The sequence below is a fragment of the Desmodus rotundus genome, chromosome 9, assembly GCF_022682495.2.
Source record: "Desmodus rotundus isolate HL8 chromosome 9, HLdesRot8A.1, whole genome shotgun sequence".
NCBI classification, from domain to species: Eukaryota; Metazoa; Chordata; class Mammalia; order Chiroptera; family Phyllostomidae; genus Desmodus; species Desmodus rotundus.
In genome coordinates, this window is record NC_071395.1 from 97,747,979 (window position 1) to 97,804,945 (window position 56,967).

General features: G+C 45.2%; 1 protein-coding gene across 2 annotated transcripts; it reads left to right on the forward strand.

Moving 5' to 3' along the window:
- Positions 1-6,814: 6,814 nt before the first annotated feature.
- On the forward strand, positions 6,815-49,498 carry SMIM36 (small integral membrane protein 36). Of its 2 annotated transcripts, none has more exons than XM_045182394.2 (2): positions 6,815-7,391; positions 49,245-49,498. In XM_045182394.2, exon 1 carries the CDS (start codon positions 6,981-6,983, stop codon positions 7,260-7,262), a length of 282 nt encoding a protein of 93 aa, XP_045038329.2. In that variant the 5' UTR covers positions 6,815-6,980; the 3' UTR covers positions 7,263-7,391; positions 49,245-49,498. The 2 variants fall into 2 exon arrangements, with proteins under 2 accessions (XP_045038329.2, XP_045038330.2); XM_045182395.2 differs by lacking the exon at positions 49,245-49,498 and adding an exon at positions 8,258-8,923.
- Positions 49,499-56,967: the final 7,469 nt, after the last annotated feature.

Sequence of the window (56,967 nt, forward strand, 5' to 3'; positions counted from 1 at the left end):
CACATTGTGTCGCTGTGGACAGACTACACAAGATGGCTAAGCTTCATGCCCCTCCTTTGTGCCTCAGTTTTCTCATCTGTAAAATGGGGTGATAAACTTTCACAGAGCATTGTGAGGGCTGAATGGCTCCATGCATGCCAAGCGGTTGGAAGAGAACCTGGCACACAGTAAGTCCTCAGTCAGTGTCAGTCGCCGTGGTGATGACAATGCCAGCGGTGGTCTACCTCTTCTTAGGTGACCCTTCCTCACTTCAGGACTGAAGGCCACGTAGCTTTGAACACTTGCTGCTAGCAATAGGACACGTGCTCGCTTGGTAGTAATGACCTCCCTGTAAGTACTGGATGCTTACAAACTCAGTGAGCTCCTGTTTCCCATCTGGCTTCATATAAGTAGATTTGGCACTTTAAAAGCTCAATTCAAAATACTGCTTTTCTGCCCTGGCTGGTGTGGCTCAGCGGATTGAGTGCTGGCCTGTGCACTGAGGGGCTGCCTGTTCGATTCCCAGTCAAGGCACATGCCTGGATTGTGGGCCGAGTCCCCGGTGGGGGGTGCGCGAGAGGCAACCACACATGGATGCTTCTCTCCCGCTCTTTCTCCCTCCTTTCCCCTCTCTTTAAAAAATAAATAAAATCTTTTTAAAACTAGACAAAATATTGCTTTTCCCTGAAGCTAAGTACATTTATTTTCCAGACTTGCATAATAAAATACCACAGACGAGGTCGCCTGAACAACCAACGTTTATTTCCCAACAGTTCTGGAGGCCAGAAGTCCAAGGTCAGGGTGTCAGAAGACTCCGTCTCTCCCTCTCCCCTTGGCTAGCTGGTGGCCGCCTTCTCACTGTGTCCCCGAGTGGTCTCTCCTCTGTGCTGCACATCCCCGGAGTCTCTCTGTGTGTCCTCATTTCCTCTTCCTTTAAGGACACCAGCCACATTGGATTTGGGTCCCCCTAATGGCTCCAGTTTGGCTTCCCAACACACCACATTCTGGAGGTCAAGCCTTCACCTTATTAATGGGGGGGGGGGGTGCCACATATCAGCCTACGACACTAGTCTAGGCCCTTATTCTTCGTCATTGTGTTTTCTGCGATCCCTTGTCAAGGGGGTCTTTTTTTTTTTTTATCACCGTTATCTCGTAATAAACAGTTTCAGACTTTATCGAGAAAGGCAAGAGGTGTATTCATGAACGGTACATTCATTCACCCATTCCCCAGATGTGTATTCCGTGCTTCCGATGTGCCGTGTTCTGGGCAGTGTGCCGGCCTACGGCCGTGAATGAAACAAACCCCCTGCCCTCACGAAGGTTTCATGCATCTAACATACTTAGAGTATGTCCGATGGGAACCAGTGCTGTGGGGAACGACAAAGCTGAATAAGGGAGGAAGGGAGCGCTGCATGTGGGGAGGGAGCTATGTCACACAGAGTGGTCTCTGTCATCGGGTCACATTTTAACAATGACCTGAGGAAGTCAAAGACAAGCTGTGCAGCTCGTGGGAAGAAGGACATTGCCAGCAGACAGACCAGCGAGTGCAAAGATCCTGAGTGGCTTGGAGGGTCCAGGCGACACCCACGTGGCCAGAGTAGAACAGGTGAGGGGAAAGTGCTTAGAAACGCCAGGAGTGAGGTGGGTTAGGGCCCTGGTGCCTTACTGCCCTTGTAAGAATGTTGGTTTTTCCTGGAGGGAAACAGGAAATCCTTAGAAGTTTTTGAGCAAAGGAACGGCATGGTCTGACTTCTGTTCTAAGAGGTTTGCTCAGGTTGTGTTGAGTGTTGACCCGGTGTGGGGCGGTGGGAAGCCCAGCCTGATAGACTAGTTGTGATAGTCAAGTCAGAGGCCACGGAAGCTTATACAAAGTGCAAGATGCGAAGCGGTGTAAGGGAGGCTCCAGTTCTTGATATATTTTGAATGTAGAGCCACTGGGGTTTTGCTAGTCCATCTGGCGCTCACATCTCCCTCTGGGTTGCTTTTGGCATCCTGCAAATTAGCATTGTCAAAGTTGCAGTTGCATCTGGTCGTTCTCTGTATCTTGGAGCCAAAGATACATCTTAAATCCACGTGTGTCCTTCCAAGTCCAATCTATATATCAAAATAAGGGAACGCTAGCGTTACATAAATTCTGTATAGGAAACTGGGTAAAGCAGGCATCTTTAACCGTCTACACCCTAATCACAGGTTATAAGAAGTCTAAAGGCGACAAGAATGCAGAATGCCTCCAGATGGTATGACATTCAGATGAGGAAGTGCAGAATGCCATCATAGGTACGAAGCGTTGCTAACCAGAAAAGGGAACGAGAACAGAAGAAAGGAAGGCAGACCAGGAAAGTGATAAAATTTGCTGCCCTTAAAAAGGGGTGACTACCGCGGTGCAGGGAATTTTTGGTAACACTTCGAGCCAATGCTTTCTCAAAAGCAAGCTAAAAAATTGTTTTCTCTCGAATTGCTAAATTGAGAAATGGTATCTTTTGGGTTTTTCTTATTTCAGATGAAGAACTTAGCATAGCTCTACTCATCTTTTCCTTCCCTCGTTTTTGCTCCTACAGTCTGAAAGTTTAGATCAAGATAATTTTATTAAGTAAAATGATTACTTAGCAATATGTACTAAGTATTACTACCAGCATTATTTTTATTGAAAACTGACCATCCCTGAAGACACTGGTTCCCCATCAGCCTTCTCAAACAAAAGCTCTTTTTTTTTTTTTTCCCCAGACTCCATGTGGTGTTCGGGGGGGAGGGGGGAGTGGAACGCCTTTCAAGAAGGCCACATCCTAATCCCTCGCACCTGCGAATATCACCATACGTGACACTTTTTACAGATGCGATTAAATTCGGGATCCTGAGATGGAGAGAATGTCCTGGATTATCTAGGTGAGCTCAAAATGTAATCACATCTGTCCTTACAAGAGTGAGGCGAAGAGATTTTACGCACACAGAGGAGAAGGCAATGTGAAGATCGAGCAGAGAGATGTTTGAAGAGGCTGGCTTTGAAGATTAGAGTGATGTGACCACAAGCCAAGGAATCGCCAGTCGTCCCCAAAAGGTGAAAGAGACAAGGGAGAGGTTCTCGCCTACCATCTCCAGACAGGGTGCAGCCTTGCCAACACCTTGATTTGGGTCTTCTGGCCTGTAGAACTGTGAGAGATTAAATTTGTATTGTTCCAAGTCACAAAGGTTGCATTCATTTATCCCAGCAGCCACAGGAAACTAATATGTATCCTAATATAATAAACTTCTATAACAAACTTCAGGGTCTGCAATTTAAGTGGGTGATCAGTTACCCCAGATGGTTACTTCTCAACCTAGTTTCTCCACCAACATCCTGAGCTGGTGCGCTTACGCTAGTGAAGGACAATGTCATCTTCTTACAGTCACCTAGCAACATCCTTACCAAGGGCTTAGCTTAGCACTCAGCTCACTTCAGCCTCTCCTCTTGCTCTTTCATGCTTCTTGGCGATTTTGACAATACTCCGCCCCTGCCGATTTTTTACGATCTCAACTGAAAAGATGTGCCCTTCACCCCACGTCAGCCATACACACTCTCACGATCCCCCCTCAATCCTGTCATCCCCAATAACTCCAGCCCCTCCCCAATCTGTTGCACTGCCCATAGAATAGCAGCCTGATTGGGGTTGGAATGTCCCAGAGCACATAGCATGGGGCGTTCTCTGTAGGTATTTGAGTTATATTTCAGTCAGTAGAAAAGAGATGGACAGGAGAGAGGGAGACAAGGAATGAGAATCAGCTCATTAGAATCCCATCACCTCTCTGAATTCACTTTCCTCTTTCTACAATGGGGTTCATAACTCCTCTCTTTATCAGTGTTAGCACTGGGAACATATCACAGTTTCGGTGTTTACCACATCATCCAGCTCCAAAGTGCCTAGCACCCTGCCAGCACAGGATAAGGGCACCGTGCAGGTCTGAAAAGAGAGAAAGGACTGACTATTCCCGACTACCTCAATGGGCTGTTTGGAAATGCGTTTTGTTGCTATTACCTATGTCACCCTCTCCAGCTGATTAGAAGTTACTGTTCCAATTTGTCTTTTGCCAACTTTTCGTTCTTTACTTAGCAGTCTCTGCTCTGGCCACTAGATGGTGCAAGAGGAAAATTTCTTAAAGAAAGAAGGAAAGATGCTCCCAAGAGGTTGGCAGCAACGTGAGTAAAGCAGCCACCCTGGAGTTAGTTAAGCACAACAAATAGACAACATTTCACTGAACACGTTGGAAGGAATCAAAGCCTCCACAAGTCTGGACTTACAATGACCTTTGAGCACTGGTAGGTACAAGGACAAAAAACCCACTGCAGATAGTAAGAAGATACTGATCCAAAAACAATAGCCTTGAACAAGATATTCTAGGGCACCATGGAGATAAGCAGCCCAGCTGCAGAGAGGAGGCCAGACCGGACCAGCCAGCACGCGGAAGGGTTATCACTGTCGCACAGAGAAACCTGGAGCTCACGTGAAAACTCCACTGGATAGAACAGACTTGCTGCATGTATCTTTCGGTTTAATTTCACATAGACCAAAATGTACCCAGTTCTCATTTCAGAGTCAATTTTAGCAAATCCTGGTGTCATCTATTTCAAGTCATCAGAGAATGTTCCTAAAATATTGTTACGTGGTAGAACCTGCACTATACAGACATCAGTGTGCTACAGAAGTCAAGAATCTGGAGTGCAGAGTAGGCAGCAGAAAGTAATTAACGGATACAGAATGCTGTTGGTGAAAGAAAGCCCTGCTGTGATTGGAGCACCGCGCACAGAGCATGGGACGAGTCCACTCACTGAGATCCTCTGTCTACCAAGGTTGTAAGTGCACTTTGCTGGTTATAAGTGGACTTTGAAGCTCTGCCTCCAGGAAGAAAAAGCTACGTCATTCCAGCATAAGCCCTCCTGATCTGTGACAGTTACATTTTTCACTGCAACTTCATACGTAGGTATTCTGTTCTAAACATCAGTCTCCTATGCACTTGGTAAACACGAATTGCCTCCAGGAAAAGGATTCCTCCTGACAAAGTGAACTAATGAGCCTCTTGCACTCAGAACGCAGATGGTGTTGAATGCTGTGTGAATGCCTCCTATGGCTGCTCTTGGCAGCCAACCAAGGCTGTGGCGGCCCATTTTCTACACGTCCTTCTCACTCACACCTGTGGCCATGTTTCTCCATCCTGGGTGCCCAGCAGAAGGATCCAAGGCAGCTTCCCAGACTCCAGTCTCAAAGATTCTAATTCCATAGGTCTGGGGCTGATCCAGGAATCCGTCTTCCAAAGAAGTCCAATTGATTGCAGTGAGGTTGGCCCTAAACCTGGGGTGTTTGAGAACCACTCACTTTCTTGAGTATAATTCCACAGGTTAGTCCAGGACCATAGAATCGTGGAATATGTTATTTGAAAAAGGCCTCCAGATCAATAAGAACTCCTCTCTGCAGCATCCCCAACACTCAGGCTCCCATGGGAGTTGGGCATAAAGGAGCCAAACCGGAAGCTGCTAGGCAATTAAATCTTAATGAGCATAAGAAACTGGCAAACCTCTGGGAGTTCTGGCCTTTGATCCAAAGAGTCCCATTAGCTCTTGGAGAAATAGCCCTTTGTTGCCGAAGATGCACAGATGAGACTAAGTCCAGATACATAATTTGTGAGGCCAGTGCAAAATTTAAAAATTCTGAGAAATTTCAAGATGGTGACAGCAGAGCATCAACCCCAGTGGGGGGATCCTTCTGAGCTGGGACCCCGTGCCACTGCCATACAGTTGGTTCTCTCCAGGACTATCGGGCCAGGGCTGCATCTGAGGTGGCATGATGATTTAAAAATCAAGGAACACCTGTATTCTATCAGATCTTTCTTTCCACCAGCTTATCTTCCTGCTTCCACAGCAGGCAAGGTGCTTTTTAACAGGCAAATAATATCACATCGCTCCCCTGCATGAAATGACTTGGTGGCACCCACTGCTCCAGGATCAGTCAGGAGCCAAGTCCTTAGTGTGGCCCACCAGCCCCTTTGCAATCCGACCCCTCTCCCCTTAGGCTCCTCATTCTTCTCTCCAGCCACATTGCCCTTGTTTCAATTCCTCCAGTTTCCCAGGCTTCTCCCTGCTCAGATCTCTCACAAATGCTGCTCTCTGTGGTGAGAATACTCTTCCCCACCAGTCCTAACCTAGCTAACTCCTGCCCATCTTTCAGGTCGGGGTTAAACGTCTTTTTCTCAGGGAAGCTTTCTCTGATCCACCTTGGGACACACTCTCCTGGTCAGCCCTCCTTGCCCTTTATAAATTTATGCCCACGATTCTTAAATGGAGACCATGCAATCATTTGTTTAATGTCTGTCTTCCCTGCTAGACTACACGCTTCCCTTCTTATCGCTTAGCACAGGGCCTGGAACACAAGAGGGGCTCAAAAAGTGCTTTTGAGTTAATGAACTCTAAAAACCAACAAACAAAGAAAAGATGAAAATGTCAGGCCCTAGGTGTCCTCCTCTTAATTAAATTAAAGGAACACATTTATTCCCAAAGCCCAGGGACCTGATGGCCAAGCACTCTATATACAGATAGGTGGCATTTAAACCTCCCTTTTATAAGAGCGGGCCATTCTTCACACTTTCTCCAGGGCAAGCCAACTTGTTTATGGTGAACTCATTGACAGCACTTACTTTTGCTCCCCACAGGGCCTGACTGCAGGATAAATCGTGTGGACACTATGCTTGGTTAACACGTGGGTCATCTCTTTTCCTCTTTCCCTTTCTCTGCGTAGCTGAACTGACGAGAGACAGCATCTGTGTTTTGGTGACTCTGGTATTAACGGCAAGAGCTTAAGTTATTAAACCGAGCAGCTGTAATCCGCGAGGTCTCCTAGAGCCCTGGGGATCAACGCATTTTTGCTCCAGAGCCAATGTAGCTCTTCCAACGTGCTGGGGTTCGCTCCGTGCAATCCCCACACTGGCCCCGTGGCCTTTCTCTGGACGCGCTCCCCAGCCCTGAGGGACGCGACGCCATGGAGTTTTACCTGGAGATCGACCCTGTCACCTTGAACCTGGTCATCCTAGTTGCGAGCTACGTCATCTTGCTCCTGGTTTTCCTCGTCTCCTGCATGCTGTACGACTGCCGAGGCAAGGACCCCAGTAAGGAGTGCGCACCCGAGACCCCGCTGGACGCCCAGCCCTCCTTCCGTGTGGTGGTGATGCAGCAGAGCGCCCCTGGGGACCCCTGGGGGAGGGGCCCCGGCCTTCATTTTGGAAATCCCACTCCGCTAGGGAAGAAAAGCACGATGGTGTGAGGCTGGCTGGGGGACCCTGGGGAGAGAGCACGAGACAGTCTGGACAAGCTACTCTCCACGGGGCTGCAGCCCTCCCTGTCTTCCTTGCTGCTCCCTCTGCACCCCGTATGGATAACCCGAGTGTTTAAGGTAAGAAACCCAAAGCGGTATTTGGTCAAGTGCTCCAGCGGCTGTTGTCTAGTGAAGCTGGTCACTGGTACGTACGTTCCCAGTGACGCCAGTTCTGGGGGAGACTGGCGTGTGAGGAGGGGGTTAAAGAAGGCGGCGCCATGGTGTGTGTGTGATGGGGAGTTAGGCCAGCTCGAATGTGTCCTGTGCTTAGCCAGTCCTTTCTTTTCAAGTCAATCGCTGAGGCTTTGCAGACTTTTTATGATTTCTATGCATACAAGCTCCTCACAGCACGGTCCCCACTGTGCGCCCACATGGAAACGCAGTCCTTGCAGAGCGCTGCGGCTAATTGGCAAGGCTGAAGCCCAAGTTCAAACCCTGCCCCCTCCCCTTTCGAGCTGTGTGACAGGTGGGAACACGAGCTGTATGACCAGGGTCGCCGCTCCGTGGCTCAGAGCTATTGGTAGCACTTGTAGACTGTTCGGGTATTTGAGTAAGTTAATTCACCGAAAGCACTTGAGACAGTACTTGGCCCCTAGGGTTAGCTGTTAGATGATTGTACTATTATGCTCTCTCACTCTCCTTATCAAGAAGTTTAAGCTCCTCAAATCTGATCTGGTCTGAAGCAGAATTACCGAAGGCTCCCGGCGCTGTGTTGCGGCCCCAGGGTGTGGCGTTTCAGTCCCGCTGAGCACTGCTCACTCTTTTCTTACTCCCTTGCATCGTTGCCATTAACCAACACATTTGTTTCCCTGCTCATTCATCAATTGCCACGACTTTGAATTATTATCTCCATTGTGCATAGAGGTTTCTAGGAAGCCTCTCTTCCCCAAGCTCACAGCAACCTACATGCTCACTTGGTTGACTGACTGCACCTTTCTTCCAAGGAGGCCTTGTGTAGAAATACAAAGAAGTGAGTGCGTCATGACCCTGCCCTCCGCCTTGCCTGCCCAAGAGGAGGAGAGGGACCCGGTGTGACTTAGACGATGAAGGACAAGGAAGCATCGCAAATGCGCTGCTAGAAATCTATAGGATGCGGGAGTCCAGAGAGACAGGAGAGCCCAGCACGTGCGAGGCGCCCAAGAAGCATGTGGATCGTATTGAAGAGCCAATCTCATGTTAGACTCAGGCATCCAAGATAAGATGGTTCATCTAGAAAGAGGAGCAGCTATTTTCTAGAAAGACAGAAGTGTGCCGGGGGCTGGGAGTGTAGGATGGGCAATGGCGTCCTAGAGACAAAAAAACAACATCAACGGAGCTTGGAAGCAGAAATTATCAAGGTCGCTGACTTGAAAGCCCGGTGGCTTCCAAAACTGTGAAGGACAAAGTGAGAAGTTAAATTTCAATCTTTCCCACAGAAAACCAAGGAGAGGGGACTGGCCTGCCCTGCCAGCTTCGGCAATGGGTATTGGTGCGCCTTTGGATGGTGAAGTAGTCATAACAAAAATAAAGATCACTCCAGTTATTTCGTTTTCAGATTTATAATTTATTTTTGGTTTTGTTCATATTTTCTTAGAAAATCATATTTTCTCTTAAAATATATACTTTGAAAATTATATTAAAAATCCCTCAGAGGAATTTTTTCTTTTATGGTCAAGAAGCCATCCCTACTTTAATAATGAAAATATAAAATGTCCACAGGCAGCTTCTAAGCCCCTGCCCTTTCCCAGGTGTGACCTCCACTGGGGCCAACCTTTTTCTCTCTTTCCCCTGCCATGGGAGTATATATATCAGTGGAGAAAAAAAATCAGTGGACTACAGAGAGTGATGATAATAATTAAGTTAGCTTTTGAAGAGAAACGTGAAATGCTTAACTCATCTAATTTTAAAGTTAAGAAATGAAGCACACATCAAATATTTGAAAATATACAAATATTTTCAATTATGTTTCAATTTCATTTTGGGACCAATTGATTAACAGAGATGGAGGGTAGAAAAATAAATTTCAAGCAAGAGAGAAGAAAAAAAAAAACCTAATCATGATAACAATGGATAAAGGGAACAGAAATAAAATCAGGGGAGATTTTTTTAAGTAGAAGAAGGAAACTACAAAGACTCTCAGATGAATGTCAGAATAAAAGGTATTAAGCTTTTCTAAGCCTCTGGTTCATTTGACGTGTTTCATTGAATTTGTGTTCTTCAAGCCGGAATCAGCCTCACAGAATTTAGAACGATCTTTTCTGAAGCATGTACACTGAGAATCTAAAAGAACCACCACGGTTTTACCAATGAGGAAACCGAAGGCAGAGTGATTTTCCCAAGAGTATTTGGCTTCAGATCTGGGGCTAAAATCCTATTATTTCCATTTTCCTTTTTGTCTTTGTAGCTCTTTCTAGAGCCCTATCTCTTACCTGCCTGTATTTTTAAATGTTGGGATTTATTTCTTACTTTTGAAATAAAGCTTCATTTCCCAATGGAATGATTAGTTGCACTGCTGTGACCTTTGAATTAATGCCTTGAAACCTAGTGGAACGGATGGCCAGCTAGAACCAAGAAGTTGCTTTAAACATTCAAATACTGCCTACTTTCTGCTTCCTTGTGGGCTTAGGATACCCTCTTTTGCCTACTTTTAATTCATTATTCTCCCACCAGGCACAGTTTTTATTAGAGCAAATGCAATGTCTGACCTAATGTGGATGACAGCTGTGAGAAGGACACAAACAGAACACGTCCAAAGTGAGGGAAGGGAGGGAGAGAACAGAGAGTTATCAGGAGTGTGCTACAGGCCAGATTCTCTTTATTCCTGCCTCATTTAACCCTCCCCCCAGCCTATGAGAGAGACACAACTACAGCTAGTTTAACGATAAGGAAATGGAGGCGCAGGGAAGTGCTAGAATTTGTGCAAGACCACACAGCTGGTCCACGGGGGAGGCAGGATTTGAAGTCAGTTGAAGACGTGTGGCCTTCTGTTCTCGGGTTTTTTCCACAGCTGTTCAAGAACACTAGCAAACCCATGTTTGTTCCACCCCCTCTCTCGCCCACGCTAGAACTGCATGTCTGGGCAGCTGCTTAATAATGTTGGTTAAAAAATCAAATGGTCTTTATGATGTTTTTCCTCTGAATAAACTGACCGTGGATTCTGCAGAAGAAAAGTGAATTGATTGTTGTGACTGGGCCGGAATATTGTCTGATGGTGTTCCATAAGACCCCGGGTAGGGTGGACTAAAACAGGGCTTTGCACCAGAAATGCTGAGCTCAAATCTCCTTCTATCACTACCTGCTAGTGAGGCTTTTCTGTGTCACTTAACGTCCTCCGTTTTTTTCTTCACCTTAAAAATGAGTATAATGTTCATGTTGGTGAGGTTTAGAATAATACACAGAAAGTATCTTGCAGGTGGTAGGATTTCAACTAAATGAACACCCTTGTTCTATCAGCAGATACAGTGAAATTAAGTGGGGACCCTCATCCCATGGAGGCCAGAGACTGCTTAGGCAGGATAGGTCATTTCGGGGGAACCCAAGGTGGGGTGTGGAGGAGAAGCTGAGGTTGGGCAGTTGCCATGTGCAGTACACATTGGAAAGAGGAGGAAGTGTCTATTACAGGTTAAACTGTGTCTCCCCAAAATCCGTATGTGGAAATCTTCCCCCCCAGCACTTCAGAATGGGATCTTATTTTGAAATATGAGTATTACTGGTGCAATTCGCTAAGACAAGGTCATACTGGAGTCAGGTGGGCCCCTAATCCAATATGACTAGATGTCCTTATCATAAAAAGGGACAACCTTGACACAGACACACACACAGGCACAGGAAGAATGCCACGTGAAGACTGGAGTTATGTGACTGCTTGCCAAGGAACTACCAGAAGGTAGGAGGGAGACCTGGAACAGGTCCTTCCCCGTGCCTTCAGAGGCAGTGTGGCCCCGCCAACACCTTCATCTCAGACTTGAGCCTCCAGGCCTGAGGGACAGCACATTCTCATTGGTTAAGCCCTCAGTTGGTGGTGCTTTGTTAGGACAATCCCTGAAAACTAATGCGGTGTCTAGGAGGGATGCTTAGGACATGGGTGGGATGCTCAACATTTCAAGCCCCTTTTGGGCAGTGAGACAACTCTTTTGGATGGGACAGCAGCATGCTGACTTGGGGCTTTGGGCAGAAGCTGGAAGGGCAAGCTTTATCAGAGTGGCCTGGAATATAGATCCTGTACACGCAGAGTAACCATTTGTTGTGTTTTGAAAGAGGACGAACCCTGGCCGGGTAGCTCAGTTGGTTGGAGCATTGTCCTGATACCTCAAAGCTGCAGGTTCAGTCCCTGGTCAGGGCACACACACGAGTCAACCAATGAATGTATAAATAAGTGGAACAACAAATTGATGTTTCTCTCTCTTTTCCTCTCTGTCAAATCAATTCATAAAAAAGATGGAATAGAGTGTAGGCATCTTTAAGAGGAGAATTACTTGTTTTTCTGGATAATATATAAAAGATATAGAACTCTCAGTTTATAAAAAGGCATGAGGGATAAGTCACAAAGAAAAGATGTTATGGCGTCCAAGTGCACACCGATGGAATTGAAGCAAAAAAAAAAAAATTAAAAAAAAAAAAGCTCAGAACTAGCCCTAAAAAATCCAAGTCCCTCCAGAGAGCCCACAGATCCTTCAAAAGCCACTTAGTGAGTCCCAGGCACATCATTTAATCTGCCTGAAAGTGTACAGGGCAGGGGGAGGGAGCTGCCATTCTTACTTTAGAAATAAGGGCGGTGCATATTGTCTCACATGAAATATTTAGGTGGACAGAGTCTGATTAGTAGGCCTCAGAGACTCTGAGTCAGTCCCCCGTGTGCCCTTTAATTCCACAGCTGCCCGGGGCCCCGTGCAGTCGCAGAGTGAGTCAGCGTGCTGGACGCAGAAAGGCCACAGGTTCGCGACACGTCTATCACTGCCTTTACTGTGGGGGAGCACCGAACCACACAGTCCCCTTGGTTAGGGCAAAGTCCCCCGAGGACTAGAGAGCAGACACAGTCCCGAATCACTCAGGAGTATCAAGGACAGCCTTTTTCTCATTACTTCGTCTTCCCTGAGAACAGAAGTGGTTGAATTATAGAAAGTAAGAGAGCATTTGTTATCTTCCTCTGTGGTAACAGTTCATTTGGACTTCGACCACTTTGGGCTCTCTGTGTTCCAGATAAGCTCTTTGTGACCCCAGGGTGAAGGACAATCTTAGCTAGTTCACATCCTCCCAAGATAGTGGGAAGTAGTCTGCCCGTATTTATTTTTTGTTCAAGGCTTCTCTGTACTCCACTGTTACCGCAGGAATCACCAGCCATGGGCTGGCTCTCGGTTTGGCACCAATACAGCCTGGGGGCCTCTGCTGCGATCTCAAGTTGACAGGCCTGCAAAGCTCTGAGGTTACCAGAACAATGACAAATGGGTTTGGGAGGGGGCAAAGGAGCAAGAGGGAGAGGAGTACGCTGCTCTAAGGGAGGACATAACGTTGCCCGAGAGTGGCTCCGTGGAAGAGACGTGGCTGTGGAATTTGGAGTCTGCACTGTTTGTCAGAATCGATAAAGACGTTCTTATCATGGAAACTTATCAGGGAAAAGGTACTTGCCATGAGGGGAGGGAGGAAAGCTAAGATCATGATAGAATTTTGGAGAAGAGCTATATGTAGCCGTCACTGGACCCCTGCTCGGGAGAGAAAGCAGATCCAGACACGGAAACAAATGGTTTCCTTAGTGGCAACGAGATTGAATTTGACAACTCTGGCCATCGAGAGAGTCTCCCTTTGTTAGATCTCTTCTGCTCTTATACTTCACTTTCACTTTTCTTTCCTTTTCCCCTTTGGGGTTTTAGAGAGAAGCCGTGTTTATGGAGTGATTTGTAGGAGCATGTCTCATGAAAGAATCCAATCGGATTAGGTCATGAGGGGTAACTGAGTTTGGTAGCAGCTGCTGGTTCACACCCACGGATGCATGTGGATCACCCTCTCCATGCACAGTGGACAGTACATTGGTGCATCACCATCACTTGTGAGGTGGGCTGCAAATCATGTGCTACTACAAATAGGCTCCCTAAGTTTGTGGATGATTTATATAGGGCACAAACCAGTTGCGATGCCGTTATCACTGCTGTGTACTCCACTGCTATTGCTTGGGCAGCACAGACATGGGTGGGGTTACGCTAATGTGGAAGCAATTGCATATACCGACTGACCACCGTCCATCCATTCAACAGGTATCTGTAAAGCACCTATTTTGTGTAGGCCTCATCCCAGGCCCGGGGGATACATATGCACACAGCAGATGTGAGTTGTGTGCTGAGGAAGCTTGCCAAGCAGCAGGAAAACTCACCAAGCACTTTGTATAATATTTTCTCAATCTTCCCTACAACCCTAAGGGGTACGCTCATTTTCCCACTTTTACAGGTTTCAGGCAGGTAAGACCCTAAAGCCCAATCTTTGACCCAGTGGTCTCCAAACACCTGTGAGCACGCATTCCTTTCAGCAAAGAAAATCTTAGTATTCACCTATGTGTGGGTGTGTATGTATATGTAAACATGTACATATATGTTTAAATAAGTGTCTATTTACATGTATTTAAACATGTAAACACTGTGCATGCATTTAAATAAGCACCGATTTGTGGTTATGTATTATATATAAACACATGCATATATTTGTAAATGACATGTACATTGCATGGATCTTACAGAACCTCACCGCAGAGCTCACTGCTCTGCCCACTCTGCCACACATCTCCTGCCCTTGTCTTTGTGTAACAGGAATACATATGTCGAATCTCTGCTCACCTAACCCCGGGGTTTGCCCTAGATGAGTAGGTACGGGGACCCCATCTAAGGACTTGATCTAGAAAATATTTTTTTTATAAAATGAAGAGCAATAATTTTCCAGTTATTTTAGAACAAAGGATCAGATCTTTGTACCGCAAGGATGTTTTGGCAGAACTCCCTGATCAGTTCATCTGTTAGTTTGTAAATCTCCTCATTTCTTTTGAGTTCTTTTCTGACTGGATCTTAAGTACCTCCACAAATGAATGAGTGTCTCCTATATCGGTTCCAACTCCCCACAGGACCCAGTAAAGGACTGAACACAGTAGGAAGCCTCCATCCTTTGGTGATGACTTTGTTGGGAAAAGGAAGAATTTTTACTTCCATTGCGGAATAGGAATTACTCTCCTGTGGAGACAACATGTCCCAGGCACAGCAGGGAGGAGGCGGGGCTGCTCTGATGTCCCTAAGCTCAGGGACTAGGAAAACGCAGCAAATACACTGTAGCGAATGAAGCAGATGATGCACAATGAAAGGGAGGGCAGAGAAACCAGATCAACAGAAATGATTCCTTCCCCCTCTCTACCTCTTCTGGCCCCAGCACCACCGCAATCACCCTCATTGCCTCTACACTTTTCCCAGTGTGGAGACCACCAGTAATGCCTGCAGGTCTCTCCTTGACTTGGTACTGCCCGTGTCTCTGAGACTCCGGGTGTGCTTCTCATCCACATCCTTTATCCTATGTTTGCCCTCACCCCGCAGCCTGGAGGCTCCAGCTCCAGCTCCTAATTGTGACTACTCGCTACCTACTGGGAGGCATTTGGCTTCTCTATCTCCTCTACAGAAAGAAAGCCTTGAAGTTAATGCACAACCCTCCAAGGTTTTTCTGGCTCCAACATTGTTGACCCTTCCTTTTTCCTGACCTTTCCTCTCTCTTCCCACCTTGACCCCTTAGAATGAAGCAATTAGTGACAATGGGATTTGCTCTGAAAAACTGCCTATGGTTGGAGCTTTGTTGATGAGGGAGCTGCAAAAGGAAGCTCGGCAAAGGGCTGGGTCCTTTGCTAGCTTGGGAGGCATGCACATCTCCAGTTTTCTAACATATTTTCCATCTGACATTTCAAATAACTGTCCCCACGTTGGTGCTTCTTCAAATCAAGGTCTGTTTTGCACTCTTTGGAAAGAGTGTAAACCGTGACAAATGGTTTCAGTTTAGGCATATGGCGATGCACCGGTTTCCTAGTTGCTGAAGTGTATTATCGAACTTATTGTCCCCAGTTGTAGAAACAATGAATTTACCACTGTGCCTGGAACGTCAACAATGTAGGACGGATTTGATGTATCAGAGCCCGGGAGACCATCCTTCATTTTTAGCAGAACGTTGCCTTTTATTTCCATCCTAAGTGAATTGCAATTGACGTCCCCTAAAATCTTGTTTTGAGCTGGTCGCAGTGATTAGGAATTAAAAAGTTGTTCATTTGTTTCCTTTTAAGGGGGTGTCTTAGTAAGACAGTGTGCTCGGCTATGACTAACAGAACACACCAAACACAGTGGCTGAAATATGATGGGGACTTTGTTCTCTCCCCTGAAGCCTGAAGTGGAAAGGGAGATAGATAGTTCAGCCAGATAAAATGACTCCCCAATGTCCCCAATGTCTCAGGCACCTTTATTTCTGCTCTTTCAGCTTTACTTCATGATTCATATCTTTGGGGATGTCTTCTCATTACAAGATGTCTGCGGCAGCTCCAAACCTCATGTCTAAATTCCAGGCAGGGAGAGGAATAAGGGATGGGGGCGGGGCAAATCAGCACATGCCAATCAAGTTAGCTACTTATATATCATTGGCTAGAACATAACCAAATGTCTACTCTAACCCCATCTGCAAGGAAGCCTGGCAGATGCAAAATTTTACTGGTACATTGATATTCAACACCCCCCCTCCCCCCACAAAAAACAGGGTTTCATTAAAAAGGAAAAGGGAGAGAATGAATTTGTGGTAGGCAAATTTTGGATTGCTTTTTCTTCTAAACGGAATATATTTTTGTTAAGGTAAACTTGAAAACTATGAAAAAGAAAAGAAAGAAATTATGATTTGAACTACCCAAAGTGATTTCCAATAACATTTAGTATAATTGCATGCTTGTTTTTTATTGCTATTCATTAATATTTTTCTGATTATAAAAAGGAATTCCTATTCATTGGGAAAACTTTGAGCGAAGTATAGAGAATAAAATAGGAATCACTCATACACCATTACCCAGAGATAATCACTGAACTGTTTAGTTGCATTTTATGCCAGTTTTATGTATATTTTACATATTCATCATCATAGTGTGGCTATAAGACGGTACCTTGTTCACTTTCTAACTAAAATAAGTGAATTTGCATATGACCCTACCTCATGTAACCCTGTGCCCTCGAAACACGGCATTCCACACCATGGCTGCCACGCTGTTTGGAAGGCGCTCAGAGCAGGAGAGAATGAATAGCCCAAACTGCTTTTCTCCTCCTCTGCTTCTGTGAGACCATACGGCAGTTTTGGCTCACTTCTCACCCTCACTCTAAGACTATATCCTATGTTCTCCTTTCTGTATTTTTCCATCCTCAAAAATGTCAAGTGTTCATGCCAAGAGTTAAAATGATGCTTCAGGGAACAGGAGCTGTCATGCCCGTTCTTACCACATGGCTCACAGAGGTGGCTTTTGCTCTGACTTACAAATTCATAAGATCCCAAAGCTAGAGACAGGGCCCGTGGGCCCCATCGGTCCCAAGCCCTAATGCAACAGCAAAGAGAAGCAGAAAGGAAAAGCACCCTGCTCAGGGGCCCAGCTGGCATGGTCAGTACCAGAATCCAGGCTTTCCAAGTACCTTCCTAGAGATCTCCCCCTCTGCTTGAGATGCTGAGGATGATGCAACTACCTGGTAAATTTCTAAGCTGTTATGACTCCAAAAAATACACACAACCAACTGTAGGCAGTTCTTAAAATCATTCACTGAAATCTAGAAGTTTATAACTTGCTTAGGATTGCATTTCTCAGATTGGTGATTCCATGTAATATACCCAGATTTTCAGAGTAGATTTGGGTGAGGTCAGCATGATCAAGCCATTGTGAAGTTCTTTATCAACCTTTCTTCTCATGGTTTCACGCACTGTTTCAGTCATTGCCTGAATTATTGCATTAGAGGTTAGAAAAGGGTTCCAGCTCTATCATTTCTTCTGCATTCACTGGCTGGAATTCTTTTGTAAAGAAGACTGTCTCTCATAACTAGGGCTCAGTTACTCTCAGTGCAGTTTACATAGGAAGAACAGAATAAATGCTTAATTCTTTCCTCTTAATGGTCCATTGTCAGAGTGAGGACTTGAAAGCCTAGTAACCTTCAATGGTGTCCATGGTTTTGTTTATTTGTTGAAGTTTTCGGATTGCTTGTTTTCTGGTGGGGAGATTTCTCTTTTTCTTTCTTTTTAGAAAAGTTTGACATCATTGTGAATTTATCAAGTTCTTATGTGTTAAAAGTAAATACATTTATAAAACTAACTATCCTAATAAATGTGAAGTTCTCTGTATTAGCCAGGGTTCTCCAGAGAAACAGAGCCAATAGAATGTGTACACACACAGAAAGAGAGAGAGGCAGAACTTGTTTTATTTTTTTTTATTTTTTTTACATATTGGGATCTTCATTATTCTTTTTCTTTTTTTATAAATTTTTATTGTTATTCAATTACAGTTGTTTGCATTTTCTCCCCATCCCTCCACCCCACCCCAGCAAACCCACCTCTCTCCCCCCTCCCCCTCGATTTTGTCCATGTGTCCTTTGTAGTAGCTCCTGTAAACCCCTCTCCCCACTATTCCTCCCCACTCCCCTCTGGCTATTGTTAGATTGTTCTTAACTTCAATGTCTCTGGTTATATTTTGTTTGCTTTTTTCTTTTGTTGATTATGTTCCAATTAAAGGTGAGATCATATGGTATTTGTCCCTCACCCCTTGGCTTATTTCACTTAGCATAATGCTCTCCAGTTCCATCTATGCTGTTGCAAAGGGTATAAGTTCCTTCTTTCTCTCTGCTGCATAGAATTCCATTGTGTAAATGTATCACAGTTTTTTGATCCACTCATTTCCTGATGGGCACTTCGGTTGCTTCCAGTACTTGGGTATTGTAAATTGTGCTGCTATGAACATTGGGGTGCTTAGGTCCTTTTGAATTGGTGTTTCAGGGTTCTTAGTGTATAATCCCAGCAGTGGAATTGCTGGGTCAAAGGGCAGTTCCATTTTTAGTTTTCTGAGGAAATTCCATACTGTTTTCCACAGTGGCCTCACCAGTCTGCATTCCCACCAACAGTGCACTAGGGTTCCCTTTTGTCCGCATCCTCTCCAACATTTGTTTGTGGATTTGTTTATGTTGGCCACTCTGACCAGTGTGAGATGGTACCTCATTGTGGTTTTAATTTGCATCTCTCTGATGGCTAGTGATGCTGAGCATCTTTTTGCTTCTGCATGGCTAAAGAAAACAGCATTAAAATAAAAGGAACTTGTTTTATTCTAAGGAATTTGTTTACATAATTGTGGGGGCTGGCAAGTTCAAAATCTTCGGGGCAGGCAAGCTGACTGGAGACCCAGAGAAAACTTTATGTTGTGCCTTACGTCCAAAGGCTTCTGGAGGCAGCGTTCCCTCAGTCTTTTATCTTAATGCCTGCAACTGATTAGATGAGGCCCACCTACATCATGGAGGACAGTCTGCTTTTCTCAAGCCTACTGATTTAAGCATTAATTTCATCTAAAAAAATACCTTCACAGCAACACGTAGAATGAGGTTGGTGAAACATCCAGGTAGCATGGCCTGGCCAAGCTGACAGTTAAAATGAGCCATCACATCGCCTCTATATTAAAAAATAAACTAACAATACAAAGTAGGAAATGCAACAGGAGTGATAGAATGTGTGCTGACGGTGGGAGGTCAAACACTTGGGCTGAACAAACAAGAAAGGCTTAAATTAGTAATTTCTCTGTGTTCTACTGGCGTGGGTGTGTCACTGAGCATTAGCAAAAATAACCCCCATTTTGCCACTTCTCATAAAACCTTGCATATTTAACATTAGTGCATTGAGTTTCAGAATCTTCATTTGAGAAGCAAGAGTAATAACAACTGTCCTACCTAAAATGATTGTGCATCTTAAAGCTTTTAAAACTGGGCATGCTACACAAATACAAGGTATCGTTAGGCCACTTTGTGTTAAGAACCAGTGAAGCACAGAGTGTCAGGCCAATGTGCTTTGATGCTGCAGCTGTGAGTGCAATGCCCCGTTGGGATGTTCAAGGACTTTCTCTTCACTTGGAGAGGCCATCATTCGTGGGCCCCATGTTTATAGAAGAGGGGGAGTTGTGACTGCCCCAAGGGGAAAAGAATCAGAGTGCTAATTTTCCACATCAATGCCTCCACCTATACATTCATGTTTCCCTGAGAGTCTCCAATTCTCCATGTCAACAGTGTAGCTTTGACAAATGCAAAAGACAAATAACTGGCTGGCTCCATTCATTCACGTAGCCATTCAATCAGCATCTATCAAACACCCATTACATGTAAGATTCTATGCCAGGTGCTGCTGGAGACAGAGAAATGAATCAAATCCAGATTCTGCCCTCAGGCAATTTACAGGTTATTAAGAGAAAGGAGCCACGATTTAAAGAAAAAAGCAAAAACAAATAATAACCTGTAATACAGTATAGAAATTGAAACGTACAATGAGAGAGATCGGTAACATCCCATGGGAGTTCAGAAGAGAGATCAGTTTCGACCGAAGGTTTCAAATAGCTTTTTGGAAGAGGCGGGACTGAGCTAGACTGCACATAGCAGTAGGCCTGGGCCCGTGAGGTGGGGCAGGATGGGGCAGATGAAATGGGGAAGGAACGTGGTAGACACAGTGGGAAATACAGGTACTTACCCGAAAGGGAGAAGTAGGAAGAATGTTTGGACATGTGCTAATTGTGGCAACTGCTAAATCATCTTCTTTACCTCTAACTTCTTTCTCTACAATTCCAGAAAGACCATTCCGATCCATCTAACACTGGGATGGCAAAAAGACTTCCCCCTGTCTAAGTCACCCACTGCATTCAGTCAGTGGGCAGCAGAGGCCACCTCTGGCTGCGCAGCTCTTTGGAGAAAGTTATTATCAAATACCTCCTCAATAAATTATAATTTTATCACCATGATGATGCTTTCCAACTCCATGATTCTCAGAAGCCAAGTCTTGCTTGAAAGTTTTTACTCTTTTAGACAGAAATTTTTCTCAGCTAGAGTGTCCACGTCCATGCTTTCCAAACAGAAAAGACAGAACTTAATTTAGCCTCCCTGATGATTCAGTCATCCTCAGAAACAGAAGGGACCAGACTGCGCGGTGTCACAGCAAGCCAGGATCCATGGAGGCCGCAACAATTATTTACCCCTAAATTCAGTAGCTCCAGATTGCTCTGTTAAAATGTTTTTCTTTTTTCCTGCCTTGTTGCTGGGCATTCAGCACCCAGATTTTGATGCTTTCAGCAAAGCTACCTATTTTATCCCATACTTGTTCTGCCTGCTTGCTGCTTCTATACTACATGAGGCTTGGAAGTTCGAGGAGCAAGTTCTGTTAGAATGACACACAAAATAAGAGCGTAAGCTCTGAGTAGGGGGTCTAAGAGGCTTGCCTCCATGTAAAGTATCTTGATACTTAGTGCCATCTGGTCTGGCTGTTTGGCTCTTTAATTAAAGGGGTGTGTGTGTGTGTGTGTGTGTGTGTGTGAGAGAGAGAGAGAGAGAGAAAGAGAGAGAGAGAGAGAGAGAGAAGGAATGTATGTCTGTATATGTGTACATGTGTAAATATGCTTTTCCCTTCTGGCTTCTTACTGGGCATGTGACAGCTAAGTTCCAGGTAAGTAAAATGTGACACTCTGTAACCTGCCTAGAGAAATTAGAAAGCATAGAAAAATCTAAGATAAGGAGAAATGTTGTCACTTCTTATATAAGTGATGGTTGTGGTTGCCCTGCTGCTATACGGACCCGCTGGTGACTATAGGGTAGTGTAAGGAGCAGCCACTCTCTCTGAGAAAGAGCAGTTCCACGATTAGTCCAGTTCCCTCGGAGCAATTGAAAGAAAACGATGGTTAGACTTGAGGTCTCCTGATCCCAAACCAGAGTTCCTTCAGCTACAATGAAACGCCACCCACATGGTGATCGGTGTTAGAAATCCGAAGAAACCCTGCACTTCTGCACCACAGTGGGAGGGCATTTAACCAAGGGAGGTGAGTTTGAGAAAGTCAACACACCCCAAAGTCAACCAACGAGTGCGCTAAACAGAATCCCCCGAAAGCCTGTCAAAACTACCAATGCTCAGCTGCCATTATCAAGAGTCTGTTGTAGCAGGTCTGGCACTGGGACCAGAAGTCAGGGAGAGATTTCCAGCTTGAAATACTTACACACCCAAGTCCGCCTTAACTACTGTACTATTATCCAGGTGTCGATTTTATGACAAACCCAAATGGTCCGTGTGCTCCCAACCATTTAGTATTCAGGCCTGGGGCTTTAGAGAGGCCGAAGGTCATTTTTTTTTTTTTTTCAGAGCATACCTTTCTTGCTCCTCCGGCCTTTCCTGTTCAGTTCACTGTGTACTTCTCAGCCCCTTTGCCAGCCTGTGCAAAAAAAAAAAAAAAAAAAAAAAAACAACCGGAGTATTCAGGCATGCATGAGATCCCACCCAAGTTCTTTCTGCTCTACCTCTGCTTGGGACGCTCGGCATGAAAGTGGAGATGAGGTTACTACAGGGCATTCTAACTAGCCCCACCTCGAGGGAAGTTGGAGGCTTTTTCAGCAATAATCATGTTTCTGAAAAAAAAGTCAGATGGTGAAAGATAATGTTAATAGTAACAGCAGTGATGGTGACCCAGCTGGGAACTCAACCTCCTCCACAGGGTCCGAGGCACACCTGCCAGACTGCACCCGAGCAGCCACCTGGCGCTGCCTGAGAAGGCACACGGGGACAAGGGCTGGCATGCACATCGCCTCACTTAATACTCACGACAGTCCTATGATGGGAATATTATTATGCCTATTTTATGTACAATGAGACTGAGTCTGGGAAGGAATTTGGCCAAGTTTACACAGCTAGGAGGAAGCAAAGCTGGGTTCAAAGTGAGTGTGGCAGATGCAGGGTCCACTCTCAGCCAGGGGGCTACACTGGCACACTACCAGATTTGAACACACATTCAACAGTGGCAAGGACCCCAATGCAGGCCTGTGGTCCCAAGCAATGCTACTGAGAAGGCTGGCTCCATTCCTGCATTGGGGGCATTGTAGGGACACTGAACTCTATGGGAACACTGGATAGAAGCTTTGTTTATGCATCAAAAAGCCAAGAAATTCTCTGTTCCCGGAAGTCAGCGTCAGGCTCTGGGGCTGACTCAATGTCTGGGGGAAACTTGGGGGTTCTGCTGTCCCACTGGGAATGCAGAGAGCCCTCTCCGTCAGGGGGATGGAGCACCATAGGACTCAGGAGAAGTCACAGAGGAGGCCGTGAGTCTGCCGGTACCACCATCCACCTTAGGCCTGTGCCTGAGCTCCTATGTATGTAAATATTCAGAGAAAGCCTGAGTTCTACTGGGGAAATGCAAATAGAAGGGTGTACAGGAAAGACATTAGCACCCAGGCCTGGCTGACACTGAGTTGCCTGCTTGGTGATCATTTCCCACCCATATCCCACATATCAGATATTCACTTTCCTAGTCTCTCTTGTGTAAAGGACCCATCCCTTCATGGGGCTTTGGAAAGACCAGTGGAAGGAAGGAAGGAAGGAGGGAGAGGAAGAGAAAGAGAAAAAAGAGAGTAATACATCTGTGAAAATGCCCTTCTCCATCATTTGCCAGGTACTTAGCAAACACTATCTCCTTTTAATCTCATAGCAACCCTGTGGGTGGTTAATACCATAGTCCTTATTTTAGAAATGAGGAAATTGAAGCTTAGAGAGGTGGATAACTTAACCAAGATCATATCTAGCAAAGGGCAATGAACCCAGGTCTGTATAACTCTTGTTGTGGACGGAACTGCACACGCCTGACAAGATATGTTGAGGTCCTAATCCCCAGGACCTCCGAATGGGACCTTATTTGGGCATTGGGTCTCTACAAAGGTAATCAAGTTACAATAAGTTCATTAGGGTGGTCCTAACCCAACATGGCTGGCATCCTTATAAAATTTGGACACAGAGATGGACATGCACGGAGGGAAGACGAGATGGAGACGCACAGGGAGAAGACAGTCACGGCACTGGACTGAGGCACCTGTATGCCAGAGAATGCCAAGGACTGAGGGCAAACCCCAGAAGTCAGAAGAGACAAAGAAGGATTTTTCCCTAGAGCCGTCAGAGAGACCATGGCCTGCCGACTCCTTGACTTCAGACTCCTAGCCTCCAGAACCACAAGACAATACAGTTCTATTGTTTTCAGACACCCAGTTTTAGGTACTTGGTTACGGCAGCCCTAGGAAACCAACCCCCAAACTTTTCAGTGCAGTATTTTAGTGCCTCCCTGAAAAGATGCAAATTTAGATATATTTGGCTGAGAATGTTCCTGGAATCTCAGAGGCAATCCTAGAAAACAGCGTTTGTCTTCATGAAGGCACAAAGGTAGGACCAAGCCCATCATGTGGTAGCCCAGTGGGAGAGCCAGGCTGCAGTGAGGACCATCACGAACTCAACCTGCATTTATCACACTCAAAGAATGAGCAGAGGGGTCTCACACTCAAGGGTCCCAGCACCCTGCAAGGTCGGTGTCTGCACACTCATTCTGCAGGTGATGGAACCGACTGGCCCCACATCCCACAGCTAAGAAAAAAGCAAGCCTTGAAACCTACAGATTCTGACAAGCCCCACTGTCTTTCCTGCTTCCTGTGATGTATTCCCCCAGGAAGCTATTTTCAGGAACATTGCCTGAGGATGTGGGCAGATATTAGAAGGAACACTGTGTAAGGACAATGTTTGCCTCATGTCATGTACGTCGATGTGTCATTGATTCTCTGAGGATTTGGGAGTAGGTTTGGGTTTTAGACTTTTTTTTTTTAAGACTTCAATCAGCCCTGGTCCATGTGACCAGATGCAGTCCCTGGCCATGCTGTCTCAGAACACCCAGCTGCGTCTCCCTGGCGGCCTCCTTTTCCCCTTCTGTTATGGTGCATTCTACTGCAGCACAGCTCGTAGTTGCAACTAATTAATTTAAGAATTGCCTTGAGATAAGAACAAAAGCGCTGACATTCCGCTGCTTCTCAGCGGAGCAGACTTGTAGGTGCTGCCTCTGCTACCTGGGAGAACTGAGTAAGTGAAAGCCCTCCTTTGCATTGCACATGGATCGACCAATCACTGCACATTGTTTAACTACCAGTAGCTCTGGAATGAAGCAAATGGAAGGTGGCGATTAAAGTCACAGGTTCTGAGATGGTGAACTCCAAGAGGGAAGGAATATTGAATCTGGCATTGCCTTTATTCATCCTTTAGCTCACCCTTCCAGAATGAGAAATTTTTGTAACTACCTTTGCACTACATTTATCATGGAACCTTGCTTGGTAATTTCCAAACTCCCATAGGTAGAATCGGAAGCTCTCCACAAACTGGCCCTAACTTTTTTCCAATTAGACTCCCAACTACTCTTCCACTTAACACCTCCAATATGTTAAAAAACAGAATTCAGCCCTGGCTGGTGTGGCTCAATGGATTGAGTGCTGGCCTGCGAACCAAAATGTCTCCTGTTCGATTCCTGGTCAGGGCACGTGCCTGGGTTGTGGGGGCCAAGCCCCCATTTGGGGGCGTGCAAGAGGCAACCAATCGATGTTTCTCTCACGCATTGGTCTTTCTCTCCCTCTCTTTCTCCCTCCCTTCCCGTCTCTCTAAATAAATAATAATCTTTAAAAATTCAGTTGAGTAAATCTGAAGATCTCATTGGCTTCATTAAGCAATTAATGAATCAGGCAGCACCCCACCTGGCAAATAGGAGAGTGCTCGAAGGGTTGTATAAATAGGAAGAGAGAGGGGCAAGGGAACTGTAAAACAAAAAGAAGGGATTATTTTTGAACTTGGGACATCATCTTTTGTGGGGGAAGAGACAAGGAAGGGTTTTCATCATGCAGACTGCCTCTTCTTTCTTTGGGAGCCAGAGGGCCCATGTGACAGATGGCCTTACTGATGCCTGACTGGAAAATTCCAGACTGGTTGGTTCAGATCACATTTCTGGTCAATGAAATGGCGATGAGGTCTGGTAATAAAGCTAGGTTTGATATCATGGGCTCTTAGCACAAGTGATGCCATTTGGGGGCCTGTGGTTTTTCCTCTTTAACAATTCAGTCTCCAAAATCTGTTTGGTCTGCCTTGCTTGAAGCACCTTCCCACCAGAATCCCATCATAACCTAATATAGGTGGAAGGGGACCCATCCTCCAGCCCAGTGGGTCTAAATTGCCAGTGCAAGACAGGTTTTATCAGAACCAGCTCAGGTGCTTCTGTGAGATCCCTGAGCTCTACCCACAGATGATTCTGAGGCACGGCCAAGTCTGAGCAACCCTGGGAGCTCCAACTCGCTCGCCCAATGCAGGGCCCTCTCTGTTAACACGCTAAGTCACGGACATCAGCATCTGCTTGAACACCCTCTATAATCTTGAATTCCATTTTTAAACAATGCTGACTACCAAAATTTCTGCCATGTGTTGAGGCAATATTATCTTCTTGTCAAATCCTACTTTTTGACCTAATTCTGAGACAGGAAAGCCCAATAGGGAGGCTGGGGAGAGATAGTTAAACAAGCAGTTTGCAGCCATCTAGTAAATCCTATCTTCCCTAAACCAAGGAACTTAAGAGTCAATAGTTTGCACTTTTGCTCCAGAGGGTAAATAGCTTAAACCACCGCACTTAGGGAGATCGACAGCAGAAACCCAACTAGTGACATTTGCCAACCACCCCCAAGGACAGATGAGGTGAAGGGAATAAATCCCGTTTTTGTACATCAGCATAAAACTGATGAATAGTCTATTGAGATCTTCCCCTAAGACCTCCCCTAAACTCCCAACTTTTAAAATCCCTCAAAATGAAGGTCCCCACATGCTCTCTCCCTCCCAGGAGCACACCTTTCCCTGCACCCTCCCCCTGGCCCTCCCGCATGGCACCCATCTCCCAGATGTTAAGGGCCCCCACAAGGCTTGCCACCAGGGCAGCAACAGACAGCAGTAGTTTGTCCCTGGCTGACCCCCTGACCCTGTCCCCAAGGTCCCCTTTTCTCTGACTTCTCAGTGAGCCAAAGCAGCCTAGCCTAGTCTCATTTTCCCACCTAGTGTCCCAGGCTCTTCCTTGTTTCACTGTCCCCAACTTTAATAAATGTCCTCTAAAAACCGTCTAGACTCGTACTGTGAAATCTTTCCTGTATGAAATCAAGAACCCACACACTACCAGCTGGTCCTAGGCCGACCCACTCAGGGCCAGGTCCCCATCCCGGTAACACTTCTAATTCCACGTGAATCTACTCCAAATAAGCCCAATACCTCTTTCCAAGAGCAGTTGTTCAAATATCTAAAGATAGATACCACCTCCCAGTCACCTCCCTGATAGCACACCTTTACTCCTAAGTCTTCAAATTTTCTGGCTAAACAATTCTAATTCCTTCCAGTGTAAATCACAACTTACCGTCTTCATTGTGATGCTTGCCACGGCTCAGAGAGAGGTGCTGGTAACTGCTTCCGCCCTGTAGGGGAGAAACAGAGCATGGGGGGCTGAGGAACTCCCCAGTCTCCCACATATCCGAGCGTGGATCCGCGTGGATCTGAGTGGATGGTCTTAACCCCTTTGCGATACTGCCATCCATTCGTTGGCTCTCCTTTGGACAGTTTCTAGTTTTGATCTCTCTCATTGAATGTGATCTCCAGAATAGGACACAAGGTTTGTTGAACGTGTCTGCCTGACACAGGGACAGGGTTCTCTTCCAGCCCCGTGCACACTTGTGTCGACCCAGCCCAGGACAATCTTGGTGGTTCCTGGCAGCTCCATCACGTGGTTAAGTCAAATCAGTGAAGGCTCCTGGTCTATTCTTGCATGGACTGCTATGAAGTCAGTGGTTATTTGTATTTTATTAATTGCCTATCACGTGCAACTCAAAGAACTATGGACTATGGATAGATAGATACAGGACCGGATTCGATGTTCCATAAGGCACATCTTGCTCTCAAAGGAGAAAATGGAAAGAAAGGGAAGGGAGAGTGCTGAGCAGAAGAGATGACGTCACTGGTTACCAGCCTTGTCACTGGCGTTATAACTGTCAGGCGGAGAGGTCTTAGGGGAGACTCAATCTTTTCCAACATTGTGACTACTGTCACTTTGCAGCTATGCAATCCCTGTTGGCTGAGCGGAAGGACAGGTCAGATGCTTACACCTCGAGTGTCTTCTCCTGTACCTGTAAATTTAGCTTATTTTAAACCTGAGTTAACTACTTTCCATTTGTTCTGATTGTATCTTACGTATTTATCTTGTGTATTTATTTTGTTGTTTAACGTAATTCTATAAGATTCAGAATCTACAGTGCCAACACTCCCAGCTCCGACACTCCCACAAATGGAATGAACATGCCTCCTATGTCCCTGATAGAGTGTTAAGGGGAAATGGACCTCGGACAGGTAGTACAACCATGGAGGTACAAGCTCAGACTGGGAAAAAAGGCTGGCGCCTGCCTTGTTCATCCCTGACTCCCCAGAGCACAGCCCAAGGCTCAACACTGACTGAATGCTATGGCAAGCCTTAAGGAAACCGGTTGATTAATCAAGACCCTTCTGCAGTTCCAAACCGTAGAATATTAGAATATCCTCACTGGAAAGGATCTTAAAGGTCCTTTAACTAAACATCCTCCCCTCATAGAATCCAAAAATGAAACCCAAAGAGGAACATTTACTTCAAATCAACTGCTTAGGGGGGAAAAAAATCCAGATCAATGGCACAGGCTGTTTTCTAACGGAGAGCATTTCCCACCACACCGAGCGATGCACTTACTAATCAACACTCTCCTATTACATTATCCACCCCGTAATTGTGCCACTATTATCTGGCCTGGGGGATCCTGGGGAAACCCCAATTAAGACAGAAGACATACCTTTTCTTTCTCACTCGGAGGCCAAACACTCTCGGATGAGTAGAGATAAACCCACAGCTTCACAGGTAGTAAATTTGTCATAGTAAGGGAAATAATGTTTTTAAGATTTATTTATTTATTTTTAGAGAGAGGGGAAGGGAGGGAGAAAGAGAGGGAGAAAAACGTCCATGTGCAATTGGTTGCCTCTCACACGCCCCCTACTGGGGACCTGGCCCGCAACCCAGACATGTGCCCTGAGTGGGAGTTGAACCTGCTACCTTTTGGTTCACAGGCCAGCACTCAATCCACTGAGCCACACCAGCCAGGGCATAATATAGGAAATCATTTTAATAGCAAGTTCCAGAAAGTAGCTCTGGGGTTGGGGGTAGAATGGGGGACTCTTCCATCATTCCTTAGACTTAGCAATTGGCCCCCAAAGCAGATCCCCCCTGGGTACTAGAGCACAGCAAAGGCCTGTGACCCCATAGGCCTGAGCATGCTCAGTGTTAAATGCTATAGATCACTGGGTACCTACCAAGTGCTAGCTTCCCAGACTGGGCTTTCACATTCTTTATTTCAAATCCTTGCGGCAACCCGGTATGCTAGCTTTCATTAGCCCACTTTCCAGATGAGGAGATAAAGGTCCAGAGAGATGAAATAACTTTTCCCAAGTAATACATGGAGAAGCCAATATTGACACCCGTGCGTGCCCACCTAAATCCAAGATTTAACTCAAGGCCGTACACTTTCTGCAATACAGACTGCTTGCCCCCCAAATCTGTCCTACGTTATTTCGAGTTTGACCTCAGTTAGCCCCCAAACAAGTTACCCAGAAAATAAGAATTTGGCTGCCCCCCATTTCTACAGCGTTTTCCATCTGCTACTCCAGCCCGAACTCCCCGCGGATCCCTAATGTAGCCTACATTTGCAGCCTTCTTCTTCAAGAACTCTCTGCCCCGAATTGTTCTATTTACTTAACCATGTTACAGAATCAAAAACAACGTGACTTCAAGGACATGTTTAACTCACTCAGTACCACCGCAGTCAGGGAGGTGCCTAGGGTTTCTTTTGTTCCTCATTAAAGAAATGAGGAGCACAAAAAATAAACATACTTTTCTGGGTACTCATAGAAATGTGCAGTTTTTCTGTGTTTAAATGTACAGTACAATGTTTGCATAAATGGATAATTTATTATTTGTGTATGTTGGTATAATTAACAGAGAGTAAAAGGCACCTTTTTAAGGCACACAATTCTATGAAATTTCATTGCACACTTATTATCATGGACTAAGTTGTGCATGCCCAAAGTTCTAACCCTCAACACGACTCTATTCGGAGACAGGGCCTCTCAGGAGCTCATTACAGTCATAGGAGGTCATAACGGGTGGGACTCGAATCCAATAGGACTGGTGTGCTTAGCAGAAGAAGAGGAGATACCAGGAGTGTGCTCGCACAGAGGAAAGGCCATGTGAGGACACAGCAAGAAGGTGGTCATCTGCAAGCCAAGAAAAGCAGCCTCGGGAGGAGCCAACCCTGCCAGCACCTTGATCTTGGGCTTCCAGCCAAAGGCAAAACTACATTTTTGTTGTTTAAACCACCCCCATCCAGTCGGTGGTATTTTGCCACGGCAGCTCTAGCCTATCATCAAAATTGTGCAGCTACCATCATAGTCAAGCTATAGAAATTTTCTGCAATCCAAAATGTTCTCTTTCTATAGTAAGCCCTCTCCCCCCCACTCCAGTCCCTGGCAACCGCTGATCCGACTTCTGTCCCCATAGTTTTACCTTTCCAGAACAGCATGCAAATGGGACCATATAGTATGTCGCCTTCTGAGTCTGGCTTTTTTCACTCGGCATGATCATGCTTTGAGACTCACTAGTGTTGCCACGTGCATAATCACTTCTATGATAAAGATGTTTTGAGAGTGTAGGATCCGGAGAAGAAAGAGAGAGAAGGAAGAGGAATAGGCAATGGTTTGGGGGGGGGGTATAGTGATGTTGAATCAAGAATCACTTATTTGAGAAAGTGAATGCACTTGAAATATGGTACAAATAATTACTTTAGATTTTCCCAAAATTTAGTCTAGAAAATCTCCTTCTCTCTCTTTGTGGCCTTAGATCAGATTGAGGTAATCATAGTTCTCGGTGCCCAGTGTCCTAATACCCTGAGGTGGTGTGAGGCCTCACTCCTGCTTAATTGTACTAAGCTTCTCAATTTAACTCTACGTCACTCTTCCCCTCACCTCCCCAGGCTCGCTCCTGTGTTCATCACACGTGCTCAGTTGTAGACGGGTCCTTACAGACTACCCAGTGCCGATCTACACATTACACACGCGTGTTTTAAATACGTGTGGATGGTATTGTGGTGTCGAGCTCATACTGTTTCTTCTGCACTCAGAACTGTGTTTGTAAGGTCTCTGCGTGGTGAGTTAACGTGTAGTGCTTTGTAAACTGAAAAAAACTCTACAAATATTCACTACTAGTACTAATGTGAATGGTATGTTATTAGTAGTAATGGGAATCATTCAAGAAATCTTTTTGAGCACCAACTATAGTGTAGGTACTTTTTAAAACCCTGCATATCACAAAATAATTCTTAAAAAGACACTGTTCTTCAGATTGATGAGTGCCAGAGGGGAGGGGGGCTGCGGGGCTGGGTGAAAGGGGAGGGGAGTATGAACTACAAATTGGTAGTTACGGAATAGTCATGGGGATGCAAACTACAGCATGGGGAATATAGTCAATAATATTGTAATAACTACATATGGGGCCAGGGGGTACTGGAAATATTGGGGGGGCTGCTCTGTGAAGTATGTGAGTGTCTAATATATTCTGCTGTACACCTAAAACTAATACAGAGTAACACTGAAGGTAAACTGTAAAAAAATTACAAATGGAATATCTCTGGGTAATTAAATGGCTTAGTGGAAATTTTTTAAAAACAGAATACTTTGTGGAGAAGTACAGTAGATAAATAATTGCATAATTAACTGTATAAATAGGATTGTAACTTCACTAAAATTGTAAAGAAATAAGTGGGATGAGCGTTCCCCACAGGAGGGCCTAACCTCATGTTGAGACTCGGGATGCTCCTCTGACTCATAAAAGATCCCTATAAACCACGCACATGGTGCACGTGCCAGGTGGGCTTTGTTTTTTGTTTTTTTTTCTTCAGAAGGGTAAGTTTGAACAGGAGAAATCTAGGACTGAGCTGCAGAAAACCGGGTCCAATGACCACTTGGGAGAGGTGAGTCAAACCCGTGTGAGGTGAAGATGCGTTAGAGCTACACAGCTCACTCACACCTGGAATCATCGAGAATGAGTCCACTTCTGATTTCATGCAAGCAGATGTCATCAGCAGCGCATCAGCATCATCAAGAGAAATGGTAGTGAAACCCCCATGGCCATGCATTGTGACTGTTGCTTGGATGGAGGAGCAGTCAGCGTCAGCACGTAATAGAATGCCCAGACGCAAGGTTGAGTCGTGACTGTCAGCTTTAGTACTGGTTTGCACCCAGGGGAAGAAAAAAGTCCAAGTTCAAAACACGAGATCGATGCCGTCACACTGACTAAGCAGTTCACACTGCATTAATTTCAATCTCCCATAAAGGAAGAAGGAGGAATAAAAGGGAAAAACGCACAACCTACAAACAGGAGCACATTCCCAAGTGCAGCTGTAGAGAGAGCAGGCAAATCCAACTCTAATCCTGTTAGATTCTAGAACAAGCACTGTCTTGTGGGTTAAGGCATATACAGATATTTTTCCCTTTATTGAGATAGCCAGATAAAGATCTTGAAAATTGTCAACAAGATTTTTTTAAAACATAAACCCTGTTATTCATTTAGAGAGCATTTGTGTACATATTTGGTAATGATAGAGACTTACTTGAAAACTGCCTGGTTTATCCTCTCCCAATCTACTCCTACCCCATGAACTAATCTCTTACAAGTCCGTGTCCTTCTGTTGGAGGAATAACATTACATTGTAACTGCTTACTGATTTGCAACCCTCTGACTGAGGAAATCTGAAATCGCAAACTGCTTTGTGGAATTCACCAAAATGCCTGATGGGTAATGGTTCCTAAAAGAGGAAAGGTCGTGGTTTATTCAAATGTATTCCAAAAGCCTCTCAGTTTGACATTTTAATGTAGTGACATGAGTGGAGAATTAATACCAAAGGTGGCTAGAAGGTAATGAAATTTATCCTTAGCCCCAAGGAGTAAACTTCATTATTTTTTAGTCTTACCACCTTAGTGTTTGAATATGACTCACAGTAACAAAAATGGAGTGAGCCTTCCTACTCTAGTCAAGAGTGAAACAAAAATGAACACAACACAGCCTTAAAGAGCCACAGTTCTCGACCTCAGGTCCACAAATGGACTTGTACTGTTGGTTTAATAACCATATATTTACTCAACACTGTGGAGGAGGAACAAACTTTCCTCTAGCCTAGAGGTTCTTCTAGCCCATCTAATAATCAAACAGACGTGGGACAGATCAGCAAAAAATAAGAAACAAGCAAATGTAATGCATACCTATGGATGGGGACCCCACACAGGAGAGTCAGAGACCCCACGTGCAGCGGAGGTTCAGAGACAGAAAGGAGGATGGGGGTGGGCATGACATCTGGGGCTAGGGATGAGGCAACGCACCTGGGGGGCTTCAAAGGGTCAGGGCAGGATGATAAGAAAAGCAGGCATTTAGTAAATAGAAGGTTGCCCTCCCCCAGATGATAGAAGGTAAAGACTAAAGTTCCTATTGAGCCCAAAGCTAAAGTTATTTTTTAGCTCAAAATAATCTGCATACACTGAGGCACATCTTGGGGTGGCTTGTTCTGAACCTCCAAAATATCTTTATCTCTAAATCCATATGAGGGGAATTAGGGCCCAAAACTTTCACCAGGTTCTCAAAGGCATCTGTGGCTTTGGGAAACCTAAGGGTCACTGCTCTAGCTGTGGAGTGAGTCATATACGAAGACTGACAGATAAATCGTTGAAGGTGAAATAGCTCTCAGAAGCTATCTCCTCTGAATCAGGCTTCAGTTCACAGGTGAGAAAGCGGAGACAGGAGGAGGAAACATGACTTCCCTCGTGCCAGACAGAATTAAAAATGGGCCACAGCCCTCCTTCTGGAACCCACGATAGCTATGACGAGGGCAAGGCGAGATCACTAACAGATATGGATTACAGGCGAAAAAGGGGAAGATTCCGTTTACATGGGAGTGTCAAAAAAGGGCCTGATGCGGGAAGTGGCCTTTGAAATAGTCACAAATAAGGAATTTTGAGACATATAGCTGGAAGGCTAAGGTGGCAGTAGATGGAGTTTGAGCTTCATCTGGGGAGAAGAAACAGGAAAATTAGAGTTAGGAATGCACGACTCCCTTTGAACAAAAATCACTGTGTGTGTGTGTGTGTGTGTGTGTGTGTAAATAAAGGAGACAGAACCGGAAAGATACTGAGTAGCCCAATTGAAAGGCACCAGAGACAGGATGAGAATTTGAACTTAACCTCCATGCACAATACAAGTTAAAGAATTCACAAAGTACCATGCATTTCCTATCGAATTTTCAAAGACTCCTTTGGATGCTTACATTTCCAATACTTACTCAGCACTGGCAACAACTCAGAAAAAGTGCTGGTGGGATTGTAAATCGCTACCAACTGCTCTGGACGGCAATTTTGGGAATCAGTATAGAAATGCTTTGGAAAGTGCACACATAGCTTTGGAGTGGGCAATACCTCTTCTAGGAACATATTGGAAATAAACAATAATGCACGTGCAGAGATTTCCCCATAAATCCATCCATTGTAGTGCGTGTTTCAGTGATGAGTAACTGGAAATCACCTACTTGGACACGTTAAATAAAGTGTGACACTTCCTCACGATGGAAAAATATGATCACTAAATATCATATTGGATAAGAAAAGCTAAAGGGGGAACGTTCGTGATAAACTGGGAAGATTTTAACTTAACTATAGCTGCTTTACCTTCCTTATATGGAACTTCCTATGTGCCTCATCGGCATAGAAAGCTCAGGACACGTTTTTAGAGAAATGAAGCAAGTCGCAAAGCAGTAAGTACACTGTTGTCATCAGTGTAAAGAGGCATAGAAATACATGCTTATTCATCAAAAAAGGATATTCATCCAGAGTTAGAAGTTATCCCTGATTGGGAAATTAACATTTCAAAATTTGTATTTTCTGTTTTTCTGTGTTTTCTAGGTTTAACAAGGTAGCAGGTGATACTTTAAAAAGTAAAATAAAACAGGTGTCATTTTATTATTTTTTTTAAAGTTGGGAGCAGCTATCTGATTGATAAAAAGTTGCAACAAATTTTAAAATGAGTTACTTTTAAGACGAGGGTAATCCCCAAGCGTTGTTTAGTTTTAGTGAGGAAGCCACCACAGCCAGGACGGTTTCTGACTCAGCAGTTCTCTGTCTCTGGGAACGCACAGCAGAATGCCGCAAGTCATCCCCTTTCTCAAGCCTCCCCATCTTATTCTGAGGACGTGTTTTGTCTCAGATAATTTGTTTAGGGGCTTCGTTTACCTCTTAGCACTTCCTCCCTTTAGTAAGCATCTCTATGAACCAGCTTTCTGAATACGAATATTCCAAAGACTCCTACCAAACGCACGTTCAAAACCTTCCTAGGAAAGTTACTTCCGGTGCTGTTATAAGTTGCATTGCTGGCCCTAAGCAATCAGCTGGTAATGACCCCACGAATGGAGAAAAGAGGAGATTGGCTTGCCTCCAACTTGTCCTTATGTCTTTCCAGCCTGACCTCTCTGTGCATGGGGAACTGATGGGGTCAAACTAGAAGGCAAATTCCCATGAGGCCTTGTGGGTTAATTAAAGGGGAAAAACTGTAGGGTGGTCCAGATATCACCCAATGAAGACCCACCCACTGCCATGCTTAAACAGTCTTGACCAGCTGCTCTGAACACCTGTGGGGTTTACTGTTAAAACCGGGGGACCCGCCGTTAATAGCAGACTGGGTAGGTACACTGGGGCGGGTTCATTCCTGCAGGAGGAGGGGCAGTGATGGGGGTTTTGAGGAGCTGGGAATGTTCTGTTTCTTGTTCTCAGCGCTGGTTACAAGGGTGTGTTCAGTTCCTAAAAATCCATTCAGTGTACTTATGTGTGCTGTTTGGTATATGTGTACTTCAATAAAACGTTAAAGAAATTACAATAAACCCAACTGGGGACCCCTACTGCCCTTCCCAGAGCAAGGCTCCTTAGTTGCACCAGCACTGAACCTGTCGAGAGCCCGGTGGCAGAGGCTCTAGAGGAGAATTCCTTCCTCGTCTGCCCCAGCTTCTGGCGGCCCCAGGAGCCCGTGGTCCCGTCACTCCAATCTCTGCCTTTGAGGCCACATTGTGTGCTCCTCTCATCTCAGAGCTCCCTCTGCCTCTGGGTTTTTCATTTTTGTTGTTTTTTTTTAAGGTATACCACTTACATTACACAAGAAGAATTTGTCGGGAAGAGAAAATCGTTTCTCCTCTATCCATCTTAGGGTCATTGGTTGGGCCATGCAATTGAGACTGACAACAGACACGTTTATTGTTCTCCACAATAAATTTGTGGAAAGGTGACAAGACAAAGGAAAAGGACTGTGTTTTGGGGGGCAGCAGATTGTGGGCAGGTGAATACGTGGGGGGAAACCATGGAAAATAAGGGCTAATTAGTCAAGTCTGTTACACATACCCCTCTGGTGCCAGCCAGGGGCTGGTATGAGTCTGGAGTTGTCTCTGTTGATGGAGAATCGCCCTGCCCTTCCTAGGAGAGAGGCCAAGGGCAGCCGGTTTTTCTTGCGTCTGCTTTCTCTCAGGTGCCATGAGGTTAAAACTATCCTTATGTCAGAGTGACGTGTTTGGGGTGGCATACTCCGGAGCCCTTCAAAGACAAGATGAAATACGTTTTTTCTCGGGATCCTTTGAAACACATATTTCTTCTAAGTTACGTTAGGAAAACATGGCCTTTGCCCTTTCTTACTGCAATGCGGGTGGGCGGGGGTGGGGGCAGGGGGGAGCATCTGCCCTTGGAAGAAGAAAAGGACTGAAGCGAGATTAATCTTCATTTCCCAGCACTGATGGCCCAGATCTGAACACTTGAGGCTTTTGCAATAAGGAAGGTCAGGTTTCAAAGATCACTATCTCCATTAAGCTCCACTGCTGTTTTGGAAAAAGTGAGAAAATCCTTCAAGTAACAAATATTCTTAGGCTTGGCAACATATAACCAACTGAATGCGTGTTTCTGTCTGACCCTATTCCTGTCCCCTTTGGTTACCCCTTCCCACACCCCAGCATAGCCTCAGAAAAAGTTCTTCCTTTAAATAATTTAAAGAGCCAAGATGTTAATCAAAGAAATAGCAGCAGAGGATCAGAAAAGGCGCAGGAAAAGGAAAAGAATTATCCTACTCATCCCAGCCCTTTACTTAAGTTCTAAAGGAATGACGTGCGCTTTTTGCATCACAGAGAAAGAAAGAAAATATGATAATGTTAACTGAGCACCTTCTGTTCTCCAAGCCTCTTCCTAGTTATTTTCACCAAAACCCTGGGAGTGAGATGTCATTGTCCCCTTTCAAAGATATGGCCACAGCAGCCATGAGGTGGAAACAACTGTCCGTTGCCAGATGAATGGATAAACACGACGCAGGCCATCCTTACCCTGCGTATTTATGATTCAGCCTCGAGGAATGAAATGCTGACACACGCCACAACCCGGATGAGACAGCCAGACAGTATGCTAAGTGAAATGGGTCAAACGGAGAAGGACAAATAGTACAGGGTTCCACGGTCAATGTAAGAAACCCCCCCAAATGGAGAGAATTTTTCTGAGTTTCTTTGAGTCAAGCTGACCAGGGAGCAAGATCTCAAACACTCTGGAGAATACAGTTTGATGGCCGCTTTTATCGCGTCTGAAATGCAGTAAGGAAGATTGTATCAAGAAGGGAAAAAGTGAGGCAGGGATTGGATTACAGGACAAGTAACAAGATCATGTGCTCTCCGGAGGGTTAATACCCGCCTTGAGGAGGATTCTGGCATTTCAAAGCTGTGCTATCCTAGATGCACCAGGAAAATGGACAGGGCTGTGTACAACCTTTCACTAAAGAAGTTGCAGGCCTGGGGCGTGACTACCACCTTGACCTGCCCAGTGAGGAATTTGTGATCAGATCACCCTGTGAGGTTACTTTCCATTGAACTTTTTTTTCTCCATCCACACCACTTACGTAAAGTACCTAGACTGGGCAAATCCACAGAGACAGAAGGTAGAATAGCAGTCCACAGAGGTTGAGGGGAGGGAAAAAGGGGGAGTTATGGGTTCATAGGTACAGGTACAGGCTTTCTGTTTGGAACGATGAAAAAGCTCTGAAAATAATGGTGATGGTCACACAAGGTTGTGAATGAAATTAATGCCACTAAACTGTACATTTCAAATGGTTAAAATGGCAGCCCTGGCTGGTGTGGCTCCGTGGATTGAGCACCGGCCTGCGAACTAAAAGGCCACCAGTTCCATTCCCAGTCAGGGCACACGCCTGGGTTGCAGGCCAGGTCCTCGGTTGGAGGTGTGCGAGAGGCAACCAATCGATGTTTCCTCTCGCACATTGATGTTTCTCTCCCCTCTGTCTAAAAAGTAAATAAATAAAATCTTTTTAAAAAATGTTAGATTCCACATGTGTAGAGTTGGGGGTTGATGCCACTAACCTCCATGTTGTTTAAAGGTCAACTATTTATTTACATTAAAGCCGTTCTTTGTAGGCGTTAGGAGGCATATTTATTTTTCTTTTTGTCCTTTAATGATTGTCAAAGTTCAAACAGAGGCGGGACCAGGCAATAACACAGACAAGGCCGTCGGGCAGCAGAGGCTTATGAGGATGTGGTCAGACAACATTCGATGAGTGATGTGTTTACATTTTTCCCACTCACCCACTCTTCATCTGAGACGCAAGCTCAGGTCAGGAAATTAGCCCAGAGGAGACGTGAGAAGCTCATGTTTATTCGACAGTTTCTGCTTCGTCTGGACATCAGTGTTATTCCTGTCTACTTATCATTTTTTCTCCACAGGATGATTTATCACACATTACACAGATAGGTTCAAACCCCGACTTCTCCTCATAACGGCGATGTGCTTTGGACAATTAATCTCACCGTTTCTGTAGCCTTTTTTAAAATTGTAGTAAAATATACATAACATAAATTTTACCATTCTAACCATTTTTTAACATTTTTTCGTGTATTTTTAGGGGGGGGAAGGGAGGGAGAAAGAGTGGAAGAGAAACATCAATGTGCAAGAAATACATTCACTGGTTGCCTCTCACACCCCCTCACTGGGGACCTGGTGGACGATCCAGGCGGGTGGCCTGACCAGGAATTGAACCAGTGATCCTTTGGTTTGCAGGCCAGAGCTCAGTCTACTAGGCCACACCAGCCAGGGCTAAAATTTAACTTTTGACGCCTCAAAAGCTTAGGTGCCCCTCGAAAGCTCAGTGTGCCTGAGGGATTGGCTCCAGGAGCCCCTCAAACACCATAACTCGCGGATGTTCAAGCCCCTACATAAAATGTCGTAGATCCATGCTTACAATTGGCCCTTTGCACCTACGAACCCCCAACCATGGACCCAAAACAGCAAAGGCATGTATTGAAAAACATCCCACATATAAGTGAACCTACACAGTTCAAACCCCTGTTATTCAAGGGTTAGCTGTAGAGTGATTCCCTGAGCCAGTGTCAGAGAATTTTGAGAAGTCACTGGATTGTCATATTCAAGTTCATCTTTGTCTCCCACCCCCGGTGTCGGGCACAATATATAGCCAATAGCAAGACTTGGTCACTTTTGTACTTAACTTTAACATTTAAGCCCAAACCTGAGAGGACACCAGCCTAGATACTGAATCATCCAAAATCTCTAACGGAAATCAGCGATCTTAGGGTTTCTGGCTTGTTTGCTTTGCTCCCAAGCCCCCTCCACCACCACCGCCCTGGCACACAGAGATTGACTCTCCTTTTTGGTACCAGGTCCTGGGCACATTTGACAAAAGGCCACTGAAGAAGGTTTAAGTACCGCATTCTCTCTTGGGAAATAATAATAGCTAATTATTATCAGGCCCATCGTGACAGTCCAGCACGACGCACCTACCAGAGTAAGGTGACATGAAGCAGCCAGCATGACTTACAAACCATTGTGTTTTTGCCTGAAATATTTATCCTACATGTAATGAACCCTTTAGACGCCGTTTCCATCTTATAGGAAATATATGAGACAGAGGAATAAGTTAAGTAACACCACCAACCAGTAGACAGTGACGGAATGTAAGACATTCCTCAAGACAATTGGCCTTCTTTCCCGAACATGTCAACACCACGGGAAAGTAGGGGGCGGGGTGCTCTGGATGAGAGGAGACTGAAGAGATATCAAACAGCAACATATATCATGTCAACCTTCAGTAGGTTCTGATTCAAAAAACCAAAACTATAAAATGGGCAATTAAGAACACCTGAATATGGACCAGAAATTATTATTAGGGAATTATTATTCTTATTATGATAATGATACGGTTATGAAGGAAACCATCCTTGTTAGGGCATGAATGCTGAGGTACGTAGGGCCGAAGTGCCGTGATGTCTCACAATTACCTTCAAAAGGTTTAGCAAAAAATAAATAAATAAATACACATCACACACACATGCCCTGCATGTAGGTGAAGCAAATACAACAAAATATTAACAGTTGTTAAATCAGGATGTCGGGTCTTTTGGTAATCATTGTACTATTCTCTCAACCTTTCCATATATTTGGACCTTTTCCAAATTAAAAATTTATTTTAGAAAATAAAAAGCAGCCCTGGCTGGTGTAGCTCAGTGGACTGAGTGCTGGCCTGCAAAGCAAAGGGTCGCTGGTTTGATTCCAAGCCAGGGCGCATGCCTGGGTTGCAGGCCAGGTCCCCAGTAGGGGGCACGTGAGAGGAAACCACACATCGATGTTTCTCTCCCTCTCTTTCTCCCTCCCTTCCCCTCTCTAAAAATAAATAAATAAAATATTTTTAAAAAACGATCGCCTTTTATGTAAATAAATAAATAAAATAAAAATAGAAACGACAACCACGAAACAAATAGCTAATGTTTCCTGAGTGCGTGCTAAGTGCCCGGCTGTGCTGTAAGATTCGACGGAGCAGCTCATTGGACCTCCGCAACAACTCTGTGAGCTGGGTGCTGAGATGCCTCTCACTTCAGTGACAAGGAAAATATTCAGTCATATAGCCCCGATCTTTCACAGAGAGAACATGGGGCCATGTCAAGGCCAATTGCTGACAGGCCTAAAGCGAATTATTCCCCTTACAATAGATGCCCAAGACCAATATCACAGGAGCTCAGAATGACCCCCCCCCCCCGCATCTCGGGTTATTCAGTGCTCTCCTGACCCAAGAAACGCATCTTCCATTTTTACCCCTTAAGTATTGACTAATGCAGCTACTGCTATTGCTAAAGCCCCATCTCTTAGGACGTTGCGTAATAGAATGAATCCTGCCAGAATATTGTTTGATTTTTAATGTAGGGGTCCACTCATTCAGTTTTGAAAGCAGGAAGGGGAAACAGCCACGTGGACTCAGCAGCTAACAGCTATGGGACCCAGAGAAGATGGTTTTACCTCTCTGGTCCTTCCCTTGTGAAATGAAGAATTTGGCCACAGAAAAGCAGTATAAGATTCTTTCCAACTTCGCCTTGCTACAGCCAGAGTTTAGAATAAGCAGTTGCACAACCAATCTCTCTTCTATTTTATTTAATTATGAAACTTTTTTTAAAGAAAATTATGACTGGACAAATCACTTCCCATCTTAAGTTTTATGTTCTATTTTAAAAGTGTTTTTCTGTGGACGTCCCCTGGCCTATTTTTCACCCCCTCAGTGTGTTTATTTAATAATCAAGGACAGAGATCCCTTGGGACCTGAGGCAAGAGATTCAAGGTTCAACCAGTGGGACACGTTGGGGTGGGGAGTGCATTTTAAGTTGTAAGTCTACCCGTCAGGTCGGAAACGGTCAGGCATGCTAAGCTCGAGTCTCAGCCTTCTTCAGTTCCCCAGGGTCCTGTTCCACCAAGGGGAGGAAGTGCACTATGTAAACCTTCAACTACCTGCAGGGGAGGAACAGACGGATTGGTGAGTGGGACGCACAAGAATTCTGCTGAAATCTGTTCAGTCTGCAAAACTGTCCCAGCCAAAGAGCCTTTCCATCCTAATTAACTTCAGTGAGAGTGACCAAGGCCAACTCCTCTGAGATGTTAGATATAATACAGATTCTGGTCCTCCAACTGAATCATTGGAAATGGGTCCTGGGTCTGATTTCTACGAGTTGCATGTGGTCTGTGATCAGCGCCATACTTCACGTGGAAACCTGGAAAAAAACTGCTATGCAGGTGAGCTTGCTAGAACCCCAGCCATGAGAACGACATGCTCACCTGCCCACCTCTACTCATCTTGCTACTGCCAGCCTCACCCCGGGTCCCCCAAACAGGGGTTCTCCAGCATTTTCCTAACTTAGGAAATGGTCTTTAGCAAAAGAAACTTTTCACTGAGATTGATTTTTTCACCTTTATTTCACACTTTTTAAGTAGAGACATTTTGAACTTCTCTTGGAAGGTATTTAAGGTTGTCATTCTCATTTGTTGTCACTAGTCATTTTAAATATTATACATACAGTATGTATGTCAACTGCACAATGGGGCATGAAACCCAAAGAGCCCTGCAGAGAGTGGGGTGGCCCTTCACCACCGACGCCCAGCCATCATGGGAAACTGACCTTGCTCATTGCCAAACTTGATGGGAATGTGCAAAGGCCTCGCTTCACTTTGATCGAGCTGTCCTTGCTCAGAGGCTGCCCTCCCTCCCCCAGCCCAGGACGGTCCAGCACCAGTATTTCTAAATCAGGACAAAAGGCAACAAAGTGTAAACTCTACATTCCATTCTGTCTGCAAGAAAGCTCTGTGCAAGTTCCCTTCTTGGCAAGAGAGAAAGTGAAGGAGTGTGGGAGAGCTTTGAAAGGGGACTGAATAGGGTAAAGCGTCATGTCCCAAAATGTGGTCCATGCACTTTCTTCTACAAAACATTTCCATTTTTAAATGAGGTTGGGGAATCATGCATATTAATGACCCTTTTGGAGATTCTCACTGCGCATTGGCGTGTTAAATGTTCTGAGAAAGCCTACCAAAAACCTGTTTACGACTAATGCAAGATTTCCTAAAGCTATTTGACCATACAAATAGCTTAAAAAAAAAAAGTCCTTTTGTTCCCTATTATGTAACACCCGTGAACATTTGTTCTGAGGAATACAAATTGTGAAATGCTGGTTTAATGGAAAATCACGACATTAGGTGTTGGCAAGTCTAGACTGGAATCTCTTCCTTGCTGTGGGCTCTTGGGAAATGTACGTGACCTCTCTGAGCCTCCATTTTGCCATGTGTAAAATTAACTAATAATTCCAACCTCATGAGTGGATGGTGAGGATGAAATAAGCAAGGATATTGCTAGGCACCTGAGGGGGGCCTGGTAAATGGTAACTTCCATTTATAAGTGGTGTGACAACCAGTTGGTTGGGCATCTTCCCACAAAGCAAAAGGTGGCCGCTTTGACTCCCAGTCAGGGCACATGCCTGGGTTGTGGGCCAGGTCTCCAGCTGGGGTGCATGCAAGAAGCACCAGATCAATGTTTCTCTCACATCGATGTTTCTCTCCCTCTCTTCCCTCTCTCCAAAAATAAATAAATAAAATCTTTAAAAAATAAATACAGATATATAATAAAATAAAAATGATACCTCCTGGAATGCAGGTGGTGGGGCCCTTTCCAGATCCCCCTTCAGAATTAATTCTGCTGCTGGGGATGCTGCCTAAAGACAGCCCTAGCTCTCAGCCCTCTGGTCCAAGGACATGCCCCACCCTTAGGACAGCTCTGGAGGGAACACAGATCTGACTCTCACCCTATTTGGGGACCAGTATGAAGGGCTATGTCAGTTTCAGAGCTTTCCATGTGGTTGGCTAAGACCCCCCTTGAAACTGTACTGCAGCCTATTTTGGGAAAGCCCCCCTCCCAAGTCCTTCCTCCCTCCTCTTCCCATCCCTCCCTTCTCCTCCTTTCTACAGGTATTAATCCAAGAGCACTCCCTAATACATGTCCTGCACACAAATTTCCACCTGAGACTCAGCCTCCTGGGAACCCAGCAGGCACCACTGGGATTCTAAGAGCCTGCCTCTCTCTTATCAGGGCTTTGATGGCAGGAAAGAGAGGCATGCACAGCTCAAAGGACCTCAGCGAGACCCAGATGTATGCCCCTAAGGGAGCCTGAGGCCCATAAACAAATGCATCCTATGCCGGGAAAATGTCCTTCCCAGCGATGATTGGGAGAGGCTCCTTCAGAAGGACAGAGGATGGTCTTGTCCTCAAAGTGAGGCCCACCAGCATCACCCGAGCAGCTTGAAAACAATGGAGCGTGCCAGGACCAGCCCCAGGCTGCCTTCAGAGTAGGTCTGGGATGATCCTGGGAATCGACATTTGTAACAAATCCTTCAAGTGATGCTGATGCCAGCCATCCCTGGACCACCCTTGGAGAATCAGAGCTGCAAACTTTGTCTGTAAGGGGAAGATAGGGGGTATTTTAGTCTTAGCAGACCATCTAGTCTCTGTCATAACCACTCCGCTCTGCTGTTCTCGTGGGGAAGCAACCACAGACAATATGTGAGACAAATGAGCGTGGCTGTGCGCCAGAACAGCTTTACTTATAATGACAAGCAGTGGCCTGGGTGTGGCCATCCGCCATGGTTTTGCTCAAGGCATGGTCCTGAGATCATCAACATCACCCTGGACCCTGCCAGAAAATGCAGAATCTCAGGCCCAGCCCGGGAATTACTGAATCAGAAGCTGCAATTTAACAAGATGATCGGGTTAGTTTCTAGTAAGCTTGAGTTTGAGAAGGAATGCTATAAAGTGTCCACTGGAGCAAGAAGACAGATCCGTATCAAGGCGAGGCCAGGCAGAACAGAGGGAAGGCTGAAACCCAGGCTGTGCCAGCTGTCTTGCAAAAGTGTGCCTTGCAGAGCAGGTCAGCTCCGCCTGCTCCTTGACTGGGCAAACCGAGTAAGCTCTGCTTGTCTAGCTGGGGGCCAGTGGTTTATGAATGTAAAGGGCACACGTTTGTTAAAAAGATGTAGTCAAGCTGATATATAGAGAAGAAAAAAAATAGCAACCTTCTTATTTTTGAGGGGAAGTAGAATGTTAGAGATTATTTTGATTGCCAGGAGGAGCTCATCTTCCTGGTTCTCGCGGTCCTGTTTTTCCAGTAGAGACTTTGCAGTATTGCATTAGCTGAATGATTCTGCAACAGCATTGAAATGACATAAAATGTCTGTGTGTCTGTGTGTGTGTGAGTGAGCGTGATTCTGAGGGCGGATTTGTGCTGGCCCATCTGTTTCTCTGGAGAATGTATCCAGAATTAATTCTATCAGAAACAACAGGCTCGCTTGGCAGCATAACCCTGGTAGATGCGAATATAAAAGGCCTGTTCAGAACTGTCCTCATAAGGGACATGACCACAGCATAGAGGCAGATACATCTTGTCCTCCTCTCCACCCTGACAAAAGCCCAGAGATGCTTTATTGGCTGCACTTAAAACTCCATCCTCTAAAGCAATGGTTGGCAAACTTTTTCTGTAAGGGCCCAGATAGCAAAATGTTAGGCTTTGCCAGCTATAAGGTCTCAGTTACAACTGCTTGACTCTGCCACTGGAGCACAAAGGCAGCCATAGACAACATGTAAATGAATGGGGGTGGCTTGTTCGATAAAACTTGATTTGCGAAAGCAGGCAGGGAGCTGAATCTGGCCTACAGACTTGTTTGCTGACTCTTGCTCTAAAGTCTGGTCCAAACCACTGCTTCTCCAATTTCACTGTGCATAGAAGTCCCCAGGGTATCTTGCTAAAATGTAGATTCTGATTCAATAGATGGGGCTTGAGATTCTGCATTTGTTAAGCAGCTCACCCATAATGATGAGGGTAGTGGTCTAGGACCACCCTTGGGGCAGCAAGTTCCCAACCTTGGATGCACCCTGGAATCACCCGGAGAGCTTTGAAAATGCCACAGCCTGATTCTGACCTCCACACCCTGGGATTCTGATTTCACGGAGGTGGCCTGTGCATCAGAATGTTTAAAGCCCCCAGGTAATTCTGGTCTGCAGTGACAATGAAGAATCCAGCGTGGCAGATGAGTGACAGGCTCAGGAGTTTCTTCCTTGATAAACGTGAGATTCACTACTCGAATTTCTAAAATGGCCCATTCACTCAGAGTGAATTATCCTTTGAGAAAGGAAAATTATTTCTTCCTAAGAGGAATGACACTGTTTCTTGTGTGTAAAGTAACCACATCCCTGAATTAGCCAAAGAAGATTAGATTTAGAGCCCAAATAGACGAGTAAATTTTATAGAAGGGATGAGCCCCTTCCTCTGAGATTGGGGCTGGAAGACAAACGTAAGATACTGGTGGGAGAGAACTTAGAACTTCCGTCATCTGTGGTGACTGTTTTGTAGAGGAGGAGATATTCAACCAGCGAGCACTTTCTGAACATTTGGCATGTCCCAGGGAAGGTTATCTGCTGAGCACAGGAATGGAAGTGGAGTAAAGGACTGGAAGAAAATTGTGAAATTTTAGAATAGGTTCTGAGAACACTAGGAGAAGACGCAGAGCAGGGGACAAATGGACGTTCCCGAGCTCTCACGGACCAGTTCCAATTAGAGACAGTGTTCAGCTGTACAGAAGGAAGAATTTGCTGGCAGTGAAACTGTCCAAAGCCATCATGAATTGGAAATGATGAACCCCCAGTCACTGGATGATTTCAACCACCAGTAAAATCAGCACTTGTCAGCTACACAAGTTTCGTTTTCAATAGAAAGGACGGCAGAGTGCAGCGTTACTAGTTATGTTGGCTCTTAATAATTAAACTGCCAACCTTTGCTCCTGAATGACTTCTTAAATCCTCTTTAGAGTGCAGTCCAGTCTGTCTCTGCAACAGCATCCCTTCTAGTTATTTGCATTATCGATCCACTTTGAATGGAAGAAAAAGGGGTGGCACAGAGTCAGTGTGCTGGGAATCGCACACAGCCCACCGCTGTGTTCTCGCATCGGCCGAGGTAATGTATCAAGTGCGGGGCAGTGGAAACAAAGGGGCCTCGAATTGCTAAAGTGGATGGAAACGGAGTGAGGGAGCCAAGAATTGAGTGTAGAGTGGAGATGCTCGACAACAGTGAAAAGTCCTCCCAACTCTGACACTAGGTGGTTCCAAGAAAACACCTGTGCTTCTGTTTGCTCTTGTGGTTCAAAAGTAAAAGCTTCATGTAAGAAGCCAAGGCATCACTACATAAATTATTCAGGGCTTGAAGTCCTTTCGAGAATTGCTCTCTGGCCTTGGAGGCAGGGATCTTCTTCCATATCCCAAGTCTGGGTCAGGGCTGCATTTTCCATCTCTCCCATCTAGAGAAAGGCTACCTACCCATGCGTGGCTAGGCCACAGGTAACTAGGCTTCCTCCAGCTCATGTCTTTGTGGTTCTCGAAAGCATCACCTTGTGCTTAGCTTACAGTAGAGTCTTTTCTCCAAAGCCTGGAACTGTTGTATGAGCTAGATGCGGTGTTGCTGGGAAAGCATTTCCGAGCCAGAGGGAGGCCGTGTGATACAGCGGTATGCCCGGGTTCTGGCATCAGCTTTGCCACTTCCCAGGTGATGACTGTAGGTAGGTTGTTTTCTGCTCAGTGCCGTCCTCACCACTGGTATGAGGACAACAGTGATGCCTACCTCAGAGGGTTGTTATGAGGACACAAAGTATTTAGAGTAGCACCTGGCAGGTACAAAGGTGAGTGCCCGGCCTTTGTCAGTTATTATATAGTTCCTATCTTTTAGAAGCTGGGAGAAAGATACACTTATGTGGACATGCTTTTACAACACATGCAGCCAACAGAATAAGCCCATAAAACAAAAGCAAAGTGGGGTAGTTGCCATTTTATTTCTCTATTGTAGGTTTTACTTGCTTATAATGTCAGGCACCGACTCTTTGGCTTGGCATCAAAGCCCTTCATGATCTCATGCCAACGTTTCTACGCATGTCACACACTTGTTTTGTACAGGAGGCAAATTTACGCTCAGAGACTAAGCTTGTCCTTACCAATAATTTATTTAACACAGGTTCACTTCAGGAATTACAATAATTTCACAAGCCAATAGCATACCAAGTAATATGTCTTTTAGTAAAGAAGTAACATACTCTAAACCAATGGTAGAATAATTCCACTACCGTTCCAGGCAAGGGGAAGTGCAAGGGGTAGAGTTCAAATGTAGTTGAGTCGTATCTTCCTAGGAGTTGGCTGTCAGGAGAGGGGACTTAGCCAACCAAGAGTTGTCAGTACAAAAGTGGATGTCCCTGTTGCTAGGGAATCATGGTGCCAGTGTTGATGGGCAAGATGATCCCCGTCAGGGGCCACTTCATGGTTTCACCACCGCCTGTAAAGAATCACCTCACTGTGGTGATTAACGCCCCGAGGCCTCTGGAGAGCTACTCGCACAGGCGGTGGGTACCTTACCCAGACCGAACACGCTCCGACGTGCCTCACACACTCCCCGCAGTCATAGTCTAATTGTCCTTTTGCCACAGTTGCTCCTCATGCATTCTTATCTGTAAGCCCCCAGCAGCACCCTCAGCAGCCGAGTCCAGCAGCAACCACAGATGCCAGTGGCATCCTGACAGCAGCTTCCCTCTGATATTGAAACAACTTCCCTTACAAAAACAATTTCATCCTTAGGTCCAACCGCTCCACCCTTGAAAACAACTTCACTCTTGTCATAAACAAGCGGTTCCGAAACCCTGTCAAACCACCACACAACACCGCTCTTCTTCACGAAGTAAAAAACCTACCCTTGAACCAAAGCAGACCATCAACTGTGGCTCCCATGGGCTCTATACCCTCTCAGCTCTGGAAACTTACCCACATAATTCACTTAAACTGTCTGTAATACAGTTTTCTCTCTCCTTTGCTGGTTGGTGTTTTCCCATCATCACCATCGAGCTGAGTAATTCTCTCCATGAAGACTTTCTTTAAAACCCATTAGATGGGATGTATCTACCCTTTTCCATGGTGGCTTAACATGGTACGCCTCCAATGGCAAATTTAGCATTCCCTCCCTTGGATCTGAGTTATCGTGGGAAGCCCACCAGATTTGAAGAGCCTTGAAAGACAGACTGGGCCTTCTGTATTCTCATGTCCTATCCTCCGACGCGAGCCCACCATCATCACCTTGCAGACCACGATGTAGCAGGCATTTGACAAATGTAGGTCAGCTATGTGAGTCTCTTGGACATAGGAAAGCATATTAATGGAATGGAGATTGGGAAGAATTCTCTGCCTGGCCCAAGATGGGCAAGAAAGAGCAGATGGCTATAATCCTGGGGCTGTAAGCATTTATTAAAGTTAGATATTTAATGTTTGAGAACAGATTCTTTTACATAGTATCAGGCATCTCTCAGGTGCTGGCTACACTCATATCCCATTCTAAAAGAATGACCCCGCACGCACAGCCCCTGATGAAATGATGGATGAGTGCATTGTGTTCGACAGACCAAGTCCAATCTCCCGACCTGGGCTGATTGGATCAGAGAGCCTGGCTACCTATGGACTCATGGGACACGACGAGCTCAGCCAATGGTTCTCTCTGCTAAGAAGTCTCCACTGGGACTTGGAAATACCCAACCAGGAGCTGTAAACACCAGAGTTGCTCTGATGATGATAAAAACACAGCTCCATGTATTGAGCATGTAGCTGTATATGACATCACTGTGCTGAGTAATTAAGGACCTCACCTTATTTATTCCTCACAATTGGTGGAGGCTGTTATTAGCTGCCCTTTATAGATGAAGAAGCTGGAACCAGAGAAGTTAAGTGGTACGCCAGGAGTCAAATTCAGGGAATCTTTCTCTAGAGTCTGTGCCTTTAACCTGTGTGCTGAAATGTCTCCCCAGGGCAGGAAAGGACAGCATGGAATGTCCCGAAGACTCACAAATGAGGCACCCTTCAAAGGTCATGGACAAGCCAGAGGAAGCAGAGGAAGCCATCGCAGGAGGAAAACACCACACCAGGAGGAGCAGAGACAGAAACCTAAAGATGACATAGCCGCAGAAAGACCTCATTTCCCGTCAGCTGTGAAACTCCCAGGGGCTTGGCAAATCCTGTGTTTCCTGCCTTAGGACTTTGTGAGCCTGACTGTTTATGATAAACTGACCTTTGCAAGAGCTAACCCGAGCAGGGCTTCTTTGCAATGAAAAGAACCGTGTGCTTGTTCAAAGCCTGTGTTTCCACGCGGCTTGTTCAGCTGGTGGACTCAGAAGTCACGCCCCTTGCAGGGTCCTCAACTCAGCGCAGCTCCGATCCTACAGAGCCTCCCGCTCAGGAAGACATTCCTTACTCAGAGTCAGAGGACCTTGCTGGAGTTCTAGCTCTGACGTGCTGACTTTGAAGTGGTCCCCGACGTGTTTAAACCTTAACAGCTTCCTTTATAAATTGGCCGGGGGGGGGGGGGGGGGGGGGAAGGGAGGGCCCAATAACAAAACATTTGTCCTGCCTCCTACCTCCAGCCAAGACTGTGCTGCTGATTACCTAAGAGTCTGTGAAAAGCCTGTTGAAATAGGGAGCATTTTTTTAAAGCTTAGCATTCTTAGGGCTTGTATGTAAACCATGGCTTTTTATCAGTGGCCCTGGGCCAGTAGTAAAGAAAAAGGTAATGTTATCACCGTTTCCCTCACTCTGTTTACAAAGTCACAGGTATTGCCAGAAAATACTCACATTCCTTTGTTCCCACTAATTAGTCAACTCTGGTTAACACCAGTCTCTTTATCAATAACACCCATCTATTTTTCCTTGGCTCTCTTTACACCTCAGCAGAAACACTCTGCTGGGCTGGTTCACCATGGCCTTGGCTCCAAGTCTTCCCACGTCACCCTGCTTCTCCAAACCTTACCTCACCCGCCAGCTTGGGCCTGGTTGGCCTCCTCCCCACCCCTAACAAGGGTTGTGGATCCTGGGCACAGGAAGGTAATTGGATTGTTTGGGGAGAAACCGACTTGGCAACAAAGAGATGGGCCAAATAGATATCAGCTAGAAAGTCCAGCCAACTGTGTGATTCTCTGATAGTTAAGTTTGTAAGACACAGAGGGTTTTAAATTTAGTGTAATCTTTTTGGTAGGTTTGTTTATAAATGAACCATGCCTCCCTCATAAATATTATTTTGTGGGTTTCTCCCAACTTCAGAAAGGTTTAGTGTCTCATTAAAACCACAAACCTCATGAACTCATAGTCTCCCTATCTTGTAACTCACGCAGGCACAACCAAAATTTCCAAGAAGAAATTATGAAATAGTGGATGCTTACTTTATTAAGTTATGGAATGAGAAGGACCCTGTGAAAGAGAAGCCCTGAGAGGGGGTTGCCAGGTAAAATATAGACCATTGAGTTAAATTTGAACTTCAGACATATAATAAATAAACAACCAATTGGTTTTTTTTTTTAGTGTATACTTCCCCATGAAGTACTTATTCTAAAAAAGTATTAGTTGTTAACCGAAATCCACATTTAACTGTGCATCCCATGTTTTTATTTACTAACTCTGGCAACCCCTACCCAGTTCTGACTCTTAAAACAGACATTTAAATTCTCCAGTCCTCAGAACCCTCTGTAGAATGACAAGGCTGAATAAGATGAACCTGAAGTCTCCTGCAGCTCAACAATTATGTAACTGTGTGACTCAAATACTAATGAAGTACAAATGTGATACTGGGTGAGTTATTTAATCTCTAGGATGATCAATTTCCTCATCTGCAAAATAAGGATGATAAAGCCAGCATCACAGAATTGTTACAACAGCGGACCTGACTCACGCCTTTGCCAAAGAGCTAGACAGCAGGTAAAGAAAGTGGTGAAAACCGATTTTGGTCAGTGACTACGGACAGCAGGGGGAAGAACTGATCTTCATTCCCATTTGTGCGGAGGTGACAGGCTGTTTAAAGGGACCATGTGGGAGGGAGGAAAAGGAGCCAGAGCTCCAGTAGAGTAAGGGAAGTGAAAATTACAAGGGCCTGATTAGTGGAGATGTGATTAAGCCAGCTGGGTCTGCTAGCTGGAAATTATTCAAGCAGGATTCTATTCCCGCATAAAGACTGGGGGGCAGAGGCCCTATCCTTACTGACTTCACATTTCAAAGGGAGGGCTTTCGAGTCTTTGAGAAAGAGGGGAGGGTTGGGACAGAGTTGTAGGAGGTAGATATACATCTCAATGGGAGGGAGGAAAGATTTACAACTGTAAGGTTTTATTTGTTTGTTTATTTGTTTGTTTGTTTGTTTTAGTAAATGCTCTAAGAAAGGAAGGTCAGGGGTCTATTGTCAGGTTTTGGCTAGAAAAAACTGTAAATTATTTTGGCAGCCCTGAGCTTTTCCCAACAGGAACTCAAAAGGGAGCTGCGTCATCTATCCCAAGGACAAGACCTTAGGCTACTAGGGTTGGCCAAGTCCCCTTAGGGCAGGGGTCTGGATAAAGTCCTTACTTGCCCAGCTTGCTTTGTAGTTCTCACCTTCAAAAGTGCCTGGCATAGGAACTTGTGCTCAACAAATACTCATTTGTCTTATTAATCCCCTCACCTCTTTCCTGCAGTCACAAATTGGTAGTTAAACAAAATCGTCATGGGGATGTAAATTATAGCGTGGGGAATAGACTCAGGGATACTGTGGTAACTCTGTGTGGGGCCAGGTGGGTACTGGAATTACTGGGGAGGTGGGGGGGGATCACTTTGTAAAGCACATGATGTCCACCTGAAATCAATACAAACTAAGTTGAAAGTAAACATCAATTGAAAAATGTACAGAAAATCTTTGTTTATTCATGCCAAATCCTATAAGATCTTTTATAATCAAACTGTCTCCAACCAGAGTATTGTACAACGTGTGTAGGAAGATGCAAATATTTAGTGTACAAATAGAAATGTGAGACTTGCTTAACTTGCTTAATAATATTATTAAGTCTGAGGAAATTGCTGGCAAGCAATGGACAGGCTGCAGTTTAAAATGTTTTATTTTTTATCAAGACATCTCTTAAGATTTGTCAACATTTTTGTTGACATGAAATATACATATTTATATCATTCTAGAATTTGTACTGTGCGTTAGCTCCTAGTTTGCCCTCCCTTCATTTACTCTGAAATAAAAAGATCTGTCAGGTTCTGAATAGGTCAGGACACTACGTTGATTTAATTACATCGATATTGCAGCAGATCTGAGCTGGTCCAGGGAAAAGCAGATGTTCTATTGCTGTTTCTCTTTATTCATTATATCTCTATCTTTAAATGGTATTGTATTGTGAGTTTAATGTAATGCTCACAGCAGCAGTCACTGATGGAATTGTAGTTCTCCTTGAGTTTTTCAGATTTAGGCTTTGTAGAACGAAACTTTCACCCTTCCCAGATGAGTTTCTTTTACTCCACTCCCATTGTCAATGCCTTAGTTCAGCCTCCATCTCTTCTTGCATGGATTATTCTAAACGGGTTTTAACTGGTGATGATGGAGAGAGATCTGATCAGCCCACTGAGGTAAAGTAGGGAGGGGCTGTAGGGGGAGTTTGCCCAGGCAATAGTAAGTAGTCTAGGACGCGATTGGCTGAGAAGCTGAATGCCTCCAGAGCCCATAGAATTATGGGCAAGAAGATTTGAAATAAAAGAAGAGCTCTCAGACTGGCAGGCGCCGGCTCTCTCTGGCTCTCTTCTTCCTGGAGGATGCCTTGATGATCGTGTGCAGCTGCCTGTGTTTCCCAGGGTGGTACAGTATTTTGGATGGGAAGGAGCTCCAGGTGCAGCCTAGGGTTGTGCTGGCCTGGCAGAGGGTGGCAGGTTTATTCTTCTTTGGGTGTTCTAGAGGGGACGACCTCTGAGGCAGAAGCCTGCCATTCTTCCAAAATCTTATGTTGTTTTAGTTTGTAAACTAACTCTATAGAAATAAGATATTTAAAAACTAACAGGGGGAAGGATAGAGCTCAGGTGTTAAAGAGTTTGGCCTTAATTGATAGGTTTCAGGGACTAATGCAGGTGGAAAGCTGTCACTCCAAAATTGCGAAGCTTTTGAATAAAGACTCCTTTCCTTTGTCACCAAACCTTTGCCTCGGGAATTTTGCCTAGAGGGTGGTGGCAGGCAGTGGGCAATTGGGGAATTGGTGTTTGATATCAGTCACTCTATTTGTAGCCTCACTCACAGTATGTGTTAGGATGACCTGATGTGACAGGAGCCAAAAATAAGAGCGATACGAATGAAATAGAAACGTATTCCTCTTGTCCTTACAAGTCAGACTGGCAAGGCCACTCTGGCTCCAAGCCATCGAGGCCCAGTTTCCTTCTAAATATCTTACCATCTGGTTATGCCACACAATCCAAATGCCTCTCTTCCATGTCCACATTTCAGCCTGTGGAGAAAGGGGACATGGATAAACAGACAGCATCCCTTATCTTTAAAGGCATAACCCAGAAATTGCACTTTGGATCATATCCCATTGCCCAGAACTTAGCGATAGGGCCCATACTTAGCTAGAAGACCATCTAGAATATGTGATCTTTATTCTGGGATGCCATGTGCCCCTGAATTGGGGTTTCTATTAGTATAGATGGAAAGGAGAAAGGTATATAGTGGTGCTTTCCAATATGGTAGCCGCGAGCCACACGTGGCTATGTAAATTTAAATGTATTGAGTTAAATAAGAGTGAAAACGCAGTTCCTCAGGTGCACAGGGCACATTTCAAGTGCTCGATGGCTCCAGTGGCTGTCTGCTATGCTGTCGGGCCTCACAGACACAGACCCTTTCTACCATCAGTGGAGATTCTGCTGGACAGAGCTGACGCAGACACCCACCAACCTCGTCTGCACCCCTTCAGGCTACTCTGAACCAATTTCATCACAGAGGTCTTTCTAAATATAAAACTGACCACCTCGTTTGTGGTTTAAAGTTTTTCAATGCGTCTCTACTGCTTTCCGTATGAACTCCAAGTCTTCTTGATTTCAGCATTCCTTTGTTTAATCAGAACCCTTCTTACCGCTCCGCCTACCATACTTCACAAATGACGTTCATGCGAGTCATGGGGAATTGAGGTCTTCAAACACGGCATGCTTTTGCACATGCCGTGCTCTCTCTTCTTTGAATGTCGACTTCTTTCTCGCTTACTTATTTACTCTCTCTCATCTACTCACTCGGCACTAAGTCCCAGTGCCCTCCCCTCTTCAAAGCCCCCTTCCCTTCCCCACCGGAATATCATTAAAGAGTCTCGTCATCATGAACAACGCTCCATCATAGCACTTAACACGCTGAGTGGGGATTCATGCTTGATTGTTTTTCTCTCCCACCGCCTGGACGTTCCTTGAGGCTAGGGCATCTTACTCCACTTTGTATCTGGCACCCGGATGCTCATTAGACTTTCAACAAATGTTCATTGGGTAAACGTGTGATACAGAAACATAATACATTATTAGTTATTTTTAACCCCTTCCCTTCCTGTGTCTTCTAAGGTAGATAGGTCCCTGGGAAGGCCCTTGGTTTTGCTCAGCAGAGTGATTATTGGGATGCAAATGATATGAGCCAAAAGAGAAAGACCAAATTTCTTTTTGTGAGGACATGTGAAGACAGACCTGCTGGAGGGGGAGGATTTTCCCCACTGGCGTGGAGAAGAAATGTTGGATGGGAAAGGGGGTTGTTTGGGAGAAAGAGACATGGCCGCTCCCATGGGATGTAGACACAGATGTTTGGGTGATGCAGAATAATTCTCTTTCCCATATTCACAAGAACTGTAGTAACAGTTGACATTGCTTGTCTATGCTTTTAGAGAATCATTTAGGCTTGTGTTTCCTCTGGGGGGAAGAAATCCATAGAGCAGGCACAAGAGATTTGAGTCCAGGTTGTCTGACGCCGCCCCCACCCTCCCCCCTCCCTGAATCTGAGAAGGGCTGGAGGGGGAAAGCACTGGGTTGGGGGCAGAGAGCTTGGGCTCAAATCTTGACTTTTTCATTTGCACTTATAAGTTTAAGTAACTCACAAAACCTTTCTAAGCTTTCATGTCTTCATCTATAAAGTAGATATGATCTTATCTACCCCACAGGATAGTTTTAAGAATAAAACGGGCTAATAGATGTAAAAGTTCCAAGACCATGTTAGACACTTAAAAAGTTGAACCTGTGCAATCATATCATATCCCTCTTCCATCTGGTCCAGTCTATGAAATAAATCAATTTCAAATAAACACAACCAAACAGTGAAGAATAAAGAAGGGGCACCAATAAAGAAGGGAAAGTATTAGGGTATCCAACTCATACTCTTAGCAAAACTCACAATCTCCTTCCTACTCTTCTCATATCTTACAATTCCATGAATCCTCTTACTCAGCTACATTCCTCCCACCTCACAAAATACCTTTACCCTTGGTCTCTAGGTTGTGAAATGTTTTTTTTTCTCTCCTTATCTTCACCATGTAGATTGATACAGCCTAGCTACCAAGGCCATTCCTTTCTCTCCAGATCATTTTCTTCCCATTTTTTTCATCATGAAAGTCCAGGAACAAGTCAGGAAAGAGACAAGTACTTCTCAAAGGTCAAGCCTTAGTCTATTTGGGCTGCTGTAACAAAATATCGCAGACTGGGAGGCGCATAAGCAATAGAAATTTCTTTCCCTCAGTTCAGGAGGCTGAAAGTCTGGGACCAGAGTGACACTGTGGCCACATTCTGGTGAAGGCTCTCTCCCTGCTTGCAGACTGCTGACTTCTCCTGTGTCCTCCCACGGTGAAAGGGATCAGGGAGCTCTCTCAGACCTCTCCTATTATAACAGCATTAGTCTCATTCACCAGAGTGGCAGTTGACTGAATCACCTCCCAAAGGCCCCACCTCCTAAGACCATCACATTGAGCATTAGGATTTCAACAGATCAATATTGGGAGGAGGGGACACAAACATTCAGACCGTATCATCGTGGGATGTAGACAAAGTCGAAGTAGGGAAAGACAGCATTCCTCTTTTCAGGAGAGGGGAAAGGCTGGGTACACTTGGATTTTAATCCCTGCTTCCCTTTGTCATCTTTGTAAAGAGCGAAATGAACTCCAGCCACAGAACAAGACCTGCAGTCAAGTTCAGGCAACCTTCCTGGGGCATCTGAAATCATAGTCTGGAGCAGCGCTGCTACTTTCTGATTGGGCCATTGCAACCAGAGAACTAGGTTCCAGGTGCTTCCTAGTGTGGTCACATCCTATCCAGGAACTCTGTGTCCCTCAGCAAGCAGGGCAGGTGTTCTCCCAAGAGTCTTCTCTGAGCTGGCGTCTGCTCCATTACAAATCCTATCTTCTAGGCATAGGTAGTGCCCGTGCAAATGTGCGTCTGCAGTTTTGCAGAAAGAAGAACCATATCTCTGAGCTCCACAAAAATGTCACGTCCCGCTAGTTCAAAACACTTTCCACGCTCTTCTGCTCCACTGCACACGTTAATCTCTAAGTTGAACCTAGTGCTTCTTTTCTACAAACAGACTCAGGAATCCTCCTTAGGAACAGATTCAAAAGGACACCCCACTGAAAAAAAATGTGGCAGGTGTTTAAGAAATTAATTCAAAGCAGTTCCTGGTATTTTTATCTTTTGAGGATTGCTTTTACTTTGGAGGAAGCGTTTCACCAACAATGAGTCTGATTT

Coding starts and splice junctions, on each gene's coding strand:
- SMIM36 (XM_045182394.2), top strand. CDS start 6,981: ATGGAGTTTTACCTGGAGATCGACCCTGTCACCTTGAACCTGGTCATC.